This window comes from Ceratotherium simum, chromosome 24 (genome assembly GCF_057802395.1).
Source record: "Ceratotherium simum simum isolate JZ-2026a chromosome 24, ASM5780239v1, whole genome shotgun sequence".
In the NCBI taxonomy this organism is placed as follows: domain Eukaryota; kingdom Metazoa; phylum Chordata; class Mammalia; order Perissodactyla; family Rhinocerotidae; genus Ceratotherium; species Ceratotherium simum.
Genome location: NC_141923.1, coordinates 3,528,272 through 3,598,682, shown reverse-complemented (window position 1 = coordinate 3,598,682; position 70,411 = coordinate 3,528,272). Strand labels below are relative to the sequence as shown.

General features: G+C 50.4%; 1 protein-coding gene across 4 annotated transcripts; it reads left to right on the top strand.

Moving 5' to 3' along the window:
- The first annotated feature begins 29,897 nt into the window (after positions 1-29,897).
- LOC106802455 (uncharacterized) lies at positions 29,898-57,899 on the top strand. Of its 4 annotated transcripts, XM_087447893.1 has the most exons (13): positions 29,898-30,013; positions 30,892-31,178; positions 37,134-37,671; positions 38,247-38,364; positions 47,365-47,457; positions 48,439-48,539; positions 50,046-50,138; positions 50,594-50,726; positions 52,438-52,551; positions 53,010-53,165; positions 53,609-53,724; positions 54,329-54,455; positions 56,542-57,899. In XM_087447893.1, the coding sequence occupies exons 2-12, from the start codon at positions 30,992-30,994 to the stop codon at positions 54,420-54,422; spliced, it is 1,743 nt and encodes a 580-aa protein (XP_087304019.1). In that variant the 5' UTR covers positions 29,898-30,013; positions 30,892-30,991; the 3' UTR covers positions 54,423-54,455; positions 56,542-57,899. The 4 variants fall into 4 exon arrangements, with proteins under 4 accessions (XP_087304019.1, XP_087304021.1, XP_087304018.1 ...); XM_087447895.1 differs by lacking the exons at positions 53,010-53,165; positions 53,609-53,724; positions 54,329-54,455; positions 56,542-57,899 and adding an exon at positions 51,223-51,414 and having other exon boundaries at positions 51,577-52,528; XM_087447892.1 differs by lacking the exons at positions 53,010-53,165; positions 53,609-53,724; positions 54,329-54,455; positions 56,542-57,899 and adding an exon at positions 30,709-30,779 and having other exon boundaries at positions 51,223-52,528.
- Positions 57,900-70,411: the final 12,512 nt, after the last annotated feature.

Sequence of the window (70,411 nt, the reverse complement as noted above, 5' to 3'; positions counted from 1 at the left end):
TTACACTACACATAACAGTGTGGCCATTCAAAAAAATGAGCCAGGTCCATTTTCATAGACTGGGAAAATGCCTATGACACGACATTAAGCGAAAAATGCAAATTTGCAGAACAATATCTAGTGCAGGGTTGCCACGTAAATACAACGTGTTTGCGTGCCTGGGGAAGGGCGTGTGAGGATGGATAGGCTGAGGGGGAAGGTGGGGGAGTCCAGTCTGTACTTCACATAATCCTTTAACATCTATGGGTGGGTGATAGAGTGGGTGACTCTTCTCTGTTCAGACTTGTGAAAAGAAAACAGTATTTTGTACAAACAGGGTGGGGAAAGGCGTTGTTTAAGACCCACTCATGTCTGTAGTGCGTTAGTCTATTGGGATTACGAGTACTTTACAATTTCTTATTTTGATATTTTATTTAGTTTGGACATTTTCTACAGTGAAGTGCTTTTGAAGCTAGAAAATATATATTTTTTAAGTCTATATAATAGAGGAAAGGACGCCTGAGACTCAACTTAAAAATGAGACTCGCCACCCTGGCGGATTGTGTGATGAGGCCGGAGGGCGGGACCAGCCCCGGGGCGGGGGGGGGGGGGGTAGCTGGGGCTTCTCCCGACGGGATTGGTCAATCCCTCTGCCAGTTATTCCGTGAAGAGTCAACCCAGGTCCAGCCCTGAGGGGCTGGGAGGTTTAGGCGGAGGCTGGGGGAGGAGGGGGAGGCATCTTCCCTTCTTGAACGGCCAGGGGCAGCTAGAGCTTTGGTCGGAATCCGGGCCTGGAGACCCCAGAGCCCAGCCAGGAGGGGCCCGGTTATGGACCCCCAGGACAGGCAGTAAACTCTTCTCACCCTCACTACCTGGTCTCGGCCCTGCAGGCGGGGCTAAGAGCAGCTTGTCTTGGTTTGCGGCAGAGCCGCCCGCCTGAAGGAGGAGCCCAGGCTGGGGGCCACCAAGCCCCCGTGGGGGTTTGCTCAGGAGGCTGTAGTTGGGGTCCAGGGGTGTGAAAGGGAAGCTGGGTCAGGCTGGGTCCGCAGAGGGGCTCCTGGACCCGGAGGGCGGCTGTTTCTCAGGGATGGGCAAAGTCTGCAACTTCGAGGGACTGTCTCCCAGGACAGGCCCTGTCGACCCTCCCGCGCCCTCCTGCTGCCCTGCCCTCTCCCTGTGCCTGTGAAACAGACCTGGGCCCTGCTGTGTGCAGGCGCCCGTGGGGCCTTCCCCAGCCCCACCAGGGGCGCGAGTCCCACTTCAGCGCGAGGGGCTCGCCTCAGCTTCCCGAACCCGGTGCGGGAGAGGGGGCAGCCCCGTCAGATGCCCTGCTCCCCGATTTCTCCCCTGAGAGCAGTGAGTGTCGCCGTCCCTACTACTTCATATGCAGGTGGAATCTGGAAGAACAGGAGGGGAAGGGGAACTCTTATTTTTTTCCAAAATAATCCAAGGATTGTTCCAGAATCCTTTAGCGAGCGCTGGGCTGTTTTGTGAACTTGTAGACTGATTTAAGAAGCAGTGTTGGGATCCCCCAGGAAATAGGCACTGGGGCTGGAAGTAGAAAAGCCAGGTGGGCTGAGGAAGAGGAGGCAACATCGCAGGGGGCATCCCCTCCCCTTGCACTGGGAGGGGAGTGTCTGTCCTGGGCAAGCAGAGCTGAGGTCAGCGGGTGGAGGACAGGACACAGGCTGGGTCATCCACAGGGAGACATGGGGGAGAGTGGATGCGGGGCTGGGAGCTGGCTGGGCCTCCCTTCAGTTGTTTACTCCTGCGTAAAATCCCTTCCCCACGAGGCTCCGGAGAGGATAGGATGGTCCACACCCTCCTGGCCCCGGCAACACCCTGTAAACCCCTGGCTGACGTTACTCTTTCTGGATGCGGTCCTGATGATGTACGTCCTACGCCGCCCTGTGCACATGACTCACCCCTCAGATCCCTGGCCCTGGGGACCAGGGCACCGGATCCAGACGGCCCAGCCTATCCTGTGTGCCCCGGTGCTGCCCGCGCAGATGGCAGGTTCCTGCAAAGGTAGCAATCCCAGGGACAGCCCAGGAGAGATGGGCCAGCCTCGGGGAGGGGGGGGGGGTGGCAACTCCAGGGAAGGGTGCGGCCACCACAAGGAGGGCCTCAGTCAGGCAGGGGCCCCAGGGACTGCCCAGGAGTGTGTGGTGCTCGGCTGCACAGAACGAGTGCCCCTGGATACCGTGGGGCAGTGGAAACCGTGGCCGTGAAGATAGATGTCCAGACACCCCTTCCCCCGGGGAGTCTTCAGAGAGTAGGGTCCCCTGGGGGAGAGGACACAGGCTATCTAGGCTTTGGAGGAGGCTCTCTGGGGGATTGCAGACCCTGGCGGGGCACCCTGATCTGGAAGCTTCGGCAGCCACGCAGCTTCTCTTCCACTGAGCTGGTTCTGCCCCCTAGTGGTGGCAGTTGGGGATGCACCGCTCCTGGGCACATGCCTTCCCGTCCTTCACCCACTGCATTGGTTGCTGCTAATGGCGTTAGCGATTTATGACCCAGTTGTCACTGCAGAGGAGTAGAGGCCACTCATCAGCACTCAATGACATTGAAAATCAGTCCAAGGAAAAGCATGGAGTAGACTACAACACTGTTCGCTAAAATACTCGCTGAAACAATTTTGGAATCTGTAAACTGTCCCCTTTTTTAATGTGAACATGTAACTTTTTTTTTTTTAACGTAAGATTAAATTGTTTCTAAGGATGTAATTTCTGGGATATTGCCAACATTGACATTTTAAAATAAAATGATCCCATCCCTCTTCTAAATGTATCTAATTGAATCTAAATACCACAGTGATTTAAACAAATTTATTGAGATATAACTTATGTTCAGTGGAGTGCACAAATTTTGAATGTAATGTTTAGATCTGTATAACTGGTCGAAGCAGATCAAGACGTGGACAGTTCCCTGACCCCAGTATTCCTTTGTGTCCCCATCCAGACAATACACCCCCCAAGGGTGGGCCTTCTTGTGACTTCTGTTACCATAGGTTAACTTTGCCTGTTTTTGAGCTTCATATAAATAGAAACATCGTGTATGCGTATTTCCAGTTTGGGGTAATTACAAATACAGCTGCTATGAACATCCCTACACATGTCTTGTGGGACATAAGCCTTAATTTTGTTGGACACACACACTCACACACACACACACCCAGGAGTGAAATTGCTGGGTCCTGCATATACATATATTTAGCTTTAATAGATACTGCCAAGTATTTTTTCCAAAATGGTTGTGCCAGCTATAGTGTTTTGCTATCCACCATCATCCATTTAAAATATATCTGATTATTATTATTTTTCTATTTCTTTTTGTATCTCCTGAACTCTTGGGCTGACAGAAGTTAAGTGGACAAAAATAATAAGGAAGGCTACAGAAGACCTAAACAACACAATCAATAAGGTAGGTTTTATATATATATATAAACTTTGCAACCAGGTACAAGCGAATGCATATTTTTTAAATATGTGCATTGAACATTCATGACTATGCATCAGTCCTACCTTAGCTCACAAGGTCATAAGGGAAGCCTCAAGAAGATCCATAAAATAGAAATAACTTGAACACATTTCTCTCATCACAATGCAATAAACCCAAAATTAATTTTTTTCCTTGTTTTTTTTTTTTTTTTGGGTGAGGAGGATTGGCCCTGAGCTAACATCCGTTGCCAATCTTCCTGTTTTTGCTGAGGAAGATTAGCTCTGAGCTAACATCTTTGCCCATCTTCCTCTATTTTGTATGTGGGACGCTGCCACAGCATGGCTTGATGAGCAGTGCATGGGTCCACACCCGGGATTTGAACCTGTGAACCCTGGGCCACCAAAGCAGAGCACATGAACTTAACCACTACACCACCAGGCCGGCCCCCTGAAATTAATTTTTTTTAAATGTCTTTCCATCTGGAGAAGGGAAAAACCCCTCTTTACTACACAATTAGGAGAAATATAACTAAAATTGAAGAAATTCTAAAAATTAATGATAATGGAAACACTTTGTACCAGAATCTACAGGAAACAATTATGAAAAGACCACAGCTTTAAATACTTTTATCCAATAAAAATTTCAATATGAAAATAGATAAATGAAGTATGGCTTAGTTTGGGTTTTCTAGAAAACAGCCTAAGCAAAGATGAATATATTGGTGTTTTTCAGGGGAGATGCAAACCTGGGAGGGCGAGACATAGAAAGGAAGAGAAGGGAAGATGGGGCACAGTGTGAAGTGGCTCATTGCCATGCTGGCTACCATTTCACAATGAGCTACAGGAGACAAGCACATTGCTTGACAGGTGTATTTGTTTGGCCCGGGGGACTTGTTTGGATGGACTGGAACGAGAAATTTTCCTCAGTATTTCGTGAGAATGAGGAAGGGGAGGGAATTGATCTGCCTAGATGCTTCCCATCTTTGGTTTTCCATTGGCCCAAGCTTGTCCTACAAGGAGGTAGCTTTCTCATGCTTCTAAGTTGCTTCATTTGGTCCTTCAGTGGACAGTCAGGGTGCAGATCCCACAGCTTGGGGTGTGGTGCTTCATCCAAGGAGTGGTCAACGTTCCAGATGTGTGTTGCATAGGTCTGACTACATAGTGGCAGCCAAGAGGGAAAGTCCAGCATCCTCAGGGCATGTGGCCCATCTGCCCCAGGTGCCAGAAAAATCTGCGCCCTGGCTGAGTCAATAGAGAATGGAGACAGCTGGGGAGGAGCAAGCAGCAGAGGGGTTTAGGAAGTGGGCAGCACTGAGGTGACCTGGGGAGGTGCATGACATTTGCATCCATTACAGTCCTCCCCTTGCTCCACTGGATCTATTAGTCTCCTGTTACTATACCTGGCTTCCATGCTAGAATATGGGGCCTTCTTTTTTTTGTTTTCTTTTTTTACTGAGAACAAGATAGTGTCACTCCAATCAATCACAGATTCCCTTTCAAGGTGGTGGCCAGTAACTATCTCTTGGAAGTCTCAAGGTGAGATGGCCCAGTGAATCCCCAGGTCCCAGACAGCCTCTTCCTGCCCTCATTATATCAGAGCAACCACAGCTTCTCATGGTCATCAGGATCTATTACCTTTTGTCCATTGGTCCTCTGGCATGAGGAGCTCTGTGACAATTAGTGGAAACATTACCAGTGATAATCAGTAGCCAAGTGATAATTAGCAAAACCTGTGTTGTCCCTGGTTCAAGCATTCTCTCCCAGGAGAGTCCCCCGGGGAAGCATAACTTGGCAGAGTTTTAGGGACAAGAAGCACAATTTCCACAGTGTGTCACTGGCCCAAGTCCCTCTTTTTTCCATCAGTTACTCACCAAGAACTCCTCACAAGGCCAGAGGTGTGGGTGGAGAGAGAAGTGGTGCTGTATCTGTTGATATAATTTATTCATGTCTTCTGGACTGGCTTGAGCCTGATTCTGAAAGTGCCACTTCCATTACATGACAGATTGCTCCTGTGCATGCCTGCCCATGACTCTGTTATGACTCAGTGGGTCAGATAACAGCTCATGATGGGGAGCTCTGGTTACATAGTCACTTGTGTCCCATGATCCTCTGCTGGATGTCAGCTAGGGCCTAATAGCTTGCCAGGAGCTGGCAAGGGCGCAGACCTGCCCCGTACTCTAGAGGGCTTCGCTGCAACTCTCCTTTCAGGACTCGCTAGAGAATCCAAACAGTATTCAAATCCACTCCCGATACTTCTATTTCCCTGAGATCTGCTGGATCTTGTGGCTCCAGATGCATCCTGAACCTACTGCCAAGTCCTCTCTTATTCTGGGGCCTATTCAGAACTGGAAGTCTCTGGATCATTCAATAAATGGATAAATATATAATGCCTGCAAAATACAAAGAGCCCCCTTACTTAGCTGTACCTCTTATATAGGCACACAGCTCTGCCTCTTTTTCTGTGTTAGGAAATGCAAAAAGTAGCAACTTGTACTTTACCTTAGAGGAGATGTTTCAGCATGCCCAGACCATTGAATCTCTAAAAACATCGCTGATGTGGCAGTCCAGTGAATATTCTTTAAGATTTAATTTCCCATTATCTGGTACATATGAGACCTACTAGTGTATCCAAAGTACTTGCCACTTGCTGTTTAACAGGTCCAATTAGCATGACGTCATGCAAAATATCAAGATGATCAAATCTCTACAGACCATATTGGAACATGTAGCACTGAGGCAAGACTTGAAGGTGTGTTGATATCCTTACCACACAGAGTTGAACTGCTTTTGCTCCTCTGTTTTTCACAGGTATTGAGATGAAACCACTCAATAAATCGATAACTATATATCAAATTCCAGAGGCTTGGTTGATCTGCTCCAGTAGAAATACCACATCCAGCATAGCAGCTATGATTAAACAACCACCTGTTTGTTTACTTTAGTTCACCATCATCTCCATGATCCATCTAGGTTATGTAGATGCCAGACAGGTGAATTGAATGAATATTTTGAAGGGACCATCATCCTTCTATCTTTTAAGTCTTTGATGGTGACACTTTTACTTGGCTCTTCCTACCATATTGGCCTGTGCTCCATGGGTTAGTGTTATGAGAGGTTCAGGGATTCGATCGGAGACGTAAAAGAAACTTTCCACTCCAAACAAATGGACTGAAGGTATGTTTTATTATATAGAGGATAGTAAAGGCGATAGATCGCAAACAGATCCGAATAGGTCAAATAATAAGAGGGAAAAAACACCAGCTCGACTGGAAAGGGAAAACATCCACATTGGCTGAGATAGCAGCAGATCCGAATAGGTCATATAATAAGAGGGAAAAACATCAGATCAATCGGAAAGGGAAACACCAGATCGACTGAAGGGAAATGACACAAATCAACCGGAAAGAGAAACACCAGGTTGACCGAAAAGAGAACACATCAGATCAATTACTTCACAATAAATCAATTACTCACAACATCCACGCCCCACTGCCGGGAGAGTCCTTCCAATCAACACGGCTGGGCGGGAATCACACATCCTGGGCAAGGCGTCCCTTCCACAGGTGGAACTCGCACTCCGGCTCAGTTTCCAGCAGTTTATATAAGCAGTTACAGAGTTTACAGAGCAAGCATCTAGTGTTCCCATGCACAAATGGTTATCAGTGGCGTATGTGCATTGATCCCCTTGGCTAACGTCCCAGCCCAGTAATTGTGTACGTGCATTGTTCTCTTTGGTTATTGTCTTAGCCTGGCACAGATGGTCAGTCCATCCCGTGCTACGACGCTCCAAGAGCCTTGAAATGTTACAACTTGCAACTCTCTCCGTGGGAGAAGGGCCAGTTCCCACCACGCAGAAAGCAGCTTTTATATTTCTTTTTGTGCTGGTAGCTGTAGGTCAATGGAGCGGCCAAATATGGCTGTACTCATGTCAAGACAATTAGGGAATGCTTGAATAGGCAAAGCTCAGTTAGCAAACACTTTTCAGCCTCTGTTGGTGAAAGATTTGCTAATGTCACCTTGGCCAAAGCAGGTCACATGTCCAAGCCTGCATTCAAGGAGTAGATAGACTCCACCTCTTGCTAGGAGGAGCATCAAAGAGTTTGTGGTCATTTAAAAAAAAATCTACTACAGCCTGCTGTAGAGAGTAGAAAGGTCACCTGGTACCCACTTGACTTGGGATGCTGTCAGTTCTGAGGTGAGTCTGAGCTTGCATGGAACTGTCCGTTACACTTGTGGCTGAAGACAGAGTGGGCTGATGGTATGTGACATGGGGCATTAGAGGTGTCAGCTATAGGTGGCCTCTTGCATCACTCAGATCCTCTCATGCTACACTTCAAGTCCAATTTTTCACAGTTTCTTTCAATCTCCACCAAAAGCTTGATGTACAAAAATTAGGGGAATGAGTTAGAGTTGCTGATGCAACTGGACCTGAGATTGCAATCGGTATTCACCTTCTTCATCCTCCACCACTCATTCTAGATTTTCCTCACCTTCAACAATAATTTTAACTGGTCTAGGTTGCTTCCTCGGTAGGGTGACCAAGACTTTCAGACTTGAGGAGTCTGAGCCTTTCGTTGCCTTGCTCTAGTCAAGATGTGGTTGCTGCAATTGCCCAGTCGCCATTTTCACTTAGTATGTAAGCACCAAGAGATGCCCCGGAGAATCCCCTGAGTTCCAGACATATTCCTGTCTTCATCGTATAGCAGCACAGTAGCTTGTCATGATAATTAGGGTCAATTACCCCTACCAAGAAAGTAGCTCCTCTCTTTGCCTGCTGGTCCATCCGAATAGAGAGTTCAGAGTGATCAGATGGCAGTCATAGCTTCAGGTTCAGCAAAATACTTACTGTTCCTGCAGGAAGAATTCACCTGCTGGATAATAACGTTGTGGAACCTCAGTTTTCAGGAACTGGAAGCAGAAGTTCTTCGCAAGGGTTTCTGGGAGTGATGGTGAAAGTGGTCACTCCCACTTCCACCCAGTGCCTTCTAGCTGTTTGGATATAGCACCATATATGGGCCATTGGTTCAGTGCCTATTCCACATCCTGGTGGACAGAGCCCCAACCCTGGAGGGTGATGATGGTAATTCCAATCTTCTATCTGACTAGCTGCTTCAGGATAATATGGTCTTTAGTGGGAACAGAGGATCCTGCAGTCATAACCCATTGTCACACTCCTTTTGCCATAACACGTGGTCTCTACTCTGAGCTGATGTTATGCAAGAGCTGCCAGGCATCTGGTAAGGCTTTGGAAAGTACGGCTGGTGGAGGAGCTGTGGGCACAGAAAAAAATCTGTATCCAGAGTAGGTGTTGACTCTGCTGAGGAAGAATTTCTTCCCCTCCTGGTTGGAAGAGGTCCGATGTAAGAAACTGGCCGAGTGAGTGGTTGGTCCTCTTGAGGAACAGTACCACACTGAGGGCTACTATTGGTTAATAGCTGGAAATATTGTATCCTTCCCCCTCCCCCTTAGACTCACATTTATATTCCACTTTTCACTTGGAATTTTAACTGAATGTGACATTTTTAAATGTCTTTTATTGAATACCTTATGATATTTTTGTTATATATATATTTATATATATTTTCCCCATCACTATGAAGCTCTAAAATTTTAATAATTTCTGAACTGGGCCTGAATGAAACAAGAGCTGCGGCTGTCAGCATTTCTGACCACACTTGTCACTTTACTCCCCCAGAGGCCACCATCCTGGGAGCCAGGCAAGTTTTGGCAGGTCTCAGGAGGGAAGGTCTGTCAGCATTCCCTTACCAGCACTCCCCCTCCCATATTGGAATTCAGTGTCTCAACACAGGTCAAAACACTCGGCATCTGACACCGACCTTTGCCCTTAAGTGAAATATATGTATGTTAACATTAACCCCAGGTGGGATCTGAAGATCACCAGATGGAAGCTCCATCTGAATCTCACTGGTGAGTTGTGCCTGAGTTTGGTGTCCTCAAGTTTTGTCACAGGGTAGTTGGTGACAGAGAGGTTGGGCGATGCACCATAGAAGGAAAATGTGGGAGGTGCCTTTCTTTGCCAAGAGGGAAATGGGCGAGTGTGAAAGGGAAAACTGAAAGAAAACAGCACCGCACCACACACACATACACGCACACTCGCTTTCACACACCCAGGCACACACAGCAGCTCCTGCATCCCTGATCAGCCCTGCAACTCTGAACCTGAAGCCTTATCCTGCCGCTGGAGTGGACTGTGGTTCCAGGGGGACCTCTGCGGCCGCCCAAATCAGGGGGACCAAGCCTGAGCCAAGGCACCCAAGGGAGTCTCTTCCTGCCTTGAATCCTTTGGGATCTTGTACTAATTTCTACAGGGTTGTAGAAATAGGCCCGAGGTTGGGAGCATTAAGGACCAAATGAGGCCCCTCCGCACTGGGAGGCAAGTCCGAGGCTCCCCTTGGCGGCAAGGAATGGACGTCCTGCCGGGGGAAGAAGGGACCTTGGGGTCCTAATCTAAGACCCGGGTGGGGCGGAGCCCGAGGACGGGCGGGGACTCGAGGCTCTGGTCCAAGGACGGGGGGCGGGGGGCGCTGCGGGAGGGGGCCCGCGGCGAGTGTGTGTGTAGGGGGGTGTAGCAGGGAGGGGTCGCCGCGCCGACGTCTTTCTCTCCTCGCCCACCCTCTCCCACTGCAGCCCCTCCTCCCCACCCCAGCGGGCGGGTCTTTCTTCTCCGTCCCCAGGATTGTCTTTCCCGACACCCTTCTCCGCAGGCCCCGGTCCTCCGGGGGTGGTCCCGGGCCCCGTACAAGACCTAGACGGAACGGACCCTGGGACCGCGAGCCCCTGGGGATCCAGGCGGGGGAGGGACGCGGCCGGGGTGAAGCTGGGTGCCCTCAGGGGTGGGTTCCGAGCCGCCTGCCGAGCCCCCGAGTCCCTCCCTCCTCCTTCCCAACCCAGCCCCTTTCCTTCCTCCTCCGCAACCCAGCCCCTTCCCTTCCTCCTGACCTGGGGCTGCGGTCAGTGCGGCGCGTTTCCTTCTCAGCCCGCCGGGAGGGAGGCGCCCCCGCCACGTCCTTCCGCGTCCCTGCCAAGTCCCCTCGCGGGTCCCGCCCTCGTCGAGGCGCCGCTCACTGCCTCGGGGTGCCCTGCGCCCGGACACTGCTGTCTCCTTGGAGGCCCCCCGGGACGTGGCGAGCGCATTCGTGGTCTCCACCGAGAGCCAGGCCCCGGTGGACCAGGCGCGCGTCCAGGTGGGCGGGAGGTGGAGGCCGGCGGGAGCCTGAGCACGATGTGAAACCTGCGATGAGGTCCCCTGTCACCCGCTGGAGCGTCCCTGGGACTAGCCTAGATGCCCTCTGGGTACCTGCTGTTCCATCTGGACCAGAATCAGAGGTCCTCCTGCATGTTTTTTTTTTTTTTTTTTAAGATTTTATTTATTCATTTTTTCCCCCCAAAGCCCCAGCAGATAGTTGTATGTCATAGGTTCACATCCTTCTAGTTGCTGTACGTGGGACTCGGCCTCGCGCTGGACGGAGAAGTGGTGCCTCGGGGCGCGCCCAGGATCCAAACCCGGGCCGCCAGCATCAGAGCGCGCGCACTTAACCGCTAAGCCACGGAGCCGGCCCCTCCTGCATGTTTTTAAACAGAGTATAGAAGCCTGTCTTTGAAAATCTGAATGGAGTGTGTTCGACTCTGAACTGGCAGAAATCCCTGGGGCCTTCTGCTGTAACAGGGAGATGAGATGGTGCAAGTTGCCTCTAACCAGCTCTTCAGTGTTGATAGCTCTGAGAAGAGCAGACATTGAGAAGTGAAACTCCACAGTTCACTGGCAGGAGGTGTGCGCAGGTCGGAGATTTGCAAAGCCAAGCTCTGGGTAAAGTCAGGACCTCTTCCTTCTCCTTGGAGGCCAGGAGTTTGGGAGACCCAAAATGAGGATTTAGAGCAAAATTCGGTCTACATTTGCATTCACCCATAGCCCCTGGAAGTCCCCCAGGGGCCCACCCACTGATGTAGGGTCCTCAGTGCTGGGCTGTGCTCCAACACCCCCAGATCCAGGGCCCGGCCCAGCCAACCCAACCAGGATGGCCTGCTGGTGAACCAGGACCCTATTTTCACACCCCAGTCCCTGCCCTCGGGGGAGTCTGATGATCAGTCAGGCATGAAGCCCAGAGACCAGGAGGATAAGTCAGTGACTGCAGACCGTGCAATAGGTCCCCTCGCAGCCCGTGCCCTGCTCACCTGCTGGCCTGCACTCCCGTTTCTTCTTTAGTTACAGCCTTGTCTAAAGACTTCTCTGTACTGAGTTCACAGGACTGAAACCTGGGGTCTCAGCCTGCTGGGGAAATGGCTGCGGGAGGTCACCATGTCTCATCCCAGCTGGTAGCTGGGGCTGTGTTAGTCTAAACAGTAGACATGGCTTTAAGAGCATTCCTGAAATTCTTCAGACTCACAACCAGTGAAAGTGATCAATGGAGCTGCTGGCACTTGTAGAGAGAAAGTGCGGGCGGCTGGAGCTCCTCAGTGATGTGCCCCATGGGGACTCCCTCCCCACTAGAATCCTCTGCCAAAGGGCCTCCCGTCCTGAACATAGTGTGCAGGCAGCTGTTGCAAAACACATGACAAGGAGAGACATGGAGGACCCTCACGTGCATATTACACAGTGAAAGACGCCAGTTTGGAAAGGCTACAGACTGTATGATTCCAACTAGACGACCTTCTGGAAAAGGCAAAACCATGGAGACAATAAAGAGATCAGTGGTTGCCAGGGGTGGGAATGGGGCAGGATGAACAGGCAGAGCACAGGGGACTCTTATGGCAGTACACTTGCTCTGTGTGATACTACGTGATGGAACATGTCATTCTACGTTTATCCAAACCCACAGGTGTTCCACAGCAAGAGTGACCTCTAAGGTGAAGTGTGGACTTGGGGTGCTCATGCTGTGTGAGCGTAGGGTCCTGCTTGGTAACAAATGTACCATCCTGGTGGGGGAAGCTACACATTTGTAGGGGCAAGGGGATACGTGGGTAATCCCTGTACTTTCTTGTCAATTATATTGTGAACCTAAAACTGCTCTAAAAAAAGTAAAGTCGTAAACAAACAAACAAAAACCAAACAGATGCCTGTTGCCTTTTCAGAATCTAAGTGGATTTGAGTCCCCCTAAATCACCTACATGACTTTGGGGGGTCTGTAGTGAGATGTGGGCGATGGCTTCTGAGGTCCTGTGGGGTCTCCAGCCTTGGGGAGTCACCAATTTCATCATCAACCAGCTCGGAGATCTCACAGGCTCTTGCTCCCTCTGCTCAGGAAAAACCTTTGCTTTCAGAATCTGCGTGCACGTGACTCATCTGAGCGCCCGGCTCTTTGGTGGAGTTGCCAGGCCGCCTGATCCCAAATCCAGGAAAGTGGCAACCCTGTTTAGTGAGCAGCCTTGGCCGAGAGGAAGGAGACCTGTGACTCGTGTCCCAGTCACAACATTTATTTTGTCTCATGGGGACACTACATTTCTTGGCCTCTAGAGATGAGCATTAGGCCTTTACGGATGAACAGATGCGGCAAAGCAGCTTCTTGGAAAGGGGAAACCAAAGAATGGAGAAGGGAAAAGAGCAGCAAAAGAATGGTGTTGGTCCATCTGGAGAGAAAACCTCCTCCTCAGCGACTGAGGGGAAGCGCCTTTATCATCTTCCACATATTGGAGGAGAGCAAGGTTATTGGGAGGAACACGTCCTATCCACATTGTACTCTAATCTGGTGGAATTGTGACTGGTTTCCTGGACACATTCTAATTTTGCAAAATTATTTTGTTCTTGGTTTTTTGGGTTTTCTTTTTTTGGTGAGGAAGATCAGCCCTGAGCTAACATCTGCTGCCAATCTTCCTCTTTTTGCTGAGGAAGATTAGCCCTGAGCTAATATCCACGCCCATCCTCCTCCGTTGTTGGTATGTGGGATGCTGCCACAGCATGTCTTGACAAGCAGTGCATAGGTAAGCGCCAGGGATCTGAACTCACGAACCCCGGGTCACCAAAGTGGTGCGTGTGAGCTCAACCACTACGCCCCTGGGCTGGCCCCTTTGGTCTTGGTTTTTTAACTAAGGTTTACTTCATTTTCTAAAGAAATAAATGCATAAATTCTTGTTTAGTGACTTATTTCTGGAGGCATAGGATGTTGGGGGAGTGGAGGGGAAAACTCATTAAATGAACATCCTGTAGTCTCCTCAAAAAACAAAAATCCCACACCCCCAACCACCACATTTACCAGGATCTCACACTCTGGACCACTATTCCCCTGTCCTAGTCACCCCAGAGCCAGGAACCAGACAAGTAGGGGCAGCCCCTGTGCCCCACAACCCACCAAAACGATTCAAACCAGCCAGTTCTACACTAGCTGACTTTACCTGGTCCGGTTCTCTGGTGGGAACCACAGTCAAGGCTCTTGCCCATGTTCCCCTCACTCCCTCTGCCTCCTGACCGACCCTGGTGCTGCCCCATGTGGCCCCCATGGTGGGGCCCCTCCTCTTGGGATCTGTGAGTGTAACAAGCTACTTTTCAGTGGCAGTTTGTTAGGGACTGAATGCAGAGATCTCATGAACGGGGTTAGTGTCCTTATAAAAGTGACCCCAGAGAACTCCCTCCCCTCTTCCACCTTGTGAGGACACAGAGAAAATACAGCCATCTATGACCCAGGACGCAGGGTTCACCAGACACCAAATCTACCAGCACCTTGATCTTTGACTTCTGGCCTCCAGAAGTGTGATAAACAAAATGTTTGTTGTTTAAGACACCCAGTCTATGAGATTTTTGTAGAGTAACCTGACAGACTAAGACGCAGTCGTCTCCCAGTCTGTGGGCCTCACCATGCTGCAGTCATCAGAAACCTGCCCTTAAAGCAGTAGGCAGCTACCCAGGACACCTGCAGGTTGAAGCCTCTGGAACGATGCACCTTCAGCATGGACAGGCTGCCAGGGTGCTCACAGGAAGAGTCTTGGTGACGGAGAACCCAGGAGCCCTACTGCAGAACAGACACGGACACAGGCGTCCTGAGTGAGGGTCTTCAGACAACGGTGCACTGAGGCCGTCGGAACTTCAGACTACAGGACGACTCCATAAATACATGAGATGGACACTTAAATAGAAAGTATTGTATCTTATTTCTCATGTTCTAAATTCTATTTAAAAAATACCACAAAGATGAGAAAGAACTAAACATGACTTCTAGAAACAAAAAGTGCACTCAGTGAAATCAAATCCTCACTGGACACACAGAACATCGTATTAGACACGGCGGAAAGAATGTGCTCTGGAAGAAAGATCTGACAACACCCAGGATATAGGATAGAGGACTGAAAAATGCACACATGACACAGTTTAAGAGACGTGGAGGACAGAATGAGAAGGTCCAACATCCACCACATTGACTTCCGGAAGTAGAGAGTAAAGAGAACAGGTGGTGTGGCAGCCAGCCTCCAACGTGGCCCCAGTGACCCTGGCCTCCTGGGATCTGTGACCTTGTGTGGTTCCCTCTGCTGCACTGAATAGGGCTGGCCTGTGTGACCGATAGGATGTGGAGGAAGTGATGGCCTGTGAAGTCAGGTCACAAACCACGTTGCAGCTGCTGCCTTGATCTCTTGGATTGTTCCCTCTGGGGCATCATGGTGAGGAAACAAGCAGCCTTTGCTGGGAAAGTCTGAGGCCTCCCACCAAGAACCTGCCAACCACGTGTGTGGGTCTCCTCCTTTCTCCCCAGTCAAGCTTTCAGCTGATGGAACCTCATGGGGAACCCCAGCCCTGACCAGCCACAGAAACTGAGACCAATAGAGAATGTTGATTGTTGCCTTAAGCTGCTAGGTTTTGGGGTAACATGTCACTTAGTAACAGACATCAAGCACAGAAGTTGGTACTGGGAGTGGTGTGCTGCTGTAACAAAGCTCATACAGGTGCAGTGGCTTTGGGTCAGAGGCTGATGCTGGAAGCATCTGGAAGACAGGGGTATTGAGAGCCCCAGGGATTGAAGAGACTTAGCAGAAACCCGATCTCCCTCAAGGAAGAGTTGTTTTTAAACGAGAAAGATTTCGTTGGACATTGGATGAGGGCAGGTCCTTGTTGTGTAGTGGCAGAAAGTTTAGCAATACTGTTCCCTGTTGTAACATGAAACGTACAAAATATTCCTCATGAATTGTAGTGAAACAGATTTCCAGAGAGGGTGTTGAAGGTGCCCCTGGAATCTTCCTGCTGCTTCTAGGAAAATGTGACAGGAAAGAAATAAGCTAAAGGAAAGATCGTGAAACATAAAGGAGCCAGAATGGCCTCCACAGGTGGGAAACGATGCTGAAGATGATGCTGAGGGGAGAACATGAAATCCAGGGTACCATCAGGACAAGAGGATGTGACGATGAGGGTGGAGGTGTGGCTATGAAATTCTCTGTTAAAATCTCATAAAGGCTTCTAAGAAGCACAAGGGCATTTCCCTTGGCCAAAACCAAGGTGGAAAGGGCTTTTCTTGAAGAGTTCTGTGGTAAATTCACACCATTTTGCACAACAGTGAGAATAAAATGACAACTTACCCCCAACGACTGGGGTGAATCTCAGAAGCGAAATATTGAACAAAACATTGGACAGAAACAGGACATGCAGCACGATTCTATTTTTATAAAGTTCAAAAACTATGGAGACGAAGTACTGACGTTATGAGTGGAGCTGCTGGGAAAGCAGAGACTTTTTATAGCCCCCTCTTCTCTGCAGATACTTATGAGCATCCTCTTTATTTCTGTAAACACACAGGAGAACAGACTATGTCCCCCAATCTGAAGGCTGGCAGGTCTGTTCTGTCGTCTGTGGGTCCTCTGTCTGGCTTCTGTCCATGGGCTTGGTGACCTTTGTGTGGCCCTCATTGTTCTTGAGAAGAATTTGTATCCATGTTTTGAGGCCGACAATGCAGGTGTCTTCCCCAAAGAGGATTTGCACTCTCTGCCAGGCCCTGACCAGAGTCCTTTTGATTAGATTGACCCCTGAATGTGAGTTTTGGCTGAACTTTCGCCAAGCGCTGGTGACCTCCGGGTGATCCCTACACTTGGGGAGGCCCTTTATCAGCCCACTACAGCGTGCAGGGGTTCCCACACTGCTTCCTGTCTCCTCTGCATCAAGAGGCCATCAGCATCACTGTTCTAACTCACCCGCATCCCCTAAACTCTCCTGTGTCCTTGCTCTGAGCAACCCCACTGGGTCACGTCTCCCTTCAGTTTTGGCCTGGTGATTCCTTATTATTGTGCCAGCTCTCTAATCTTTTTTTTTTAATAATAAACTTTTATTTTCAGAGCAGTTTTAGATTCATAACCAAATTGAGCAGAAGGTACAGAGATTTTCCAAATACCCCCAACCCCACCTGCACAGCTCCCCCATTATCAACATCCTCCACCAGAGTGAGACTTTTGTTACAGTTGATGAACTCACATGACATATCATGATCACCCAGCGTGCATAGTTGACATCAGAGCTCACCCTGGTGTTGTACACTCTATAGGTCTGGACAAACGTACAATGATGTGTGTCCACCATTGTAGTATCATACAGAGTGGTTTCCCTGCCCTGAAAGTCCTCTGTGCTGCACCTACTCATCCCTCCCTCTCCTCTAACCCCTGGCAACCCCTGATCGTTTCATACTCTCCATAATTTTGCCTTTTCCAGAATGTCATATAGTTGGAATCATGCAGTATGCGCCTTTCAGATTGGCTTCTTTCATTTAGTAAGATGAATTTAAGTTTCCTCCATGGTTAGCTCATTTCTTTTTAGTGCTGAATAATAGTCCATTGTCTGGATGGACCGCAGTGTATTTATCCATTCACCAACTGAAGGGCATCTTGGTCACTTCTAAGTTTGGGCAATTATAAATATCTGTGTGCAGGTTTTTGTGTGGACATAAGTTTTCATCTGCTTGGAGTAAATGCCAAGAAGCACAATTGCTGGATCATGCAGTAAGAGCATATTTAGTTTTGTAAGAAACCGCCAAACAGTCTTCCAAAGTGGCTGCACCATTTTGCATTCCCGCCAGCAATGAGAGTTCCTGTTGTTCCACATCCTCGCCAGCATTTGGTTTGTCATTGTTTTGGATTTTGGTCATTTTCATAGGTGTGTGGTGGTATCTCAGTGTTTTAATTTGCATTTTCTAATGACACATGATGTGGAACATCTTTTCATATGCTTAATTACTGTCTTCATATTTTCTTTGGGAGGGGTCTGCTCAGGTCTTCTGCCCATTTTTTAACCAAGTTGTTAATTTTTCTTACTGTGTTTTTTCAGTTTTGTATATTTTGGATAACAATCCTTTGTCAGATGTGCCTTTTGCAAATATTCTCTCCAAGTCTGTGGCGTGTCTTCTCATTCTCTTGACATTGTCTTTCACAGAGCAGGAGTTTTATTTTTAGCTTATCAATTATTTCCTTCATGGATCATGATTTTGGAGTTGTATCCAAAAAGCCATCACCATCCCCAAGGTCATCAGGCTTCTCCTATGTTATCTGCTAGGAGTTTTATAGGTTTGGTTTTACATTTAGGTCTATGATCCATCTCGAGTTCATTTTTGTGAAGAGTGTAAGGTCTGAGACCAGATTCATTGTTTCTCACGTGGATGTCCAGTTGTTCCAGGCCCAGTTGTTGAGAAAACTGTCTTTGCTCCATTGTATTGCTTTTCGTACTTTGTCAAGATCAGCTGACTATGTCTCCATGAGTCTATTTCTGGGCTCTCTGTTCTGTTCCGTTGAGCTATGTGTCTGTTCTTTCTCCAGCGCCACACTGTGTTGATTGTTGTCACTTTATAGTAAGTCTTTTTTTTGGAATATTTTTACTTTGGTAAAATAAGAATAAAATAGAGGTAATCCCCTCTATTGATAGGATCATATGATTGTTCTTCTTTGGTCTGTTGATGTGATGGATTACGTTGATTGATTTCCAAATGAGGCACACTTGGGACAAATCCCACTTGATATGATGTGTAATTCTTTTTATACATTATTGGATTCAATTTGCTTGTATTTTGTTGAGGATTTTGGCATCTATGTTCATGAGAGATATTGGTCTGGAGTTTTCTTTTCCTGTGATGTTTTTGTCTGGTTTTTGTGTTAGGGTAATCCTGGCCTCGTAAAATGAGTTAGGAAATATTCCCTCTGCTTTTGTCTTCTGGAAGAGACTGTAGAGAGCTGGCACAATTTCTTCCTTAAATGTTTGGTAGGATTCACCAGTGAACTCATCCGAGCCTGGTGTTTTCTGGTTTTGAAGCCTATTCATTATTGATTCAATTTCTTTAACAGATACAGGCCTGTTCAAAAGCCTGCATTCTAGAATGAAGCTGAAGCTGCAGTTGGTAAAGAAGCAGTGGTCACTCATGTTAGCCAGGAGAGGGGCTGTGGGTGCTCTGTGGGTGGCACAGCCACCCTGTTCTGTCTGTGCGTAGACAGGTTATGGGTGGCCTCCCTCTGTCTCGTTCTCTCCCGGTCTCAGCGCAGCACTGTCTGAGCGTGGTGTCCCCAGTGGTTATGTCCCCTGGACGTGAACACGGCCCAGTCTGAAGTGCCTGGCCAGCTTCCGGAGGCAGGGCTGCTGCTATTTTTCTTTCCACCAAGGGGGGGAAAATGGTAAGTAGAATGACATAAAAATTAAAAACTTATTTTACGCAAAAGTCACTATTAAGAGAGTGAAAGGGAAGCCACCACATTTTAGAAGATATCTTAACACATGTATCTGGAAAAGGCTAATGTTCAGAACACACAAAGAACTCCCAGAGATCAACAAGGAAAAGGCAGAGAATCCATTAGAAAAATCAGCATTTTAAAGACTTAAACCAGAATCTCAAAAGGTAGACCTGCACATGGCCAATAAGCATATGAAGAAGTGCTCAACTTCATAGTCATCAAGGAAATGTCAATTAAAGTCACAATTTGATACAATCATAGACCACCAAAGGCTAAAATGAACAATCCTGAGGGGACTGGCCCGGTGGTGTAGCGGTGGGGTTCACGTGCTCTGCTTCGGTGGCCCAGGGTTCGCTGGTTTGGATCCTGGGCACGGACTTACTCATCACTTGTCAAGCCATGCTGTGGTGGCATCCCACATACAAAAAAATAGAGGAAGATTGGCACAGTTGTTAGCTAAGGGCCAATCTTCCACACCAAAAAAAAAAAAAAAAGCAATCCTGAGAAGACGGCGTGTTGGCCAGGACATGCAGCACCCAGAAACGCCCTGCGGGGCCCATGGGAGTGCACACGTATATGAGTATTTGGAAACCACTCCATTGGGCAGTGTCTATGAAAGCTGCATCCCCAGGCATCTCACTCCTAGTTTAGGAAACAGAATGTGTGCACACATTCACCAACAACAGGGCAGAACTTGCCCAGCAGCACACTCAGAAGAGGCTCAAACAGCCTAGAAACAACCTAAACAGGCACCCAGAGTGGAAAGGGTAGAGAAGTCCTGGACACTCACACAGGGAGTTTACTCAGTCGAGAGAGTGAACGAACTACAGACACGACTGCCTGGAAGGGTCTCACCAGCATGACTCTGAAAGAAGCCAGACGCGAGGGGTCCAGTCGTGGGCCTCCCTATCTGTAGAGGCCAAGAACAGGTAGAACTGCTCCCTGGTGTTAGAGAAATCAAGGACAAGGTTCCCTACAGGGAGGAGAGGGGAAAGGGTATGAAGTGGGCTTCTGGAGTCCGGATTACACGAGGGGGCTCACTTTGTGAAAATGTTTCCAGTTGTACATTTGTGATTTGCATATATTTCTCATGTACATGATGCTTCAATTTTTACTTAAACATTTTTAAGGAATGGCTCTGCTAAGAAATTGCCCCAACCTTGGACGCTGTCAGCCGCCTGAGACACAGGCCAGGCCATCGGGCTGTAAGTCTGATTTCCTGTGGCAGAGCCAAGAGCGAGTGAGACCTAACAGCAAGAATTGCTGAGCGCTTGGGGCTGACCCCGGGGACATAAGCAGCAAAGACACGCCCAGCACGTGGGGCACCTCCTCTTGCTGAAAGCTCGCCGACCCCTGCCGCCCCCCACTGGCACACCGGGGCCCGCTCCACCCTGCCAGTGGCCTCGGCACCGTTTCCTGATCAGTTACTGGAAGACAAGCCCTCCTTCGTCATGCTCTCCCCAAAGAGTTCTCACTGGGCAATTTTCTTTACAACAAGAGCACATTAATGTGTCCCTTTTTGTGGACTGACAATGAATCAAAGAAAAATGGAAAGATGTTTGACTTCATCTCAGCGCATAGAAGACAAAGATCAAGGATAGTTCGTCAGATCCATGGAAATCCTCAGCTGCCAAGGATACAAGGGAACCGTCTGTCCAGGGCCAAGCTGACAATCCACGGAAAACAAAGCAGTTCCAGGAAGGACTTTGCTATGGAAGTAACTAGTAACAGGAATGCTCAAGGACTCTGGGTCAAACACAAAATGGTTATTTTAAAATCTACAGAAGCAAAAATTAACTGGAAACCACTTAGATGTAGAATTCGTTAGATGGCTTATGAAAAATCAAGATATCAGGTATAGAGAAATGCGTTCTAAATCTCTGTTGTAGATCATGCTGTGCATCAAATCACCCGGAGAGCGAACCAAGACAGGCCCTGGGTCTCCATTTTCCCGAGCTTTACAGGCAATGTCGATGGTTTGAGACTGCTCCCGAAGCCAAAAAATGTTTCCAAGGGGAAATGATCTGTCTCCAAGTGAAAAACAGTGTCAGTTGAGAATATCATTTCATTTTGTAAACTTATTTGAATGGATACAGAGACAAAGAATAGAAAGAGCACCTTATGTTCAGCATCTGTTATCTCAGAAGGAAGAAGGGATTCTGGTGTTTTCCATCATCCTTTGGTTCATCTGAGACATCTATTCTACGATGAGAGAAAGATCTGACATGACCTGGCCTGGGTCACAGGCCCCCATGGGGTGGTGCAACCTGGACACCCAGCGTGTGATCCCAGAACCAGGGGCGCCCACATCGCCGGGAGCTTCTTAGACAAGGCGCCATCTGGGCCCCACTCCAGGGTGCCGAACACTTTGAGGGGAAGGAAAGAGCCCTCCCTGGCAGGACCTTGGGCAGTCAGAAAGGAACAGGAGCAGGACAGCAGGGCAGAGGGCCCCTGTCTCTGACCTGAATCTGGGAGAGGGGAGGTCTGCGGCTGCAGACAGACGCTGGTGAGCACAGGGTCCCCTAGACTGCAGCCATGGTGGTCCTGGGGAGGCTGGTAGGGCCCCGGTGACATTGGTAGGGAGGCTGAAGGGAGGGGCCTGTGTTGTGGCCTGTCCCAGGATGGTCCCCACCTGCCCCAATCCTCACCAAGTCCTGGCACCTGTGCGTGGGGTGGAGCTGCCAATCCCTTGCTCCTCCCACTGGGCCTGGCACACACTCAGCCCCAGGAGTCAGAAGTCATGCCTGCTGGCTTCCTCTGGCCTCCGGCTCTGTCCCTCACCACTGAGCTTGCTCAGGCCAGTAGATGAGCCCCGCCCCCCCGGGCCCCATCCTGGCCTGTGGAGGGGGATGGAAGGAGCCCGGGGTGGGGGCTCAGGGCTCACCAGGGGCTGATGGGGCCTCTTGACGACACTTGGGTTGGCCCAGCTCTGTTTGTGCTGTGCGGGTGCACTGGGCCCTCAGGGCCAGAAGTCTCAACCTCGAGTCTCTTCATCTCAAATTTGAAGGAGACCCAGGTCTCAGTTTCCCAGAGCATTGTGGGTGGACCCCCGCCCCTGCCCAGAGACCCCGAGGAGGACCCGCCAGCAATCTGTGAGTCCAAGACAAGCCTGTGGTGCCCTCCCCTGAACCCCATTTCTGCCTCTCTCCTGGCCGTCCCAACAGGTCTCTGTCTTTTTCCTTCAGAGAAGCCGCTGTGTGGCCCAAGGGGGAGGTCCCCTCTGCCCCACTCTGCAGAGGGTGTGCTGGGCCCCCCTGGGGACAGAGAGGGGCATTGAGAGAGCACTGGGAGCCACCTGCTCCCTGTAGGGCAGGGCCCTGTGCACAGGTAAGGTGGGCAGGTGGTTGGCACCTGAGGGCAGGAAGTCCCCTGCTGGGATGGCAGTTCCCCACTGGGTTGGGGGCAAACTCTTTGACTTCTTAGATCTCTCCACTTGCTCCTGGGGCTTTGGAAGGGGCTGGTAGGTTTCAACTGGAACCCACTGTGAATTTCGTGTCTCAGATTCTGCCACCTGCTGAACAGACGAGTTTGGCTGACTTCCTGAAGCCAATCCCCTCCCTCATCACGCAGGATTGTGATTTATTGTGAACTACCTGAAGGGCTACATCACTTCCTGTGTGAACCTAATCCATAGATTCTATTCCAGCTTCAGGGAGATGAAGACCACACATTGGACTATAAACACAATTACCCTTTTCCTTTTCCATTATGCTTCCCTGTTGACTTTGACCCCCAAGCTTGGAAGGACAATTCGATGATTGGGATTTCTCAGATATTGGCAAAGGCAGGTAATTTTTCTATATGTTGGATCTATCATCCCAAACCTTATTCAGTGTATGACCATGGGGACCCCTTGATAATTCTGGTTTATAATGTCATCGAACTCTCTCCCTTAGAAATTAAAAACATGACCTATACACCCAACCACCCAATCAGACAGCAGGCTACCTGGCCACAGAAAGTATCCCCAGAGGTGCCGGGTCTAGGCTGGTTTCAGGACTCTTCTCTTGGATTCCCCAAGGGATTAGATCTATTCTTCAGGGACTATTAAAATTTGGGTTATCTATACTTCTTATCCTTCTGGCTGGATATTTGATTATAAAATGTGCTTTTAGATGTTGTACTAAAACTGTTGAACATGATACAAAAATTCTGCTAATGAAAAATATCAACCCAAAACCAGGAACAAGGGAATATTTCCAAAAGAGTGCTAAAGAGTTTCATTCCTCAAGACCTTGTTAGGCCTACGCCCCTTACCAGCAGGAAGTAGCTAGAGAGGTCATCCCTTCCCAAATCCCTCAAGACTGAGGAATGAACCAAGACAAGGGGGAACTGAAACCAGGGACCAACTTGCTTTAACTATACTCAGTTAGTCGTCTGTTTGCAAAAGTAGGTAGATAACACATTACTAAAGCCCACCCCATAGATACCATCTCTGCCTCTTGGGTCACCATGGTAATGGGTGGGGGTACTTAAGTTTTTTCAGGAACTGAGAGTCGACTCCTTGTCCAGTTCAGGCTGGTTGAGACCACCACCTCATCCACCAGGCCTGCGCTGATGACCAGTAAGTGACCCTTTGACACAAGGAGATGAAAACTCCAGCCTCAGATCATGGCGACCCTGCCATTTTGTGCATATGCGTCCTCTGAAGAGCCACGAAGCTCGACTATGCTTGTGCAGTCCATCAGTTACCTCACTTCTCCTCACCTCATATCATCTGTTCCCACTGCAGACCACCCTGCCCCTTATCCCGTAAATATTCCTAATCCCTATTTTTCAAGGAGGTGGATTTGAGATTGGTTCTGCTGCCTCCTCACTTGGCTGCCTTGTGATTAAATCCTTTCTCTTTGTGAACTCGTCATCTCGGTGATTGGCATAATCGTGCGGCAGGCAAAACCAAGCTGGTTTGGTAACATCACGGCCATCGCTTACCCACAGCCTTGCCTCCCTATGCCCTGCATGCCTGGTCTGGTGCTCCTCCCACTCGCGACACTCCTGCCCACCTCAGCCAGCAGACCCCGGAGTGGGGGTGGGGGACAGACGAGGGTGCAGGTTCTGGAAGGGAAAGTGAGTGTCACGATGAATACTGAGGATTTTACAATTTCGTGGCAGGCATATTGTACAATTTCACCAGCTTCATGGGAATTTAGGATGTGGGAGAGATTATCCCACCTTGTTCCGTCTTTGCCTTTCTCTAGGAAAGCTGGTATCTGTGTCCTGCTGGGTGTGACTAAGGTGGTCCGTCAGCTGTCGAGGATCAAGCTGCTCTCTGTCCTGCGAGGGTGAGGGTCTCCTGGCCGGGCAGCCTCTTTGGAGGGCGGGTGCTCCTGAGGACAGCAGGGTGATGAGAGGGAGGGAAGACCCTTCTGTCCCAGCCCCAGCCCTGCTCACGGCTCACCCGTGGGAACCACCCACTGCAGAGCTTCAGGCCTGTTTCTTCATGGAACCCGATGGCTTTGGCGAGACAGAGGGAGACAAAGCCCTGTCAGGGCCTGTTGCTCCTGAGATGACAGCAGAGTCTGGGGGAGTCTCTAGGTCTAAGGTGGCCACGTGCCTCTGCATCACAGAGGGGTCCCAGGTAGGCAAGGAGGTGGGATGGGCTGGAAAGGTATTCAGGACTTCAAGCTCCCCTAGTAATTGTGAGGGAATCCCCAGGGACTAGGGGAAGCCATCTAAGTAGGGGTGAGATGAGCTGATTTGCATTTGAACACAACAGCCTGCTCCGGGAATGGAGCAGGAGTGAGCCTGGTGATAGCCTCGGAACTCCCTTGTCTGGTCTAGGTCTGTGGTTAGGGTGCCCGGAAGGTGCTGGTGGTGGGAACGGAGAAAAGTGGGCAGATTTGATATGCATGTGGGAGGAGGATGTTCTATCAAGAGGGAGGAGTGGGGGTTTGAGGGCTGGCCGGCAGGATGAGCTCTGTCCAGAGTTAGATGGGAGAGCGAGTCCAGTCTCTGCTGGAGGCCCTGATCTCTAGGGTTCCCTTGGGTGTGTGGTCTTGTTTTTGACTGGCCTCTACTTAGGCCCTTTCTATCCTAAAAGCCCCAACCCTGTGGGTTGGGGAGCTGGTGTAGAATTTACTATTTGCTAAAGATATTCATTCCAAATATACAATCAGTAACTGGTAAATATCCAAGGATGTATTTGGGGTTCCACTGGGCTTTCCTTAAAGTGGACTCAAGACAAAATTCCATTTATTTTCCAACAAGAGGGGATGGTTGAGTAAACCACGGTCCACCTCACAATGGAGCGCCATGCAACTCTAAAAGGAATGGGGACTATCTCTATGTACTGTCACGAGCAGTCTTCAGTGTGTGTCATGGTTTTCTGCAGAGAAGTGGCGCCCCAGAGATGTTCCCACCCTAATCCCCGTTACCTGTGACTTTGTTCCCTGACATGGGAAAGGGACAGTGCAAGGTGGTTACAGGTGGCCCAGTCGAATCACATGAGTCCTTAAAAGTGGAGAAGCTTTCCCAGGAGTGGTCAGAGGGAGAGAGATGATGACTTAAGAGGGTCATGAGATGTGACGCTGCTGGCTTTGAAGATGTTGATGACGGTCCATGAGCCAAGGAAGGAAGGCAGCCTCTAGAAGCTGCTCACTGTTGTCAGCTGTTTTCACTGAGTTGAGTATCTCAGAGACAAACCTCATTGCTGGCAGTGGCTGCAGGAGTTCCAGTTGTATACTGGCTGCTGTGAACAACTTATTAAACTGGTTTCCTTTTGGTGGGTTTCAGTCTGTATGAGCCTTCAGCTTTTATAAAGACACTGCCATCCTCTTTGCTTTTGGAGCCAACCTGCATCCTTTTGTCAGGATACTGGAAGGGTAAGTTTTCGGAATGGAATTGCTGGGTTTGAGGTACGTCCATTTAAAATGTTGATGGATTTTGCCAGACTGGCCCTTGGCCCTCTCCCCCAGTGTGGAAGGGGCCATTTTCCCATGCATGGGACCCACTGGATGGACATCGGGAGCATTGTACGTTCCACCCTTCTGATGTGGGAAAAAGAGCAATTGCTTTGACCCGATTTGGTGAACCTCATTGGAAAGGACTTAGCCACCTCTAGGATTAGGGACTGAGGGAGAGACCCAGCCGTGGGAGAGCTGGGGTGGAAGCCCCCAGAGTCATGTGGTCAGTGCCAAACTGGACTTTTTGCAGTGGCTACTGGTGGCGTTCATGCGTGCTGAAGTAACGCTGCCCCAATGCTCTAGGCAGGTGGCTCAGGCAGGGATCTCCCCGGACCCCCCCACAGGGGTGGTGCCCGCAGCAGGGAGGTGAGACAGGCCGCAGGAGGGAGCCTGCCTTTCCTCCGGGGGTCTGAGGGTGGGCTTGAGTCAAGTAGGAGCCTGTGTCACCCGCCTCGCAGCTCTTGACTAGAGCAGGACATTTCACTCAGGGGGGCAGCCGTCCAGCATGTCCGGGACCCTGGACAGTTTTGTAAGAGGCTGGAAACCCTGCGAGGACACGGGTAAGTGTTGTCAGGCTGTCAAAGCTGTGTTTGGGTAGAAGCCAAATAACAGAACACCCATGTGGTTTCAGGGAACCTCCAGAATTCCAGTAAGTGAGCAAAACTGAAAGTGAAACCCTTTCCTTCCTGGAGGAAATGGGACCATTCCGGGGATGCCCCTGAGATGGCCTCTCTGCAGCCTGGCAGACCTGCCTTCTGGGCCCTGGGTCAGCATTGTCCTCCCCAGAGGGTCCTAAGCCTGGAGGTCATCTGTTTATAGGAGCCGGGTCTCGTGCTGATAGGGACAGTCAGGGACGGTGGCTTCTCTTGTTGGCCCCCAGCCCAGCTGGTGGGTTTTTTCTCTCGGTCCACACCCCCCCCCCGCCCATCCCCTCCCTCTAGGGCCTCGTCCAGGCTGCCGATGCTTGTGTGTCACCCATATGTGGGACTCACAAGGCTCTAGGGCTTTTGAGGTCGCTTGCTCGTCTGCGCTGCAGGCGGGGACTCTGGAGTGGCAGTGTGCCCTCACGCCCAGGCTTCCATCTGTGTGGATGTCCTCCAGGATGCTGAGCATCCTGTCAGTTCTGGATTCTATGGTATTTTTTAGTGTCCACAGCCCAACAGTCTTTCCATCAGGATAAAGGATACATGGGGTCAATGAGCACCACCCTCCAGCAGCATTCTGCCTAGGAGTAGCGGCCCCAGAGGCTGCCTGCAGGGGTTTGCATCCTGGTTCCAGCACCTTCTAGCTGTGGGACCGTGGGGACATCTCCTCACCTCCCCCAACCTCAGTTTCCGCGTCTGTAATTAGTGCCCACCCTCATAGGTTGTTGTGAGGAGTGAAGGAGATCGTCCATGAAAAACATTTGGCTCTCCATGGAAACCCTCCTCTGCCACACGTGGAGGAATATCGGAGCACGTGTTCAGGGCAAAGCCAAAATCTCTGAGGACTTGGTGTGTTCTCTGCGCTCTGTGTCTCTTAGTGAAGTGCAGACACGTGCATGTTTCTGTCTCCATGAGCAGGAAGGAATGGACACAGGGATTGGTAGAGAGGCCAAAGCCGTCCTGGGAAACCTAGGCACTGTTCTAGAAAGAGAGGAATGTTCTAGAATGCTGAGTTGGCCTGAGTGTGTAAGACGAGGCCTATGAGATTGTGCTGTGGAGCCTGGGACAAGAACGACCCGGACCCTTCAGACTGGATGGGGGAAGGGTTGAGGAGGGATGAGAGAGAGAGTGTGGACACGATGAATGTTCCAGAAGTCTTCCTGTGGAGTTGAGGAGAGAGAGAGAAGGCTGTAGGAAAGGGGTGTGTGGTAGACAGAATAACGCCATCTCAAAGATGGCCTTGTCCTAAGCCCTGAACCTATGACTACACTAGGTTCCACGGCAAAGGGAGGTAAGGTTGCAGATGGAATTAAGACTGTTGATCAGTCAACTTCGACATAGGGAGCGGAGCCCGGATTCCCTGGAGGGCCTGATGCCATCACAGCGACCTTAACAGGGGACCAGGGAGGCAGAGTGGGGTCAAAGTGATGCATTTTGAGGCCTGCTGTTGCTGGATGGGAAGACTGGAAAAGGGGGCATCTAGAAGATGGGAAAGAGGAAATGGGTTCTCTCCCAGAGCCACCAGAAGGAGTGAGCCCCGCTGACACCTTGTTTTAGCCCAGAGAGACCCACGTCAGACCTCTGACCTCTGGATCCATAGGATCAGAAGTTTGTGTGGTTTAGGCCACTAAGTTTGTGGGAACTTGTTACAGCAGCCGGAATCTCATGCAGGATGCGTGGGGTCCAGGAGGAGAGCCGTGAGCGTGTCCCGGGGCAGTCTGTGTCAGTGGTTAAGATCTGAGCCCGGGTTGAGCAGATCTGAGTGTAAATACTGGACACGTGGAAGAGGTGGTGTGTCAGGTCAGAGCGCAGAGGAGGAGCCGCTCCACCACTCCAGCTAGAAAACTCGGTTATCCACGTGGAAAAGGATGACGTTGGGTCCCTGCTCACACCACATTGAGCAGAATCCGCTCCAGAGTGTGGGCCACGCTACCGGTGGCGCCGTCCCCCTGAGGCCTCCGGGAAGTCTCTCCTGGCGTCCAAGTCATGCTTCAGTTTCTCCTGTCATGAGACGAGGATGCCAGCCCCGGGCATGAGCCAGCGAGGGCTTCCAAGGCGAGGGGAGCTTTCAGAACCACAGTGGTGAGAACACCATTGTCAGTGAAGAAGGAGGCACAGCTAAGAAGTGAAAGCAGGACTTGAAGAGATCTGTGCACACCCAGGTTCATAGCAACTTTATTCCCAGTGGCCAAAATGTGGCAGCAACCCCGTGTCCATCAACAGGTGAGAAAATGAGCAAAATGTGGTAAATCCATGCAATGGAGTAGTAGCCAACCCTGAAAAGGAAGGAAATTCTGGCACACGATAACACACGATGAACCTTGAGGACATTATGCTGAGTGAAATGAGGTAGTCACAAAAACAGAAATACTGTACAATTCCACTCAAATGAGGTCCTGAGAAAGCTCGAATTCATAGAGACAGAATGTAGAAAGGTGGTTACCGGGGCTGTGGGGAGGGAGGAATGGGGAGTTGTTGTTCGTGGGGACAGAGTTTCAGTTGGGAAGAGGAAAAGAGTTCTGGAGATGATGGTGGTGATCGTTGTGCAATAACGTGAATGTAGTTGATACCACTGCACTATACACTTAAAAATGGTTAAGACGGTAAATTTTGTTATGTGTATTTTATCACAATAAAATAATTTTTAAAATTATTGGTAATAATGTTAAATTGGTAATAAAGTCAACTCGTTGTTCCGCATTTTAAAAAAAGGAAGGAAATTCTGTCATGTGCTACAACATGGATGAAACTTGAGGACTGTGAGAGAGAAGAAAATGTATATATTGGTCTCTGCCCCTGGTTCCCAGCACAGAGCTCCTGAAACCCTTGTAATTTCCTAAGTTACAAGAGCACTAGAACATCTCTCACTCTAATATTGGTCTTTGACCCATCCCTGACAGAGGACTCCTGAAACCTCTGTGATTCCCTAAGTGATAAGAGCACTAGAAGCGTCTTCTTCTAATGAGGCAACTCTGGGTGGGCTCCTGGATGGGGGCGGGTCACTGGAAAGACCAACCCATGATTAGAAGCTTGGAATTTTCAGCCCCACCGTCCCTGCTCCTCCAGAGAGGGGAGAGGGGCTAGAAATGGAGTTAATGATCAATCATCGTACGTGAAGAAGCCTCCAGAAAATCCCAACAGTGCTGGGTCCTGAGAGCTTCTGGGTTGGCGAACCCGTGGAGGTGCTGGGAGAGTGGGGCGGCCGTGAGGGCGTGGAAGCACCACGCCCCTTCCTCATCCCTCGCCCTGTGGGTTGCTTCATCTGGCTGTTCATCTGCGTCCTTTGTCATATCCATTAATAAACTGGCAAATGTAACTGTTGCCATGAATTCTGTGAGTCGCTCTGGCAAATTAATCAAACCCAAGGAAGGAGTCATTGGAACCCTGATCTATAGCCGGTTGGCAAGAGATACAGGTGACAACCTGGGTTTGGGACTGGCGTCTGAAGTGGGGGTGGTGGGGGCAGTCTTGTGGGACTGAGTCCTGACCTGTGGGATCTGACTCGATGTCTGGGTGGATAGTGTTAGAATTGAGTTAAGTTGTAGGACACTCAGCTGGGGTCGCAGACAATTGCTGGATGTTGTAGGGAAAAACCTGCACACATTTGGTGATGGGAAGTGTCAGAAGCGACATGTTCTGTGTGACAGTAAAGGAACCTCACAGGAAAGAAACAAGGGGGAATGAGCTGGGTTTGTCCTACACAGGGAGGAAAAAATGTAGGTTTTTTCCTGTACGAGGACATTTGCCAAGTTAAATAAGCCAGATGCAAGAGGACAAATACTGTATGATTCCACTTATATGAAGTACTTAGGGTATTGAAATCCATAGAGACAGAAAGTGGAATGGTGGGTGCCGGGGGCTGGGGGAGGGGGGTGGAGACTTTGTGTTTAATGGGGGCAGAGTTTCAGTTTTGCAAGATGGAAAGGGTTCTGGAGATGACGGTGGTGGTGGTTGCATAGCAATGTATATTACTTAGTACTAATGAACTACATACTTAAAAATGGTTAAAATGGTAAATTGTACGTTGTGTATATTTCACCACAATTTTAAAAAAAGGAAAGAAATTCCAGCTCTGAGTAATTTCTTTGCTCTTTCCTGGGTTGACCCAAGACATCAAGGAAACCTTCTTGGGCTAGATAATGGAACTGCCACTCCCATAGTTGCTTGGAGGGGGAGCCCTGGTAAGCGAAATTTGGGTAATTCTAAAAAGTGTTAACTTTCATACTTTCAGCTGCAGAGGAAATTTCTCTGGCAAGCACCCAGCTTCCTCTATTTGTTTGTTTCGTTTCGTAGAGACTGAACAAAAAGCACAGTGACCCAGAAGCCTTTCAGAGGGTGACTGCGGGGCCAGGCTGCTGTGAGGCAGAGAGGCAGTGAGAAGGATCGAATCAAAATGAAAAACTACTTTGGTAAGAAGAAACAGAGGCCAAAAGAAGAAGAAGGAGGCTGTGAGCTCCGAGAAGTTCTTGGCACTAAGACTCAAGAGCAACGGAGACCACAGCCCAAAGACCATCCTTCTAAGTCGAAAAGGAGGCTTAGGAAATTATTCGACTGGGGAAAAAAACCCAAAACTTCCAAAGGTAGGAGCCTCGCCTTTGTGTCTGGAAGGAAGTCTCTGCCCAACTCCTTTGTTGTTTTGTCCATTCATTCCCTTGATCACTTATTGACCACTTCATTAATTCATTATTTATTGCATAAATTGCAATAAATAAATAAAAACGCCCTTGTGGGCGTCCATCTAAGAGGGCCTGGAGGGGCCAGGCGGAGTGATAAGACCTTTCCTTCCCAGGCCTGAGGACCCCACATGGTGAGGAGGGCTGGCATGTTGGCAACGCCCCACCCCCCATACTATGGGCTGTGATGGGTCTGGGGTGGGGGCTGAACCCGTGGGGGCTCAGAGACAATGCTGGGGCACAAGAAGAGTACCAACCTAGAATGAAGCAGCCCAGAGTTCATCGTACTTGTGAGACGCCCCTCACCCTGGATTATCACACAAAGCTCCCTTCAAAGCTGAGGAAACAAAGGCTCAGAGAAGTTGAGTCACTTGCCCAGAGACACACCGCAAGTGAGGGGGTCAAGGTTCAATTCCAAGCAACCAGAGCGGGTGCTAGGTTGTGCCCCAGGCTCTGGGGTGCAGGAATGAGAGAAGAGGAGCCTGGGGTGGGGTTGGGGCTGTGTGGGGTCTGTGTCTGATCCACATTCGTGTTCCCATGGCCCAGCACGGCTCTGTGCCCGGGGAAGCCCTTGGAACGGCCTTGAGTGGGGCAGCGGCGCCAGGGCTGCTCTGTTTCCTGGGGCTTGGTCCATAGCGGGTTGTGGGAGCGGTCGGGTTTTCTGGGAGCAGCTGGTGGTTTGTCATCTAGAGAATGTTTTCCTGAAGAAAAAATGATTCCTATTTTCCGTGAGGTCAGTGGGTAGTTGTAGAATGCAGTGGAGCCCAGGGTTGTGGGGGATGGTGGGTCACCAGCTGCCTTTATGTCTCCAGTATCTGAACGGTGACTGGCATTGTCACCCGAGACAGGGACACGCGTTCATCACTGATTCACAGCTGGTGGGATCTCTGAGGGGTTTCCCAAGTCCTCACCGGCCTGTCGCCTGGTGACATGCAGCATCCTTGCCAGGACGGTCACTTTCTCAGGGTCAGTTCACTTCCTTTCCCACGGCAGCTGTTGTGGCCCCACGTGTTGCCGGCCTGTGGCGCAGGGAGATGGTCACTTGGTCCAGAGCAGCCTGCTGTCCGCAGCTGTCCGCAGGGGCGTGGTGGGCGCTGGTCAGGCCAGTCTGTCATCACCCAGTCGCTGGGGTGTGTGGAGGCAGCGTGGACACCCCGTGTCTGACCCTCGCCCGCCTGACCCCGTGCCCACACGTCCTTGCTGAGAAATACTGTGACTGTGACCGCAGCCACAGTTGCACGCAGTCCGGGAGCCCTCAGGGTCCCTCAGGGACTTTGGGGGGGCCTCCGTCGGTTTTGGGTGGGGGATCCTGACCCCTATTCAGAGGAGAGCCGGATTGGCATGGATACACAGGGATTCCGTATCAGAGGTGGAGGGTGAGCGTGCTCTAGAACAGCGCCGTCCGTGGAAACGGAGCAGGAGTCACAGGTCATGTTAGGGTTTTTGTAGTCACAGTAAAAAATAGAAAAGAAATAGGTGCAATTCACTTTAGTAATGTGTTTAGTTTGGCCCAATATAGCTAAAGTAGCATTTCAACATGTTTCAACATCAATCAATATTAACATTATTAAGATATTTTACATGCTTTTTTTTTTTCCCAACAAATTCTTTGAAATCTGGGGTGCATTTTGCACGGACAGCACAGCTCTGTTTGGACATTTCAAGTGCTCAGAAGCCACATGTGGCTCGTGGCTGCCGTGCTGGATGGCACAGCTCTAGAAGGAAGGGGAATGACACCTGGGTGGCTCCAGGCTGGGGCATCACAGAGATTCCAGGAACTAGAGTTCCTATTTCCAGTCTAATCTAATTAATTATAATCAACAAGGATCTATCTGCTAGAGGTGGACAGGGAATCTTCACCCCCAAACAGGTAAATGCTATTGGAGGCTGTCTCACTTTGGTTCAAAATAATTTCCATCCCATATTCCACTCCTCCCCAATTCTTTGTGTTATTATGATATAAATTCAGCTGCTTTCCCTGAGAGACCCAACAAAACAGTGGCTTAAGCAAGAAAAAATTTGCTTCTCTCATGCAAGACTTGGGTAGGTGTCCACGGCTCCTCAGCGCTCAGGGACCCAGAGCTTCTCATTGTGCTCCTCTGCCATCCTCCTCATGGGGCTCTTGTCTCCTAGCCCACGATGGCTGCCCAACTCCTGTCTTCACATGTGCATTCCAGCTGTCAGGAAGGAGGAATAGGGAAGGGGAGAGTGTGGCTTTCCCCTTGATAACAGAAAGGTGCTCTGAGACCCAACTTGAAGTATTTCTCCCCTCCCGTTATGAAATTTCCAGGGAGAAGTCAAAGGTCAAAAATGCCCTTTCAAGTTAAAATCCATAAGAACTGATGTCCATGTGTTCTAATGCCTTGGACACCCCCCCCCACCCCCAATTCCTCTTTTGGCTCTGAGTCTCTCTAGAGCCTTCCTCCTGCAGCTACAGGCTGGTTGTAGCTGGGGCTGGTTGTAGCTGGGGCTCCTTTGAGAGCCAGAGCGGAATTCTCCCCTCCAAATCTCTCCCTCCTGGCACAGCCCACTGAGTTAACGGCATCCTCACATAGGCCTCCTGCCTGATGCCCAAGTGTTTAGGGAGCAGAGTTGTCTCCAGCCTCCAGGGGCTTCTCCCTGAACAGTGGTGTCGTCCTTTTCCCCTCAGCATAGTCAAACCTCTCCATTTTATCTTTTCTCCAAGCCCGGTGCCTGGTATCTCTGTGCTTCTCGAGGTGGGCTGACTAGCGACATGGCCACCACTGGCTCTCATGAGCTGCTGCCCCTGATCCTAAAGATGAGAAGATGAGGCCTTGGAAACCTGCCAGGTGCTGGAAAGATCCAGATGCCCATGGAGCCGTTGGTCTTGGTGGTGGCTTCTCTTGCACAGTCTCTCAGTCCCTCTGCCCCCACCGAGGGTCCCCAGCCCAGGGTGCAGCACCCAGGGACCCCGGCAGGACAGTGGGGAACCCCTCCCATCCACACTGGACAGGCTGGCAGCCGTGCCGCCGTGGGTTTGAGGGCTTCCCAGCCCATGTGCCCCGTCACAACCCCCCTCAGTCCACCCAGTGACACCCTGATGCTGGCTCCAGCACCCCGTGACTCTACTCCCTGGTCCTGACAGCCTGTTCCCAACTTTGTCCCTTCACATCAGGGCTGCCCCACACCAGCCCTTCTCCTGGGCTTTTCTTTCCTGCAGGCACCCAGCCCAGCGCATCTCCAAGCCTGGACTGCCCTCAGGGCTCCTCTTCTGATGATGACTTGCAGGTCTCTGGAGGCCTGGGCGACCTCTGTCTCTCCCTCCCTTCCAGGGATAGGTGTTGAGGGTGGTGGAAGTGTGCGTGCAGGTCCTGCGCTGGGTTGGAGGGTCCAGGGGCAGGTCCCTAGGGGAGGAAGACAGACAACGGGGAATGTCTTCAGTGGTGGTGGCGGTGTGGGGCGGGAAGGGGACAGTCTCCAGGTGAGGACCCCAGCGAGTTGGGAAAGCTGGTGCTGTGGGAGCATCCTGGGTCAGGGGCTGGGGTGGCGGGGAGGCCCAGTCTCGGGCGCTGAGCCTCACCTGGTGACCAGGTCGCACAGCAAGGGCCAGCTGAGAGGCCAGGGCTTTGCCCTCGGGGAGTGGGGCCCAGGCGACGTGTTTCAGGCAGTGAAAGAACTGCATTTGTTAGGACAAGTCTGACCCAGACCCGGCTTAAGCCGAGGGGACTGTGTGAGTCCTGTGGCTGCTGTCCCAAATTACCACAAACCGGGGTGCTAAAACCACAGACGTGCATCGTCTCACGGTCCCGGAGGCCAGAAGTCTGAAATGAGGTGTGGGCAGGGCCGAGCTGCCCCCGAAGGCTCCAGGGGAGGGTCTCCTCCTCCTCCAGCCCCTGCTGTTGCCGGCAATCTTTGGCTGCTAGAAGCGTCACTCCAGTCTCTGCCTCCGTCCTCACGTGGCCTCTTCTCTCTGTGTCTGTTCTCTCTTCTTATAGGGACACTGGTCCTTTGGATAAAGGGCCGTCCCCCTCCAGTGGGACCTCATCTTAACTACTCAGCGGCAACAACACTATGTCCACATAGTGGGGGTCACATTCTGGGGTTCCAGGGAAGATGTGAATCTGGGTGGGGGACGGACACGGTTCACCCACGACATGAACTTTATTCCTTTTCTAATATCTGAGAAATTAAGAACATTCAGAGAAGCACACAGAATAACACCCGAGCCCCAGGATTCCCAGTGGCTCCCCGTCTGTCACGTTTGCTTTATGAACGGGGACTGATGACACACAGGGATGGTGGACAGCCCGGCGTGGGGGCAGGAAGGGGTGCGGGCGGCCTGGGGACCCCCTCCACCACCCTGGTCAGGAGGCCTTCTCGCACCAGCAAGTGCGCCGCCACCCTCCGGGCCACGTCAGGGAGGCCTGGTGGGGGCTCGAGTGGCCTTGCTCTGGTGAAGTGCCTGCACTCAACAGCAAGGGGTGGCCAGGGTCACAAGGTGGCACTCGGGGCTCTGGGGGAACGGTGTGTTCGGATCGGGACGGGGAGGGCATGGGCCCGAGCAGGGCCTTGGGCGGACAGCCCCACAGGGGCAGGGTCGCTGCTCGTGGGCTCGGCAGCAGCAGGGTGGAGGGAAGAGGTAAGGATGGAGACGGGTGGACCACAAGGAGGCCACCACCCTGTCCGGGGGGGGACCAAGGACCTGACTGGGCACCAGCCTGGGCAGAGGGCCTCTTCCTTCCATCCTCTGGTCCCTCTCACGCACTGGGCCCCGTGTGCACTGACCGATGTGGGTGAGGTCGCCCTTTTCCTCTGAACTTCCGGAGAGAAGACTCGAGCCCCCCGTCTCGGAGGCTTTGCCTCCAGCTACTGCTCAGGCCTGGGCTGCTTCCTTGTCTGCAGAAGAGGCAGAAACCGGGGAGCCTCCGGCACCCCGTGAGGGGGAAAGAATGGCTTTGAATTCCCACTTGCACCCCCACCCTGCCTGTGGATCAGGCCCCTCCCAGGATGGTTCTACGGAAGATCTCTTTCTTTCTTTTTCTTTCTCTCTCTCTGTCTCTCTATCATCATTCATCAGTCTGTAATTTATCTATCATCCGTCTACCTATTATCTATCTATCATCTATCTATCTATTATTTATCTATCATCTCTCAATCTACCTATTTATCGATCTATCATCTATCTATCTGTCTGTCTGTCTATCTATCTGTCTATCTATCTATCTGCCTACGTGTCTATCTAGTTGATCCTGAATGGGCGAGGAGGCAGGATGTGGACTGCCCTTGGATACCTGGTAGAGCAGTGGTTCTCCGAGTGTGGTCCTGGGACCAGCACCATCAGCACCACCTGGGAACCTGGCAGAAATGCAAATTCCTACCTGGGCTTGAACGAACCCTCCAGGTGGTCCTGATGTGCATTCATGCTGAGAACCACGTGCTAGAACATTTTCTACCAGGTCTCTGGACCTCTGGTGGGGAACGTACCTTTGTTATGTCAGGATGCTGGGTTAACAACCCACAGCTGGTAAAGGCACAGATCATGGATAGCCCGGGAGCTCAGAGGCTCATCAGAAGAAAGCGCTGAGTGTTATGATTTTCTGCTCTGAAGGTGACACAGTGCAAAGCCTACCAGTCTCCTGCAACCATAGTAAGAGATCTGTGGCCTTCCCATCCTGACTGGCCACATAGAGCCCTGTTCCCAAAGGCTCTTCAAACCAGTCGCCTTGTCCTCTGAATGGTTCCCCTGATGGGTGAGTTCAGTACAGCTTGGCCCACATCCACCTTATGTGAGTGGGAATTACATTGAAGAATCCCCACAGCAGGCGCCCCCCTCCCACCTCACCTGTTCTGCATGTTTCCAAGGCCCCTCTGAGTCTTCTTTTCTGGGCTCCTTTCTTCCAGACTTTCAACGGTTGGTCCAGAAGGGGCGGTTCCTGGAAGCCTGCCAGAGCATCTTGGTGTTGGCAGAGGACGGGCAGGACTGTGGTCCCCAGTACCAGGTTGTGGCCAAGAGCATGTGGCCCATCGTCCAGGAGGCCCTGGGGAGCATTTCGTACAACCAGGAGCTGGAGCTGAAGCTCCAGGCAGTGGTGGCCACTGTGCAGTGGGCGCAGGACAACTCCCAGGATGGTGGAGTTGCCGCCTGGGGCCGTCATCTAGAGAGCCTCCTGAGGGGAGATGCCGAGGCCCGAGTGCCCACCATGAAGCCCAGGGGCCAGCTGGGCCGGTACCTGGAGAAGCTGGACAAGGCCGTGGGACAGGCCCTGGGGTCCCAGAGGGCAGGCCGGTTGGGAGCCCCACTCTGGGCAATGTACAGGACGTGCTTTCAGGCGGTCCTCCTCAGCCGCCTCTCCCAGCTCGTCTCCTCCCACAGTCATGACAGGGAGAGCTGTTGTGAGCTGTACACCTGGGGCGAGAGGACCTTGTGTGGGCAGCTGGGGTGAGTCCTCTGGGGGCCTTGGGGGCCTGGGCGAGACGGGGGCGTGGTGGTGAGGACCCTCAGGCTCAGGGCTGCGGTCAACACAGAGACCTTTGGAAGGACCACCTGGGCGGGAGTGTTGTCAGGAAAGGGCGGACTCAGTGGCCTTGGGGACGGTGTGTGCACACAGGTGTGTGCTTGTGTGTGTGTGTCAGTGTCTTCATTGTGCAGTATGTGTATGGGTGTGTTAGTGTGTGTCAGCGTGCATGTTAGGCTGTGTCTGTGCCTGTATATGGGGATCTCATGACCAATGCTTGTGTGTGACCCCTGAGGCTTGTCTACACCAGCAGAGCCTTTTGCTGCCATTTGTCGACCCCAGCTGCTCTCTCCAGTCACAGGCTCTGTGTGCAGGGGTGGGGGTGGGGCAGCACCATCAGGGGAGGAGGAGGGGCGAGCATGCCCACAGCCCTGCCCAGCGCCGCCAGCCTGGAGTCCACTGCCCTTAGCTCTGAGCTGTCCTCCGTACCCCAGCCCCTCTCACTGCCCCTCTCCCCATGCTCAGCTCTGTGCCCTCATGGCTCCTTCCAATTCATCAGGGAGACTTCAGAAGCAGGTCCCAGCTCCCTGAAGCCCACAGCCAGGAACCTCTTGGACCCAGAGTTGTTCATTAACTGGATGTTCGGAACGCAGAAGAAGCTGGTGAGGCTGTTCCAGGTAAATGGCTTCCAGGAGCATCTGCCACCGAGGCCTCTGTAGGGGAGGAAGACAAATCCTCTACCCTCTGTCTCCTTCTGGCTGGGCTATGAATTAAATTGACATAAGACAGAATCACAGGAGAAAATCAAACAAAGCTTTATAACATGTATACGTGGGAGACACTCAGGAAAACTGAGCAACTTGCCAAAATGGTGGAGGCTCTCATCTTAAATACCATCTTCAGCTAAAGGCAAAGGAGGATTTTGGGAGTGGAAGGAGTAGGTTGTGGGAGATTACCAGAAAAGCACAGTAAACAAGAGTAAGGTTATTATGCAGATTTAAGTCCTTGCCTTCCGCATTGATAAGAGTGTCTAGAGATAAGGTCATTCCCCCCTTCTTCCTGGTGCAGAGAGGGAGATACATTTACAGAGGGAGATTTCCGTTACAAATGTACATGTCTCTTACAAAGGGTAAATTCTGCTTTTCAGAGATTCTCTCATGTCTGCAGTATTTAAAAGTAAGTAGCCCAAAATAATCCTTGTGCCAAAGAGACACACTTTGGGATAGCCAATTCAGATCCTCCACAGTCTCACCTTTGAAACTTTAAGAAGTTTCATAGTCCAGAAGCTGAGTTGGTAGATCATTCCATCTCACTGAACACGTTTCTTAGTCCTGATTATAGATCAGTCCTGTTAAATTCATTTTAGGCGACGGTGATCCAGGTGGGATCCCAAAGCTAGGCCTATATTGTGGAAGCAAGCAATCAGGTATTTAATAAGAAGTATTTCTATGGAAACAGAAACAGAGACAAGGGTAATTGTTACAGAAAATTAGAAACTAGTTTCTGAGCCCAGGGGCAGCCAGCCAAGAAGATTTTTAGATGTCAGTGTTGAAGTGTCTTTTGTAGTTTGAAATGTCTCTGATGTCATCATCAGGTGTTCAAGTGTCCTTTTGAGTGGCTTACACAGAAACAGGCATGCTACCGTGGGGATCTCTACAAAGTTTATATCAAGCTATCCAGCTTCGATTTGCAGGGCTTCAGGAAAAAGGTGGTTTCAGTTCGCAATGATTTCATACAAAAATGATGAAAAAAATTGGAAACATTAGTTTGGAGATTTGTACTTAGATATTTTGGAGACTAGAAGAATTAGGATCCAGTCCAGTTTACAGGTAGAAAACAAAAACCTCAATGAAAATTAACAGAACTGGGATCTAATATCCACAAATGTGTATTATAGTTTTTACTGAAACATAATTTTTCTCTCTAAAATCACTCCATTTTTACCAAAAATAGCCAAATTAAGACTAACTGGTTTGTAAAATAAGTCTGGTTTCAATAAATTTGGCCCAGTTATTTACGTAAGTATGGCAAGAATAGCAACTGATCAGATAGGCTTTTTTAAATTTGCTTTGCTGGAACTTTTTATAAGGAATCTCACATTGAACTTTAAAAGCCTCTGGAGGCCAGGAAAGCCAAGGACTTATCAGACAAAGCCTGTAACACCTACATATATGGGTGAATTCTTCTCTTCTTTTGAGGTTCCAGAAAATATTGACGTTCCAGGCTCCTGCCAGATAACTGACCTTCTTCCTTACTTACCTGGTAAGGTTGTTGGGAACCCTGTAAACAAGGTACCAGGCCAATATTTCCAAGTGGCTATATTTCATAAAGTCCAATCTTTGGTCCTCAAAAGCAGTCTGGTCGTATCTGAGTCTATGCATGTTTGGCTCAAATATGACATTCCAGTCAAAGCTTTGCTAATATAACCAATGTTTCCAATTGTGTCCTGTTATGAGAAGAACAGATTCTTATTGAACTTATGCAAATAACTATATTGCCATGAAAATAACAATACTACTCACTAAGAGTTTCCAAATTCTGGAGGGATCAGGTAGGGAGAAAAGATAAATGTTTCAAGTCTATTTACAAAAGTATAATTTACCAAATTGCTATAAGTCATAGTTAGCTTGAGAGAAAAGAGAAAATGTTTTCCTTAAATCTGAAAAAACAAAACATTTTAAAAAATCAGCGATATTTCAAACAAAAGTCATAAGAACTTATAATCATCCTCATCAGTTCATTTGGTCCTTTGTAATCAATTCTTGATCTTAATCTCCTATTACCACTTTCATGAAATCATCAGTTTCTCCATTAGAGTTCTGTAATTTTTTTTTTACTCAGTTCAGTTCTATAATCTGAAAGTTTGTCAGAAACCTGTATTTTAGAATAAGTGTCAGAGTCCTTTCCATGAATATCTCTCTAAAGATGAAAACATTTGTAAAAGCAGAGTAAAACAAAACTGTCTGTAAATGACAAAAGACTTAAAAATGACAATTGACAAAGAAACTTGGTTATTTCTATGACCCACAACAGTTCAAGATAATAACTAGAATTATGACTGACAACCAGGACAGATCAGAATTTTAGGAATGTTATATAATTTTTAAAACATTACATCAATAACATTTATCCACACAATATCATAGGTCCCTATGAAACAATTCTTTTCCATTTAACCGTGGTGACAGTTCAAGATTTTCGGGCAAATGCAGAAAATTAAATAGCTGTAAGAAAACCTTAGCACCTGTGATTAAAGACCTGCTAAAAACAATATGGGAAATTTATTTTCATAAAACACAAAATCCTTACCCTTCTGGTAGACTACTCAAAGAAAAAAATCTTTCATAAATTCTTTAGCAAGAGCAGACTAAGAGTTTAAGAAAATTATCCTTTTAGGAGAGGGGAAAAAAGAAATTCTAATTTTGCACCAACTTACTTTTGATATTAAAACTCATTTACTTAATTTATTTTAATCTTAGCCAACTTGACCACGTACAAAACTCTTTTTTCAGAATTTCTCTTCCACAAACCTTTTATAACTTTCTTTTTACATTCAGGATTTGTCCCATGCCTCATTTTCCCTCCTAGTGCTTTAGGACAAATTTATCTACTTAACCCAACAAACAAAAATATTTCCATTCTTGGGGCTGGCCTGGTGGCATAGCGGTTAAGTTCATGCACTCTGCTTTGGCGGTCCAGTGTTCGCGGGTTCAGATCCCGGGCGTGGACCTGCTCGTCACTTATTAAGCCATGCTGTGGTGGCATCCCATATACAAAGTAGAGGAGGATGGGCACAGATGTTACCTCAGAGCTAATCTTCCTCAGCAAAAAGATGAGCATTGGCAATGGATGTTAGCTCAGAGCCAGTCTTCCTCAAAAAAAAAAAAATTTCCATTCTTTATACCTTCTTTACTGAAAACATCTTACTTTCCTTGAATACAAACATATTTTCCTTAATTTTTAGTAGCTTTAATCACATATTAGAATTTTTAACCCTTAGGAACCTTAATTTTTATGTAAAAACTAAGAAGTAAGCAATTATAAACTGTCTTTTACATTAGCATTCTGTGCCTTGACAAATTTCTATAAAAAATTTTAGAAACATGTTACTTTATAGTACAATCTTTTAACAAAATACAAGATGTGTTTACTAATAGATCCAAACACTTTTTAATTTCTCTGTAATAAGATGCCAAAAGTAGATAAACTTATATTAAGTAATCAATGTCTAATATCTTATCTTATTTGAAAATGATCTAAATACACAATGAATTTTTATCATTTAAATTAGCCTAGCAAAACTTCAAAGTTTCAAGTTACCAAAGATATTTTGGAAGTTATTAAGTACACATTATAAAATATAATTATTGCTAAAAGTTTAAACTCTTATCTCGTTTACATCTAAATCATTTGTTCCCCACAATTATGTTTCTACTACCCATGAAAACTTCATAAGACATTAGACAAAATTAGCTATCATTTTAAGCTATTTTTGCTGACAAATTTGTAACAGGGATAACCCGAGCTTATTTGACCAGTAGACCCAGACTGCGTGTCTGCAGCATATCCAATGCTGATAACTCTGAGGACATGCCTATTTTAATCAAACCAACAAACTTAAACAAGCATTCATTCACCAAAGATTGTTTTATATCACGTTAACTTGAAAGACATGTAAGTGCTTACTTTAAGTCAATTAAACAAAGCTCTTAATTTTGGCTGTACCATCCGGAGGTAAAATGTCACACGTAGATGACATATGTATCGACACACATGAACACACAGGTAGACACAGACAGAGACATTAAATTTTTGTTATGAATCAGGTGCAATACAAAACCCACTAGTTTCTGAGAAACATTTGCATTTCAAAGAATTGCTCTTAGATGCTAGAGAAGGAGGGAGAAAGCAGTCAAGTTTTCTTCAAGATGGCGTTTCTGGGGCATATTTGCCTTATCAGTTTTCTAATGTCTCAATCAATATCTAGGAGTATTTTGAGAGGAACAGGGGAGGCTTTGGGATTGGCAAAAGACAGGTGAACTTTGAACTGCTTTCTAGAGCCATACCTCCAGCCTTGCAGAGATTTGCAAGACAAAAGACGGTTCCCTCCAGTTCCCCAAAGACCTGGATTGCAGTCTGACAAAGGAGGCTGACCCGTCCCTCCAGCTACACTCTTCCGATTGCTTTTTTATATCAGGGAAATGTTTAACTTAAGAGGTGAATCAAAGATTTGTATGTTCTAAAACTTTCAGAACAACATATCATACCTTTAAAAGTCTGCACAAGGCATTTAACAAAGGCCTCTTTTTTCTAAGTGTACAGTTCAACCCTAGACCAATTTACCTGGAGGGAGGAACTTTTCTTATCTTTTTATTAGTACCTGATATTAGCCTCTAGTTTTTATCTCATACTGTGTGGGCTCAGGCAACCCCATTGACTTCCCTTTTGTAAGTTTAATCAACACTGTCTTAAGGGCAGATTTATATGCTATCTTATAATCAGGCAGGGGAAACGTTCCCCAGTGAGACACGACGACTATCCCCACAATACAATCTATGACACAATTAGGCAAAAAGAGATACGATCACTTCAGATAAAGCCCGTAAATATATCAGTTTTTCTACAAAATTTCATCTGAATTCTGTCAACTCTTATACCTCTAATCATAGTTTTCATTAGGAGTTTATCAATAGGTCTTCGTCTTATAATTTTGGACAGCGGAAGCATTCCCAGTCAGACATTTTAAAACATACTCAGGCAAAGTTGATATAACCTCTTTATATAAAACTAGCTCAAACATTCCAACCTTTATAATGTTATCAACACTTATACTTTTACATTTTCTCAGTTTAATTGTAACCTGAGTTAGAATCTTTAGGCTAGTTATTATTTTTTTGTATTGCCTTTTTTTGATTTGGCCTTTTTATAGGTACCAATAAAACAGTTATGATGAGAGTGCTCACAACGTTTTTTTCCCCAATTTAGAAGTTTTTCCAATTTAAACAATCCATCGTCTGGCCACATTGACGAGCAGGATCTTAACAGCGACTCATACCCATAAGCTTAACCATGGATGTAAGAGGTGTCCACAAAAGAGATCCAGAAAATTCACTCCCCAAAATAGCCTAAGAAAGCAAAGGCCATTGTTGCACAACAAGCAACGAAGGTTGAGAGACAAAGGCCCCTTATGAAAGCAATTGGGACCCCTTATGACAAACTCCCCTGAGAGCTGACACAGCTGGACAAAGAGAGCAACTCCCAAAACCCCAGTCTACTTGACTGACCGCCAAGATGCGTGCTGTTACATGCATCCTCCAGATGGCGGAGACAAGAAAGGTCACAATGCCAAGCTCTCAAGACACAGAGCAAGACAAAAGAAAAACACCTCATCTGACATGTGCATTAACAGCTTTAGCTAAGCTTTGGGTCTCTTGGAGCCAGAATAATACCTAAGAGGGAGGTGCCGCAGGGTTGGGGATCGTGTGTGCTTTACAGAGTACCTCATCATTGCATGGATATTTTCTTGAAGTTGGTGGGGGGACTTGTGTCATCTACTCCATTCTGTGACCCAACTCATCCTTTCAGAGGAGACCTCTTGAGGTCTATGGTGCCCTAATAGCTCTTAACTGCTTGATCCATGCCCACCAAATTTTTGGCCTTTTTGGCTTCCAAGATGCCCTTAGCAATAGCTTTCACCTCATGCGCATATTCCCAGACATCAAGCTTATAGAGATGCCTGTGTCTTATGAAAAACAGCAAAAAAGACACAGACAAGGAAAAATACTATCTCTGGGAGGAAAAGGATCTACTCCTAATGAGTACTCAACCAAATTTCCTAGAGTTGCTGAGTCCAAGAAGCTAGCTTCACCAATATTTTCTCCTGGTAATATAAATTTAGAAAAGGAAGAAAACTCACCACTCTCGCTTCCTTGGACCCTGCAGGCAGAGATCTGGGAGACTGACATGGTAAGAACTCTTACCTCCTGCTGGCTCTTGTCAGGGGTCCAGGATCTCTTGGCTACAGTAGTTCCAGGAGTGAGCAGTGTCCAGCCAGTGAAATTTTATCCCGTTTAAGTTGCCAAACTGTAGGGGAGGAAGACATATCCTCTACCCTCTGGGTCCTTCTGGCTGGGGTATGAATTAAATTGCCATGAGACAGAATAAGAGGAGAATTTGAACAAAGCTTCATGACATGTATACATGGGAGAAACCCAGGAAAAACTGAGTAACTCGCCAAAATGGTAGAGACTCTCATCTTAAATACTATCTTCAGCTAAAGACAAAGGAGGATGTTGGGGGTGGGGGAGTGAGTTATGGGAGATTACCAGAAAAGCTTGAGTAAAGGGTAAGGTTATTATGCAGATTTAAGTCCTTGCCTTTCTCACTGATAAGAGTTTCTAGAGATAAGGTCATCTCTGCATCTTCCTGGTACAGAGAGGGAGATATCTTTACAGGTGGGGATTTCCCTTACAAATGTAAATGTCACTTACAAAGGGTAAATTTTACTTTTCAGAGCTTCTCCCACGTCTGCAGTTTTTAAAAGTAAGCAGCCCAAAATAATCCTTATGCCAAAGAGACACAAGTTGGGGTAGCCAATTCTAATCCCCCACACCCCTTGTCCTGCCTGCATCTAGGGGAGAGCAGGCACGGGAGGGTCAGAGTGCACTCTGGGTGGTGAACTTGAGCCAGACCTGGAGCCCACCCCTAGGACTGAGTGGGGGGTGCTGATTGTGGCCCTTGACCACTGTCATGTGGGGAGTAACATTGTGCTGTGGGTCAGGGGCACGAGGCTGTCACAGAGTGGGCCGCAGGGGGAACACAAGACCAGGAATCGCTGCTGCCTTGACCAGTATGCAGTCTGGCTCCCTCAGCACTGGTGAGGGACAGAGCAGCCCAGTAAGCCTTGGATGGAGAGCCAGTTGTCCCAAGATGGGGGCACACACTTAATCCATGGCAAATACAGTTAGGACTTGAGGGGACATCACAATTTTCTTTTCTTTTCTTTTCTTTTTTTTTTTTTTGTGAGGAAGATCAGCCCTGAGCTAACATCCGTGCTAGTTCTCCTCTTTTTGCTGAGGAAGACTGGCTCTGAGCTAACATCTATTGCCAGTCCTCCTCCTTTTTTTCCCCAAAGCCCGAGTAGATAGTTGTATGTCATAGTTGCACATCCTTCTAGTTGCTGTATGTGGGACGGGGCCTCGGCGTGGCCAGAGAAGCGGTGCGTCAGTGCGCGCCCGGGATCCGAACCCGCGCCGCCAGTAGTGGAATGCGCGCACTTAACCAGTAAGCCACGGGGCTGGCCCCATCACAATTTTCTACTGCCATCAGTTTCAACCCATGTGGTTTCCTGTCACAGCGTTTCTGGTCTCAGGGCACAGGCGTGTCAGTGGTCATGGGGACTAGTGGAAGACACTTCAGGGTCTGGGGAGGCTCTCTGCCCTTCTTAGCTTGGAAACTAAGCTTTGTGACAGTGAGACAAAGAATGGGTGTAGATTTAACTGGAATTTTCCGGTAACTGGTATATAAACTCCCCCAGCCATTTCCTCAGCTGCTAACAAGATGCGATGGCCAGACTCAGGGCTGTGTCTCCTTGAAGCACCTGGGTCTGAGGCCTCCTGCTCTTTCACGGCTCTCCCTGAAACTGCAGTGTGGTAGTGTGGGCTGGGTTAAAGAAGACAGGGCTCATCACTCTCTGCTCTTCCTCACTCTGGGTGCCAGGAGCTGGCTGAGCTGTCAGGTGTCCGAGTGGTCAGTTCAGACCAGCAGCCAGAATGAATGTAACAGTGCAGCCTGTCAAGTCTTACTGAGGTGGTACCAGCAGGCGCCGGCTCCCCTGTTCCATCTCCCTGGGGACCGGGTGAGGATCAGGTGTATGGGGGGAGTGGGAGGAAGGGCTAGGAGTGGAAGGGTACTGAGTGCTCAGCCAGGGCCCCCATAAGCAGTCCTCCAGGTGGAGGTCCCTGGGCCCAGAATGCAGACATGGGAGGGAGCACGGGCCAGGGTCCTTGCCAGCAACTCCCTCTGAGACCGCAGTGCACTGGCCGCGCCCCAGGCCCGGGGTGGGGAGAGCAGCTTCCCCGTGAGCCTGCCTGGGAAGCCTTTGTCACTGCCTGTGGGCGGGCCCGAGGGGTCACACTTAGGGGTTTGGCCAGGAGACAGGCTCCAGCGCCCTGGCCTCCCTGGCACAGCCTGGTTCCCACAGGCCTCAGTAACCTCCAGGTGCTTGGCCAGGCCTTGTCAGTCCTAGCGGTCCGCGGCCTGTGTGTCCCCCAGACTGGGGTCTCCGGGCGCCCCTGTCAGCTCACAGCTGCCGCAGGGGCTCTGGTTCCCAAGGAGAGGTAGATGTTCATTGTCCCCAATCGAGTGAGTGGGTGACGACGGGAAGCAGATGCCTTGTCAGGAATGAAGAGGGGGGAGTATCTAGAAGGTGCTTCACAGACCACCCCTGACGGCCAGAGGGATGGAGGCCATGAAAGAAGGGGGTTGCTCAGGAAACTGGGCACCTCCCGGGGGGGAGTTCAGGCCGCTGGTTGGCGGGGGCCCCAGGCTGACTCCGTTCTTACCCCTCATTCCTGTCCTCAGCGGGGGCGGCAGCCTCAGCTGTAGAGGGGCTGGACCTGGCTGCGCCTCGGAGAAGAATGTTGGGATAAAAGCTGTTTTCATTGTGTTCTGGGCAGGAGGAGTTGAAAGAGCGTCTAAGAAAACTCCTGCTCTCTGATCAGAAAAAGTGGGCCGAATCTCTCCAGCCAATGTTCCACAACATCCGCCAGGTAAATGCCAGCTCTCCTTTCAAGCCCACCACAAGGCTTCCTGGCCCTTCCTGAGTGCCCGGCGGGTGGGGGCAGGCCTATGTGACTGACGGTGGTCAGGGGCGAGGTGCAGCAAGGAGGGGACAGGGCAGGGTGGAGATTGGGGCTCAGGGGCATTTCAGCAAGGACAGCGTTGGGGTATACACACTGTCTGAGGGCGTCGGGCGGAGACAAGCGGGGAACAGACAGCACTCAACCCGGAGGCCTGGCCCGTGAATGGTGGGGTCCCGGTGCTGGGGTGCAGGGCGTATCTTTTGGGGAGAGGCCTCTTCCTGGAGCCTCTCAGCTCATGAACTTGACTGCCCGGGTCTCAGTGAGGACCTGCGTAGAGATGGGTGCCTGGGGCGGGCGGGACTTCTGCAGGGAGGGTGCTGAGCCTCGAGGATGTGGTCATTTGGCCCATGAGAGTGAGGTATGTTTGGCCCAGGAGCAGGACAGGCCACCAGCCTGTGTGTGTGTGTGTGTGTGTGTGTGTGTTTGTGTCTTGGAGGGGTGGGTTTTTTTTTAGAGGATCTGGGGCCAGGGGTTTCTGTTGCTTCCTTGACCACTCAGGGTCAGAGGGAGAAAAGGAGATGCTGGGGACGTTGGGTGTACTCAATGCCTTTATGCCAAGATGCCCTGTGCAGAGTGTCGGGTGGGGAGTTAGCAGCTCGGGGGCGGGGGGCCACCTCCGGTCCAAACGGGAGAAGCCCAGAGTGTGGATGAGGACGTTGTTCAGGTTGGTTGATTACAGGACACAGTGGGGGGTGCGAGGGAGAGAGGCCTGCCAGGATGGGGGGGTCATGCTCCTGGTGCGAGGCGTGACATCTGCAGCAGTCAGGGGGGCAAGGGATGGGGACAGCTGTGACAGGCATGAAGTTGGGGAGGGCCACATCCTCCCAGTGTCCACTGGCTGTGATCAGCCCTGGGTCCCCCTGAAAGCCTGCTTGCTTTGACTGACAGCTGTTGGAAGAAACCATAAACGCAGTCCGACACAATGGGCCGCCCATCACCAGACAGGTTCAAGACATGGTTCTAGGAACATTTTCAAAGTTTCTGGAAAGGTAAGTGCAAAGGTGGCCCCTGCCCAGCCAGGGGGCATGGGCGGCTGAGTCCACGTAACTCAAGTCAGAGCACTAACCAAGCCCACCAGCTGCTGGCTACCACGCCCTTAGCCAGTCCCTGATGCAGGGGAAGGGGGCAGGGTTGACTTCAGGTCCCCCAGTCCCCTTGCTCCCCCTCCCACCCTGGCTCTGGAGACAGCCGAGTGTGACCACGGAAATGTCCCAGGCACCAGCCCCAGGGGGCTGTTGAGCGAGTTCCCTGGAGGTACTGAGGGTTAGATTGTATTTAATGTTAATTAGTTGACGTTTGAACAGCACACGGGGCTCGGGGCTCCTGTGTTGGACAGCAGGGCTGGGATTGGGGGGCCAGGGAGGGCGTCGGGGAAGTGCAGGGTCTGAGCCTGTCCTTATTTAAAATTTGACATGTTGCTCATCATGGATTCTTTTGCAGTGGTTTCGAGTTTTACAAGTATCCCAGTAAATTACTGTTTATCTTGGTCACTCAACTTCTGGGTGCTCCCTTAAACCTGCAGCGGGGGCAGTGTCCACTTCCCAGCTCTGGTTTTCATAGCAGCAGTCAAACCTCTGGGCCCCTCACCCAGCTCTGTGTGGGCGGGGCCTCTGCCTCTGCCTCTGTCCTAGGGGCCTGGGCGAGGGTAGGTGCTGTGGACTCCTTGGTCCCACAGGGAGTTATTAAGAAGCAAGTTCTGGATGAAGCGCTGTGTGCGGCCGCATCAGGAGGCTCCTTTCTCTGGGGTCTTCAGATGGTCGTGTTCACCTGGGACAGGGTCTCCAGAGGGGCTGGCACCAGGTGGGTTACTTAAGAGAGGCTGGACACGTGGAATTTTAGGTGAAATCAGCCAGGTTTAAATGTTACAGAAAACCAGCTAAGTGCCCAGTTTGAAACCTTGATCCGCATTCTTGGGACTCACTCAAGAGTGCCCATTCTTTCCTGCCTTTGGGGAGCAGGGAGGATATGAGCTCTCCCCAACCTCTCCCCACTCTCTGCTCAGGGCAGTGGGGGGACAGCTGTGATGGCCCAGGCGGGCATGGGGCGCTGCCTCCTCCTCTTGTGAACACTCCCAGACCTTACTCAGCCTCTCACAGGAGGCCAGCCTGCCTCCAGGAGTGCTGAATTCTCCCCGGCCTTCTCCTTCACCAGCCGGGAAGGGCAGGCCTCTAGAATGCAGCATATGCTGTGATTCCAGACCACAGGAAAAACCCCACTCCCATCCTGTTCTGGAAGCATTGACCCCAAAGGGTCATGGAGAGCATTAGATGAGAAGATCCTTAGGAAGCATCTAGTCCGTTCCTGGCACAGAGCCAGCCCAAGTACAACCTCGCTGCCTTGTCTCCATCATGGTTATCATCACCCTTATTTGTGATTCTATGAGAGAAGCAGCAGTTGAGCTGAGAAGGGAGAGTTGGGAGGGTCCAGCGGGGTGGTGCCGAGCTGTGGGGCTGTGCCTGGTCTGAGGGGCTGGCATCTCCGCCTTCACACTGAAGCTACAAGGACGAGGCTGCACGCTTCATCCAGCAGAACGCCGGTGACCAGACCTTCCCCGAGCTGCACGTGCTGGAAAACTGCTGCATCCTCAGGTGTGTCCCCGTAGGGGGCAGGGGGCCAGCTGAGCTGGCAGCTAGGTGGCCAGGCTTTGGACCCTCTGGGCCAATCCATGTGGACCGTAGATTTGTTGCCATCTGTGATAAAAGAGTGAAGACATCCCCCCTCCCCCCACCACCACACATGCGTGTAGGGAATTGCAGGATTTCGTGTGGGAAACACCAGCTGCCAATAACACTGGCTGCCTCTGGGGAGAGGAGGTTTTCACTGTACCTTTTGTGTTTTAAGCCACATGGATGTAACACTTATTCCATAAATGCGTTTAGAAAAAACAGTGGGGATGAAACAGACAACAGCAACAGAAGTGAGCATCTGTTTCCCATCGGTTCTGGCGGAGGGAGCATGGACCGACACCATGCATCTCGGGGGCTATGCTGGGCCCACATGGCCCCCGGACAGCCCCACGGGCCCCTTTGGTTGCCCCCAACAGGAACACATGGGAGTCGCTGACCCAGGCCCACGTTTCCCCGTCCGACTTGGACCCAACTGTGCAAGGTGACATCAGATTTATTGAGGACCGTGGCCGGGACCACCTCCTGCCTCGAGTCAGAGCCCTGTGCCAGGTGATGCCCACCCCCCAGCCCTGGCTTGGGGTCTTTTCTGCTCCCAGAGAACCTGGGCAGGAGGCCTGTCTCCCTGGCTTCTGTCCAGCCCAACAGAGCCTTTGCTGGGATGGGACATGGCAAAGCGACAGTGATGGAACCTGGTTGGAGACGTCTCTGTCAGGCCTCCTGCCTCCCAGCCTGAGTCCTTTGTCTGGAGCAGGAGAAGGACAGGCTCAGCTTCCTGTCTGGCCTGAGGGAGGGCCCCTGTCCGGAGCTGGGCTGGGCTGGGCCTGTAGCCCCTCACGGGGCCTGGCTCCATCCTCACTGAGGGCACCTCCTTGGGCAGGGTCCACATTTGCTTCTCTCTGTCACCTTGGCCAGACCTGCCCCTTCTTCTCTCTACCCGTGAAATCACCTGTCCTGTCGGGCCAGCTGAGGCCTGACACTTGCTCCTCCAGGCAGGACCCTCTTCCCCCTCCCCCTGATCCCATCTCTGACCCCTGTGCATCCCCAGGTGGGTGAAGCCCCCCTCCACTGGGATGCAAGGGCCTCCATGCCTGATCATCTTTGCCTCCCCCCTGAGCTGTGGCTGCCTTCAAGGCTGGGCCTTGCCCAGAGTTCAGGGGTCCCGGTGGATGCCCAGGGCCTGACCCTGGAGATGAAGCCCCGAGAGGGCAAGGTGGCCCCCAGGATGTGGAAACCACAGGTGAGAGTTTCCCATCTAATTCAGGGTTCAGGGCCTCCCAGGATCCATTCAGCTGCGGGCGGAGGGCAAGGCCCACACTGGCCTCTCTTCACGGGGGCCTCCTGGGCGGGAAGATGGGAGGTGCTGGTAAGGGCGGGTCTGCATTCCTGCTTCTCAATGCAGGGATCCATTTCCATTGTGGGGACCGGCTCCCTAGGCAGCTGCCACTGGATCTTCCACAGAGATCTGAGCACCTGGCTCAGTGTGGCACGGGAAGCTCCCAAGCTGGAGAGCCCCAGAGAGCTCATCTCCTCCTAGGATCACAGGCACAGCAGGAACTGCCCTTGCCTCACCCTGCGCTGTGGCAGACCTTGCCCCTCAGTCCCAGCATTCTTCTGCTCTGGGCCCAGATGGAGGCCCAGGGTCCTTCTCCACGCAGAGCTCCAGGCAGCCACAGTGAATCGTGGACTTGGCATCACGTTTTCTAGATGATGCTGACGAGGCTGCATCATGCACATGGAGCGCCAAGGGTCATAGCGGGGATGGGACTTGTCAGGTCCCCTGGCTAGACACTGAGCAGGCTGGTGTTGCCTCCCCCACCCACCCCGCTTTGGCATCCACTGAGAACTGAGCAGACCGGGGCTGCTTGCGGGGTGCGGTAGCTGTGGTCTCCCCACCTGATGTCTCTGGAGCTCAGATCTGGGGGAGCAAGCATCATCGGGGGGCATGCCATGCTGCAGTGCTCCAGGGGAGAGGGGAGGGACTCCAGGAGGACTGGGGAGGGTCTGGGAGGGGCTCAGTCAGCGGCTGCAGTTTGAACCTGGGCTGCACCCGAGAGTTGGCAGGAGGAGGGTGGACAGAGCTTTGGGGCCAACAGTGGGTGAGCTTCTGGCTCCCTCTGTGTGGGCCATTCTGGTCAGGACTGTGGGCCCGGTGGGGAGTGGTGGGGCCAAGGGCTGGAGGGGAGAAAGAGTGAGGGCTGGAGAGAGCACAGCCAGCCTGGATGCCTTGGGCTGTGGTGACGTCCGACCCTCCTGTCCTCAGAGTCTGCTAAGGGGTCACTTTGGGAAGAGTGACAAGGATCTGGTCCAAGCTCTGCAGTCCCTGTGGCAGGGCCTGAGCCGCTGCACCATCATGCACTCTACTCCCACATACGAGGTAGGAGGGGGGTGAGGGTGGGCACCCTGGGAGTCAGCTCTGTGTGGCCACAGGGATCCTGACCTCCCCAAATGCAGGCTGGGTCTCAAAGGGGCTGGGAACCCTATGCCAACAAGGAGGCCCAGGGCCAGAGATGGGCTGGGCTAGATGGTCCTCATGGTCACCCTTGCCGGCCCTCAGTCTCCCAAGGGGGAGGCAGACTCGGGGAGGTGACATGCCTCTAGGAGTGACTGCAGAAGGTCACTCCTAGAAGCTGAGGCAGGCCACCTCTGAAGCCCAGTGGTTAGGGGTTTGATCACTGGGGTGGAGGGACAGGCCCCAGAAACCCGTGCTAGTGGGAGGTGTGTAACACACTGCCACCGCCTGTCCCCGAGGGTGCGCCACTAAGGCCAGCTGGGCCGTGTCCTGGGACCGCCTTCACTCGGGCCTGTCCATCTTCTTGTCTTTTTGGGAGTCAGAGCCTTGTGCGAAGTCTGCATATGGTGGTCTTCGGGGAGTACGTCCAGGCCCTGGCCGCCCATGTCAGGACGCTGGGGCCCGGGACGTCAGGGCACCTCAGTGCTCAGGTGGAGATGGACATCTGGATGCTGAACGACGTCTTCAGGGTGCACAGGGTGAGCCGCAGACCCCTCGGGTGGGTGTGGGGGCTGGGGGCCTCCATCCTCCCTTTCCAGTTCTCTCTCTCTCCGCCCCTGGCCTGGGCCTGACGCCCTCACCCAAACCACACACAGTTCTGCCGGTGCGGGGCCTCGAACCCAACACGCGAGGCCGGGGACCCTGCTCTCAGGGCAACGCTGTGAGCTGGGGGGCTGGGATGTCCAAAGGGGAGAGGTGGAGGCAGGGGCCCGAACAGGACAGCTGTGGGGAGCTCGGGAGATCACAGCGACGGGAGCACACCAGCGCTGACCAGTAGGACCGCAATCTTCCCAGCAGTGCCGGCCCAGGGGCCTGTGTGCTGGACTCGGGCGTGGGCCTTGGGTGGTGGGGGCAGACCGGGTCCTCCCTGGAGGAGATTGGGAGCCCAGGGCTGGGCTCACCCACCAGCTGCTCCCTGCAGGACCCGGGTTTGGACGATCTACAGCAGCCCATCCTCCAGCTCAGCAAGAGTGAGGGCAGAGAGACTGTGGATCAGCAGCTGGCCTCCTTCAGTGACAGGTTCCCCGGTTATCTGAGGTACGAGGCAGAATGAGGGGCGAGGGGTAGGGAGGGCGAGTGGCGAGCCACCAGGGGCCAGGGTGTGGGCAGGGCTGCACAGAGGGCGTGGGTCCCCAAGTATGGAGGGTCAGTCACTGCCAAGGACTGGGAACCTTCAGCTGGAGTCATGTGGCCCCGTGCCCTCCATTCCCAGATAGGGAAACTGAGGCCAGTGACTGGCAAGGACTCACCCAGGGTCCCCAGCAGGCCAGTGGGCAGTGCCGGACCATCACCTGCTTGGGGTTCGTAAGGGAGGCTGGTCTCCCTGCCCCCTGCTGCGAGACTTGACTGAACAGGACCCTCAGAGTGCTCCTGTCCTGACCCCTTCCCACAGTTGCCAGGCATCCTGGTAGGCTGTTTAGGGGTTTCCGGGAGGGAAAGGTGGGTGGGGACTTGGGGAACCCCCTGGTGTCCCAGCTGCCCTGGAAGACACTGCTCTAGACATCATTCACGCATGCTCATGGGTGCACAGACCCGGACTCACAGGTGCACAGACCCGGACTCACAGGTGCACAGACCTGGAGCTCACAGGTGCACAGACCTGGGGATCTCAGGTCACAGAAGCTCTCTCCTCCCTCTTTAGCTGGCAGGACAGTTCCGTGGCCGTGGAGGAGGAGACTGAGGTCAGGGGATGCTGCTCATGCTGCGACAGATTTCTCCAGCACTTGTTAAGGTGACCAAAGGTGTGAGGCTCCAGGGTGCTCCTCCAGGTGAGGCGGTAGGGCAGGGTCCAGCGCTCTGTGGGGTGGCCAGGTCAGGGGCCTGGGGGATGCAGAGGAAGCCAGGCCGAGGGGCTCAGGGGGAGCGTGGGTCGGTTGTTCTAAGTGGACACTGCATCGCCAGCCTGGGGGCAGCACCTGTGCTCCTGGCCAACGGTTCTCAAAGGTTGTGGTCTCAGGACCCCTGTACTCTCAACAATTACAGAATCAAAGCTGAGCAGTTACAGAGCCACAGCTCATGTGCTTATATCTATTGGTGGCTACCATACTAGAAATTAAAACTAAGAAATATTTATTAATTCATTTACAATATCTATTCATCAAAAATAACAGTAATTCACAAAAATTGAAAATTGGTGTTCATTAAATCATTATAAATAAAGTAAATGATAATTTATATTATTTGTATATGAATAGATTTGAAAATAAATTAGTATTTATATAAAAATAATATTCATTTAAAAATCAATTTATTTTAAAATAATGATAAATTCACGTGCTAACATTAATAATTATTTTTAACTGAAAAAATAAGAATATTCTGAAACCACAACAGAATCAATGATATGTGTGTCATGGTTTTACATTTTTGCCAGTCTCTTTGTCTGGCTCACTAGGAGACAGTGCACAGGGAGATTCTCACCTCGGCCTCCGCATTCAGTCTGTTGTCATGTGCTGTGTTGGCTGAAGTGTGTAAGGAATGTCCAGCCTCTCAGAGACATACTGCTGGACAAGGGAGAGGTATTTTAATGCCTTTTTAAGGCAATTGTGGGTCTTCTGCTTTGATACCAGCCCAAAACAGGACAGGTGGGAGTTTATTAAAGATTCCTCACCATGTGGATTCTGAAACCACCTTGGTGAGTTTTGTGAAATGTGCATCCTCTGTCAAGTGACACCCGTTGGTCGGTCTTGCCCTTCCAATGGCTCTTTGACCCCTGGGTGACTTTGTATATCGGGTGTTTGTCACTGGCAAACACGGGTCATGGGGCGATGCAGATCTTCTAGATGTTGACACGTTTGATGACACATATCCAAAAAGCACCTTTGTTAGCATCACTGTCGAGCTCGTCAGGAGAGTCCTCGGTTCTCGGAACTCTCGGGCTCCCTGTGAAGACTCACTTTTTCCCAAACCCTCGTTTTCGCCTGAGAGCTCAGATTTTAACCTTGGCAACAGATGCCGTCAGCTGTTTCCCTTGAACTGCCAGCTCCCATCACTCATTTGTGAGAAGATGCTCGTCCACAACTCCAGCCTGAACAGGCATAGTCTGTCTGTCACTCATTCTTTCAAGTCCAAGTGGTGTTCCCTCAACACGCGGCTGGTTCAGCTCGTGACTCAGACACCGCCCGCTCGGGCGCTCTTCCTCATGGCAGCCGCTGTCCTTCCCTCCTGGCATTTCACCACGCAGAATATTCAAGAGATGTGTACGCAAGGGTGGAGATTCAATACAATTAAGTACTTTTACTGCTTCCTCAGTACGCTGGGTTTTTCCATGTGTGCGTGGTAGTGAAGGGACACTGACGACGGGTAGAGCTTGGTGCCCCTGCCTTGATGTGGGCCAAGGTTCCAGCAGCTCTCTCCATCGTGGCTTTTCCACCAGTGTAATGTCAGTGTCAGTGGCAGCCCTGGGAAGAGGGCAAATAATGCTTCAGTGTTATGAAAATGGCTTTGACCTCACAGGTCCCCTGAAAGATCTCAGGACCCTAGGATTCCGTGGAACACACTTTGAGAACCACTGGTCTAGCTGCACTGGGCTCTTCTCCCCATGTGCCTGCTTTATATCGACTTATACGAAATTGCGGATATTTGATCATTTTTTCCCCGTACAAATGATGAATTCATATGATTCACACATATTGTCTTTACGTCTTTGCGTGTTCTGTCCCACCTACCTGGAATGCCCTTCTCTGTTGAAATTCTCCTCCTTCAAGGCCTGGCTCCTAGACCCCCATCTGCATTGCCCACTTCCTTTTCTGAGACACTCAGCACAGTCTTCCTTCAGCCAAGAGCTGTCTTGTCTACTCCTTGGCGAGTGTCTCGGTGGTGGAGGACCAGCCGTGTTTGTCTTTGTCTCCACAGGGCCTGTTGGCACCCTCGCTGCCCTGCGGAGCTGGAGGTGAGCGCTAGTGTCAGGATTCTGCTCGCTCTTGGGGCTGTGAGAGTCATGTGGACCCGGCACCCAGGTAAAGCACAGGATCTGGGTGCCCCTGGCCACTGGGTGCCACTTCACAAACGGCAGCCTGATATCTAGAAGGAAGCCGATCCTCCTCAAGTCTGGAATCTTCTATCAGAAAGAACCCTGAACTCTGGCTGCAGCTGTCACGGACACCGGGCGATGAAAGGCTGGCACACTCAGTGGTCCACCCAAGAGAATGGGAGGGCGACAGGGATGGACAGATCCAGACACTCCTGGCGCGAACGTGGTGGGAAGGAAGACACCCTGCAGGGACAGTGAGGACGAGAGGGGTCAAGAGGAAAGCTGGAGTCCAAGGATGCTCCCCCGTCGTGGCTGCATCCTGCCCCTTTCTTGTGCGTGTGACAGCTTTATTGAGACACAGGTCACACACCACGCAGTTCACTCACTCAAGTTTAACGTGCCCTTCAATGGTTTGGGTATATTCACAGAGTTGTGCGAGCATCACCACAGTCGGCTCTAGAACGTTTTCATTACCCTAGAAAGAAACCCTGTACCCTTCAGCTATCACCCCCAATCCCTCTTCCCCGCCCTCCCCCAGCCCTAAGCAGTCGCTCCTCTGCTTTCTGTCTCAGTAGATGTGCCTGTTCTGGACACTTTACATAAAACGAATCCTATAATATGAGGTCTTCTGTGGTTAGCTTCTTTCACTTAACTTCATATTTCAAGGCTCATCGATATTGTGACACGTGTCAGTACTTGCTTCCTTCTTAGAGCTGAATAATATTCCATATATGGATGGTCCACGTTTTCTTTATCCATTCATCCGTTGATGGACATCTGAGTTGTTTCCACTCTGGGGCTGTTATGAATAATGCTGCTGTGAGCATTCGTGTACAAGTTTGTGTGTGGACCTGTGTTTCCAGTCCTCCTGTATTCTACTCAGGCATGGAATTGCTGGGTCAAATGTAACTCCATGGTTAACTTTCTGAGAAACTGTAGACTATTTTTCCAAAAGGGCTGCACCATTTTACATTCCCACCAGCAATATATGAGGATTCCAATTTCTCCACATCTTCATCAACACTTTTTATTATCTGACTTCTGGACGACAGCCATCCTCCTGGGTGGCTATCTGAAGTGGTGTGTCATTCTGAATTAATTTGCATTTCCCTGATGGCTAATGATGTTGAGCATCTTTTCCTGTGCTTAGGGGCCATTTGTGTATCTTCCCTGAGAATTATCTACTCAGATCCTTTGCCCATTTTTAATTGGGTTATTTGTCTTTTTATTGTTGAGTTGTAAGCGTTCTTCATATATTCTAGATACAAGTCCCTTAGCAGATACATGATTTGCAAAAATGTTATCACATTTGACAGATTGTCTTTTCACTTTCTTGATAGTGTCCTTTTGAAGCAAAAAAGTTTTAAGTTGATTTATTTTTTGTTGCTTGTAATTCTGGTGTCATATCTAAGAAATGATCGCCAACTCCAGGATTATGGCGACGTACTCCTGTGTTTTCTTCTAAGAGTTGTATAGTTTTCCCTGTTATACTTGATACCGTCAGAGTTAACTTTGTATATGATGAGTGTAGGGCTCCGACTTTGTTCTTTGGCACGTGGCTCTCCAGTTATCCAGCACCGTTTGTTGAACAGCTTTTCTTTCCCCAGTGAATTGTCTTGGTGCTCCTGTCAAGGGGTGGAGGAGTGGGGTCCAGGAAGGCTTCTCAAAGGAGGGACAGACGCCCACCCCCGTCAGGTAGAAGGAGGGTAGGAATTTGTCGGAGGACAGGGGAGGCTGGGGAGGGAAAGACCTGAGAGATGGGCTGGGGTGAAGACCGGGAGGTGGAGCCAGAGGTGGGGCGGCATAGCTGGGGCCGGGCAGAGGGCGGGGGAATGGTGGGGGTCAAGCGGTCCTCACGAGCCCTTGGCAGCAGGAACTGAAGAGCTTCCGTCCAGGGTGACCCCATTTTGGGACCATTGCCCCGGCAGCTGCTGGCAGAGGATGGAGGGGACTGACAGGACGGTGTGACCTTCTGCTTGTGGGACTCAGGCCCTCTGTCTGTCTGTCCATCTGGGAGACAGAGGAGGGAATCGTCGTTGCTGTGTCACTTGCACAGTCTCATCTGCTCTGTCTCCTCCCTGACAGCCTTTTGAAATGGATCTAACTGCCTCCATTTTTACAGATGAGGAGACTGAGGCTCATGGGGAGAGTGACTTCTTCAGAGTCACCCTGCTTTTCAGCGTTGGTGTGGGGACAAAGCCATGACTGTCCCGCCCTCAGTCTCCTGAGTGTTCAGTTCTGTCCTGTGCCTGAAGAGTGGTCATAGAGTGCCCCAGCCTCCACCAGAGGGCGCCAAAGCCCACATTGAGAGATGCAGCCCACTCCCCCATGGACCATAGTCCCAGAGACGGCCCCATCCCTCATGGACTGAGAGTCTCAGAGGCGGCCCCCTTACCCCAGAACCTGTGCCCAAATCTTGGCCCCAGTCCATGCTTCACAGAACTCAGAACTCAGGTCCCAGGGGGCTCTGGAGCCTCCTGTCAGCCCAGGATAACAGGGTGAATTGGAATTAGGCAAAGGAGGGGGGATGTGGGACCCTAACGCAGTGACCAAGGAGGCTCTGGGGCCCCTTCACTGTCCTAAACATTTGGCAAACTCTCCAAGGTCCTGGAGAGGCTCTGGGGTGTGTCCACTTGGAACCCTTCATCTGGGGGAGCCCCTGCAGGGATCTGGGCGAGCTCTGGGACAGAGTTTCCCTGCCTGGCAGTGGTTGGTCAGGCCGAAGCCCTGTCGTCCCCACCCCAGGCCCTCAGGGTCCCAGTGAGGGCAGTCTGATGTCCACAGTCCTGGAACTAGCCTGCTGGTCCCTCCCTCCTGCCAGCCAGGGAGATCATGTGGAGCTGGCTGTGGCCTGGGGCTGCCCACACTGTCACCTCACAGTGTGCCAGGCTCGCAGGGAGGACAGGAGGACAGGAAGCCAGGCCGAGCAGCCTCCCCTTTCCCCCCTTGGAGCCTCTCCCAGCTCCTGCTGGGCAGCCAGGATGTGACGGGACACAGGCCAGAGAAAGAGACATGAGGATGTCACAGGGGCGGGTGCGGATGTCTGGGGGCTACTCGAAAGGGTCCCCAGAAGTGACTGGTGCTTCTCTGTGCAGGACAATGGAGGGGTTGTTCAGCATCTTTCCGCTGTGTGTACAACGCCACAAGAATCATGGATTGGAGACCTGGAGCCTGGGCTCCCCTGGTCCCTGGAATTAACCAATCCCAGGACCACCGAGTTAGTGAGCTGTAGCGAAAGCAGCCAGGAGATGCACGTCCTCACCCAGAGAGGACGCCCCCCCCACCCCCACACGGACTCACTTTGCTCATGGGACTCACCCCACTGAGGTGACCATGTGACGGGAGCACTGTCCTGCTCTTGGATGGTTTGATAATATTATGACAATATCTCCCAAGCAAGCTACAAATCCAAAGTCGTCTCTATCAAAGCACCACGTAGATGTTTGGAGGAGCTCAGCAAACACACACTAAAACAGAAGGACTGTGTCACCAAACTGAAGTCGCCACAGAAACGGAGAATACCTGATGGGAAGACCCGGCGAAGTTATGGTCAGAGAACAGTGTCTCCTGACCACAGAAGAGGGTAGGGAGCTGGAGGGGGCAGGCGGTAGGAGACCCTCACCACATACTCAGGGTCCCACCACCAACAGGTGAAGAGCAGGCCGTGTGGGCAATGGTGTTGGACGCTGGATCCCTACATGGAGAAAGTAAAAATGGTCTTGATTTAACCACACATACGGAGGGGGACTCGAGAGAGAATAAAGACCCAAATGGAAAAGGCAGAAATATGAAGTTAGAAGAAAATGTAGAAGAATCTTGTAACATCTGGGCAGGGAGGAACTTCTTACACAAAGATCCAAAAGCATAACCATAAGGCAAAAAACAATGATAAATTTGATTACATCAAAAGTAGGACTTATTGCCAGTGGACACCACGAGCGGGCCAGGGAGAGATGAGAGGATGGGAAAGATATTTGCAACGTCTGAGATTAAGAGATCAACATCTCAGGAATGGACAGGAATGCCTGCAAATCATCAAGGCTGATGGATGGGGCGACGACTGAGGCAGGGCCTTGTTGGACCTCAGGGTGTGTGCATGTGTGTGTGTGTGTGTGTGTGTGTGTGTACACCCACGTGCTGGGGGGTGAGGGGCAGGGGACGTTCCTGGGACCGGGAAGATCGTGGGTCTGGATTAGTTCCCTGTTGCTGCTGTAACAAATTATCACAAATTGGGGGCCCTAAAAACAGAAATTTATTCTCTCCCTGTGCTGGAGGCCTGAAGTCTGAAACCGAGGTGTCAGCAGGGCTGTGCTCCCTCCAGAGGCTCTAGGGGAGGCTCCTTCTGGCCTCTTCTGGCTTCTGGTGGCCTCCGCCTTCTTTTCACTCCAGGCTGCCTCCGTCTTCACATGGCCTCCTCCTCTGTGTGTGTCAAATCTCCCTCTGCCTCCCTCCAGTGAGGACACATACAATTGCATTGAGGGCCCACCCAGATAATTCAAGATACTCCAGGATAATCTGCCCACCTCAAGAGCCTTAATTTAATAAATCTGCAAAGACTGTGCCCTATGAGGACATTGCACAGTTCCGGGGATGAGGTATCTTTGGGGCCATGGTTCAGCCCTCCACAGTGTCCCAGCCAGTGCAGAGCAGGAAGGCACCCAGCCAGTCCCTCCCAGCCTGACTTCACTCCCTCTGGGCCCTGAGGCTGCCTCAACCCTGCCTTCCCCTGCTTGTCAACTGACTGACTGACTGACTGACTGACTGACAGAGCTTGTGTGGAGACCAGGAGTCTGTGTTCAGTGATCCAGGAGGAAACAGCACAGAAAGGGGCTGGGTGAGCCCAAAGTCACTGGGCACAGAGTGAGGAGCCGCCCCTCCGAGACTCCATCCTTGTCACCCTCATCAGCTTGAGTGGAGTGCTGATTCTGTTCCAGGCACTGTGCTAAGCTTTGCCTGATAGTCTCCCCTCACCCTCCCCTGCACCCCATGAAGGAGCTACCCTTGTCACACTCATTGCACACTCATCTTGTTCCAGGCTGCATACTGGACCCGGGATTGGAACCACACAGCCCAGTGGGAGCCCCAGTGTGAACAGACAGAACATGAAAAGCATGCGGGGCATCTTACAGCCACGCACCCCCTCAGCTGCTTCTCTTCACCCATCAGCCCCACAGAAATGAAGGGCTGACGGCGCCCGGCGCCGGGAGGGCGTGAGGGGCCAGGAATGGGCTGCACAGGCCCCTCCCACAGACACGGCTTCAGGTAAAGACTTTCCACCAAATGGTCTGGAAGAGGTAAGCCACTCTCAGTGACCTCCCCCTTTTTGGTGTAACTACCAAACACACTAAATAAATATGCCATAAAAGTGACATTTTGACACTGTTATTTAGGCACAGACGTACCCGTCAATTTGGTCATCACAGCAATTTCTGGTCCGAGAAATTCATGTGGAGCAAATGTGAACCGTGCACCGTGTCTGGATGAACCCCAAATGTCCTGCTTCTCATAAACCTGCCAGGTGAGAGGAACAAAGTGGGCAGCCTCTTCTACACTCTCCCATCTATTGGGCGGTGAGGTTTTCTGTACTTAGTCTTATTCTGCCTTACAGATTCTTTTCGTGGAATAACTTTATTTTTAAGTGCAGCTTCAATGTAAGAAAACCATAAGCCTCTCCCAGAGGTTGAAACATTAGTAAAGAAAATGGTGCGGAAAGAACATGTCTTTTGAAGAATAATTCCCTCCACCTGCCTTCATCAGCCGCCACCTGTTATCAAGTCTTCTCTTCCATCTTTGGTGGGCAAAATAAACCCCCATTACATTAAATTTTATATACAAATGGTATTTATTTACTTTTGATTATTGAAGCTGTTCCTTACTTATATGAAATTGTTTTTCATTGTTCAACCATGTGTTTTTCTACACGTGAAAATTGTTTGACTGTCTTGGATTAGGTGGGATAGAGATTTTCCTCCATTAAATTGATAGAAATATTTAAAAGTTTTCAGGAATGAATTAGGTTGTTAAGTGTGAGATATGTGAGACAGAAAAATATCACTTTTGAGAATTCAGAAAAAGAACAGTATGTTAAACTGAAAAACAGAAAGATATAGATAAGATCAGAAATTGGTCGGGGCCAGCCCTGTGGCTTGGTGGTTAAGTGCGCGCGCTGCGATGCTGGTGGCCCGGGTTCGGATCCCGGGTGCGCATCGAGGCACCACTTCTCCGTTCATCCTGAGGCCGAGTCCCACATACAGCAACTAGAAGGATGTGCAGCTACGACACACAACTATCCACTGGGGCTTTGGGGGGAAAAATAAAATAAATAAAATCTTTAAAAAAAAAAAAAAGAAAGAAATTGGTGACATAGCAATGAACTTATTATAAGGGAGCGTCAACCACGTCAAATGTTGGTTCTTTGCAAAGAGTAAAAAGGTGGATAATTCCTTGATGAGACTGATCAAGGAAAAAAGAGCCCAAATAACCAATATCATTAATGAAAAGGACTAGCACTGCAAATTATACAGATGTTAATATGATCATAAAATGTTATGAATATTTTATGGTGATACATTTGAAATTTAGATAAGATGGACAATTTCTTAGGAAATCAGAATTTGTCAAAACTGATACAGGAGAAATAGAAATTATGAATAGTCTTGTATCTATTAAGGAAGCTAAATCTGTATTTTAAAACCTTTCTACAAAAACTCAAGGCCCAGAGGTCTTCATCAGTGAACTCTACTACACATTTAAGGAAGAAAGAACACCGGTCTTGCCAAATACTTCCAGAGAACAGAAAAAGAGAAAATACTTCTGAATTCATTTATGATGCAAGAATAACCATAGATATCAAAACCTGACCAGGACATTATTAGAAAGAAATCTTACAAGCCAATCTGACGTCAAAGAACTTTGACACAAAAATCTCAAACAAATTGACAGCAAGCCACATTCAACAATATGTTAAAAGGATGATATATTGCAACCAAATTGGGCTTATCACTGGAATGCAAGGTTGGTTTAGCATTAGAAAATCAACATGATGGGCTGGCCCTGTGGCTTGGTGGTTAAGTGCGCGCGCTGCGATGCTGGCGGCCCGGGTTTGGATCCCGGGTGCGCATCGAGGCACCACTTCTCTGTCCAGCCTGAGGCCGAGTCCCACAAACAGCAACTAGAATGGTGTGCAGCTGTGACATACAACTATCTACTGGGGCTTTGGGGGCAAAAAATAAATAAAATCTTTAAAAAAAAAAAAGAAAATCAACATGAGCCAGCCTGGATGGCCTAGCAGTTAAAGCTCGGCACACTCCACTTCGGTGGCTTGGGTTCGGTTCCTGGGTGTCGAACCACACCACGCATCTGTCAGTAGCCATGCTGTGGTGGCGGCTCACATAGAAGAACCAGAAGGACTTACAACCAGAAAATACAACTTAAAGGACTTAAAATACAACAAGGTACTGGGGCTGTTGGGAGAAATTAAGAAGAAAATCAATGTATTTCACCACATTGACTGAAGAAAGGGGAAAATCATCTGATCAACTCAATAGACAGAAAAACCATTTGATAGATTCAATACCTTTTCATGATTAAAAAAAAACTTTTGGCAAACTAAGCGTAGTAGAATACTGAATATTGTAAATATACTATTTCCCCTAAGTTGATTGATAGATTCAATGCAATTACAATTAGAATCCCAACAGTTCTTTGTTGTTGGTGTTGTGTGGTGTGGTGATCAGCAAGCTTATTCTAAAATACACAAGAAAGAGCAAAAGGCCAAATAGGTCAACAATGGAAAAAGAAAGGACAAGCGTAGGGTATACTGTACCAGACATCAAGACCTATTCTTATAAAGCTGCAATATGGCAGATTGGATTTCCCAGAAATGGCTGCAACAATATTTTCTATCTCATGTATCTTCCAGAACTTTGCCACTCCCTCATTAAGAGGTGGAATCCACATCCCTTCCCTTTGAACCTGGGTAGACCTTTGTGACAGCCTTGAGGAATAGGGTATGTTAGAAGTGACGCTATGTGACTTCTGAGGCTAAGTCGTACAGGCTGATACAACTTCCACCCTGTCTTCCTCCCAGGGCATTCATCCCTGGAACCCAGCCACCATGCTGTGAGCAGTCCATGCCTTGTGGGAGGTCATGTGTAGGTGTTCCAGCCTATAGCCTTCCTGAGGTCCCAGCCAACAGCCAGCATGAACCCCCAGACATAGGAGTGAGGAAGCCTTTGAGATTCCTACAGTCCCAGCCACTATCTGATTGTTAGTGTCAGATTTGAATTAGATTGTAAGACATCCAGCTGGTGTCTGCATAAAACTGGAGAAGTGCTTGGTGTGGAAAATCCCCACATTTGGATCAGAAGTGTTGTGACTAGGGGAAGAGTTTTCTTTTAACGGCATTTTGTTATCCACTCATCCCTGGGTGGACTTTTGGGTTGCTGCCCGCTCTTGGCTATTGCAAATAATGCTGCAACCAACACCTCTCCAGTTAAATAATCAGAAGAAGCTCGCTGCAGTCTTCATTTCTTTTCTCCTTTTCCTTCTTCTCCTCCTCATCCTCCTCCTCCTTATAGAAAATAAGAGAGCAACTCTTGTGCATCTGTGTTTGTGGGCTGAAACCAAGAACTCGTTTAAGAATTTAAGTATGGTTTTAGCTGATCCCGTAGGCTCAGGTGTGTAGCACTTATGGAAATTCTGCAGTTTGTGTCAATATTTCCTTTTTGACCCTAGAGATGTGGAAGAGTTTTAAAATTTAAATTTACAGGTGGAATGGTCTTTTTATTTTCTGATTTTGTTTTAATATCTGGTTTTATTGCATGATATCATAGAATATTGTCTATTTGATTTGTATTCTTTAGAACTTATTGTAATTTTGGGGGGAGGGTCATACAGAAAGATGTTCATGCATGTTCCCTGGGAAGGGCCGTGAGAAGGGTGGGCCAGAGCAGCTCTGTGCTGGCGCAGCCCCTGCTGGGTCCTGGGCTGGAAGGACAGCCTGGCTTCACATCATCCCTCTGTCCCAGGGAGGTGCCCTGGTTCTGGGGCCCCCAGCTCCAGTGATACTGGACATTGCTGGGAGCCCTGAGGCTGTGGGATGTGCCAGACTGGCCACCTCCCCTCATGTCTGGTCACTCAGCCACCCTCCCCCCTCAGCCTGTGGCCTCGACTACCCCCTTCCCCCACCCCCAGCAGGCCTTGTCCACAGGCCGCAGCTGGTCCCTGCCTGGGACCCTGCTCAGGGTCTGTCTGCGTCCTTCCCCCAGCAGGACCCTCAGCCCTGTGGGGACGGCACCACTTTTGCAGCCAAAACACATAGACCCCCTCCTCTGCCCTCCTCAGCACTCACGGAGTGCCCACCACCTGCTGGAGAGAAGGAAGAGGCGGGGCTCCTTGGAGCTTGTTCTGGTCGTTGTCTCCCTGTCCTCTTGCTCCCTCTCTCACACCCCGAGCCCAAGCACTCTTTTCAGGGGCTCGGAGCTCCGACTCTGGCTCAGGAAATCCCGCCCTGCCCACCCCGAGCTCCTGTGACCCTGGGGACTTTGCTGTCCCGGCGGGGCGGCACCACGACCGGCGGAGACCAGGAGACCCTGGTGCTAGTGCGCTTGGCCGAGGCCTGAGCGGCGGAGCCCCGGGGACAGCAGAGGGACGGGCGACATCTTCAGTCCCTTTGGATCCAGGGCCTGGCGGGGAGCGCCGCTAAGGGGGTGGAGCGCGGAGAGGCCCCGGGCGCGGGGACGGGCGGGGAGGGGTCGCCGTGCGCCCTGGGCACCGCCCTCCCGCCTCTCCCACCGCAGCCCCTCCTCCCCACCCCGGCGGGCGGGTCTCCCTTCTCCGTCCCCAGGGTCGTCTTTCCCGACACCCTTCTGCGCAGGCTCCGGCCCTCGCGGGGTGCTCCCGGGCCCCGTACAAGACCTGGCGTGGCGACCCTCGGACAGAACGGACCCTGGGTCCTTGAGCCCCTGGGGACCCAGGCCGGGGAGGGACGCGGCCAGGGTGAAGCTGGGTCCCCCCAGGGGTGGTTTCAGACCCGCCTGTGGAGCCTCTGAGTCCGTCCCCGCCTCGTCCCCAACCCGGGCCCCTTCCCTTCCTCCACACCCGTCGCTGCAGCCCGTGCTGCGCGGTTCCTTCTCCGCTCGCTGGGAAGGAGGCGTCCCCGTGTGTCCCCCACCCCGCCTCCCCACGTGACCCGCGTGTCCCCGGCGCGGCTCCGATAGGAGGGCCCGAGCGAGCTGCGGTGGGGTGCGGGGGTTCCGGGGTGCCCGGGCGCGTGACGTGGGCTGAAGGCGCCGGCGCCACTCGGTGGCGGCTGGTCCCCACGCGGGTCGCGCCCTCGTCCCCGAGGCGCCGAGCCCCGGGCTGCTGCTCGCTGTCCCTGCCCGTGTGCTCTGCAGCAGGAAGCCGGTGACCAAGGTGGCCTTACCGCGTCCCTCAACTTGACTAAACGGAGACACGCTTCTTTCAGACCGGAGGCCCGTGATCTCTTTTTTCTTAGAGCATTTACTTTAGAACACTTGTGATAAATTCGTTCTCTGCCCCTTTGAGATGTAAATCTTTTTTAAAAGGCTCTGGCCCGGTTTGCCCCCCAGGACTGTTTTCTCAAGGGCCTGGGAGCGGGTCCTTTGAAAGGTAACCACAAGGGAAGACAGGGCCCACCTCCCGGCTCTGCAGGGGGGCGCGGGGCTGGCCTCCGTGGGCCTCTGCTTTGCTGCTGTTGCAAAACTACCTCCTGTCGTAAAGGTGTGAGGCACCGAATTTTGCTTTGGATAAAGCCAGTCAGCAAGCACAGAGGGCCTAGCATTTCCACCCTCTCCCGAGTCCTCCATTGCTTTTCTGCTAGCTCACCCCAGCCCTTAAAAACCTTGCAGCTCTTGGTTTCAGTGGAGTTGAGTTCTGAGGGAGTCCTGGCCCCTCTCCCCTATTGCAATAGTCCTGAATACACTCTTCCTTGCCTCTGTAACTTTGTGGCGTGCCATTTATGCTTTGACTACAGGGGTTCCTTGAGGCCACAGAGGCAGGTGTGAGTGGGTGCTGGAGGGCCAAGGCAGACTGGACACTGAGTGGGGGAGCCATGCTGGGTCCTGGAGTTCAGAACCAAGGGCAAGGCCGGGCAGGTCAGAGCCTGAGACAAAGCCCTCGTATATACGTATTTCTTTAGGAAGGTGACCCCAGGATGCAGGGGTGAGGGGCTAGGGGACAGATGAGGAAGAGGGACTCATGATGAATGAGCTGGCTGCACTGGGATGGGGGGAGGTGGAAGCTATGGGAGAGGCCATCTCTGGGGCACGGGGACAGACTGGAGGAGAGGGTCGTGATAGGAATCATGAAGCTGGCTGTTTGTCGTTAACTGCTTTGGGAGCTGAGAGAGAGAGAGAACACAGGTGGGAAACTATCAGTTCCAGTCCCTCTGAAAGGCAGAGGACCTCTCTGCAGTGGTCAAGGAGATCCAGACCACGCTGAAAACCAGGCCAGGATCTAATTTTAAGGGTGGCAGAGCTGAAAATGTGACTGAATGCACAGTCTTGACAGGTCTCCTGCATCAAAAACGAGGCTCAGACAAGAACAGGGGGCTTTCAGACTCGGGATTGGGATGTTTGGCAGGACAAGCCTGAGACTCTTCGACCCCTAGAGTCCCCTGAGCCCTCTCAGCTTGCAGAGCCGCCCCCTCCCCTCCCATTTCTCCGAGAGTCTACAGAGGCTCCGCCTGAGGCAGGTGTCTTGCAAGGTGTTGCTGGTCTCTCTCTAGGTCTGTCCCTGTGATGCCTCATCACCACCAGATAGATTAAGCTTTCAGTATAGTCCAGCAGGGAAATACAGACTCTGTTCTGGGAGGAGATTGCTTCCTCTCCCAAGGGAGGTGGTGTCTGGCTAAAAGATGCTGCCTGAACTGGAGGAAGAGGCATGGGAATTGAGGGCACTGAAACTGGCAGGGAGTGGGCTGGGGGCCAGTTCTAGCACGGATGGAAATGAATGAGTGTAGATTTGTCTATTTCTCTTTGTGGTTTGGTTTTTGCTTCATGTATTTTGAAGCCCTCTTACAGGTGCATAAACATTTAAGATTGTTATCTTCTCTTCATTAATAGACCCCTTTACTCTTTTTAGCTCTGATATATTCCTTTCTCTGAAATCTATTTTGTCTGACATTATTAGAGCCGCATCAGCATTCTTTTGATCTGACACTGTGTATCTTTTTCCATCCTATTACTTTTAAGCTACTGCATCTTTATATTTAAAGTGGGTTTCTTACAGGTAGCATATAGTTGGGTCTTGCTTTTTTTACCCAGTCTGACAATTTCTGCCTTTTAATAGGGGAGTTTAGACCATTTGCATTTTATGTGATGATGTCCTTATTTACTAATTCTTTCATCTTTGTCATTTATGGGTTCCTTTTGATTAATTGCTTTTTCTCCTCATTATGGGTTCTATTTTCCTATTTTTGCATGCCTGATACTTTTTGATGGGAAATTGGATGATGTGAAGTTTACTTTTTTGGTGCTGGATATTTTTGTATTCTATAAATATTCTTGGTTTTTGTTCTGGGATGCAGTTAACTTACTTCGAAACAGTTTGATCCTTTTGGGACTCACATTTAAGCTTTGTTAGGTGAGACCCAAGCAGCATTTAGTCTAGGGTTAATTTTCTCTACTCCTGTGCTAAGATGCTTGTTAGTACCCTTGCCAATGTCGTGTGAAACGTCAGTGTCCCACTCTGGCTGATGGGAACAGGCAACTCTCCCCTGCTTTGTGTGAGCACAGGCACACATAATAGAGAATAGTCCTTTATCAAATGTGTCTTTTGCAAATATTCTCCCCAAGTCTGTAGTGTGTCTTCTCATTCTCTTGACATTGTCTTTGGAAGAGCAGAAGTTTTTATTTTTAATGAAGTCCGGCTTATCAATTATTTCTTTCATGGATCAGGATTTTGGAGTTGTATCCAAAAAGCCATCACCATCCCCAAGGTCATCTAGGTTTTCTCCTGTATTATCTTCTAGGAATTTTATACTTTTGCATTTTACATTTAGGTCTATGATCCATCTCGAGTTCATTTTTGTGGAGAGTGTAGGGTCTGAGTCTAGATTCATTTTGTGTGTCTGTGGATGTCCAGTTGTTCCAGCACCGTTGTTGTGAAGACTGTCTTTGCTCCATTGTATTGCTTTTGCTTCTTAGTCAAGGTCAGCTGACTATGTTTAGGTGGGGCTATTTCTGGCCTCCCTATTCAGTTCCGTTGATCTATTTGTCTATTCTTTCACCAATACCAGGTTGGTTTTTAGTAAGTCATTTTTATAAATATATCTTTTACTTTGGTAAAATAAAAATAAAATAGAGGTAATCTCCTCTATTGCTAGTTGCTGAGAGTTTTTTCACACATGGGAGTTGGATTCTGTCAAATGCTTTTTCTGCATCTATTGATAGGGTCATGTGATTGTTCTTCTTTGGTCTGTTGATGTGATGCATTACGTTAATTGATTTCCAAATGTTGAACCAGCCTTGCACACTTTGGACAAATCCCACTTGGTTATGATGTGTAATTCTTTTTATACATTGTTGAATTTGAATTGCTTATATTTTATTGAGGATTTTTGCATCTATGTTCATGGGAGATATTGGTCTGTAGTTTTCTTTTCCTGTAATGTCTTTCTCTGGTTTTGGTGTTAGGGTAATCCTGGCCTCATAAAATGAGTTAGGAAGTATTCCCTCTGCTTCTATCTTCTGGAAGAGACTGTAGAGAATTGGCATAATTTCTTTCTTA

What these genes read in the sequence shown, in the direction of transcription:
- LOC106802455 (XM_087447891.1), top strand. Translation starts at nt 30,992, where the DNA reads ATGAAAAACTACTTTGGTAAGAAGAAACAGAGGCCAAAAGAAGAAGAA. An exon ending in AAAACCCAAAACTTCCAAAG is followed by an intron (nt 31,179 to 37,133) that starts GTAGGAGCCTCG and finishes CCTTTCTTCCAG; the next exon opens with ACTTTCAACGGTTGGTCCAG. An exon ending in ACCTTGTGTGGGCAGCTGGG is followed by an intron (nt 37,672 to 38,246) that starts GTGAGTCCTCTG and finishes CCAATTCATCAG; the next exon opens with GGAGACTTCAGAAGCAGGTC.